General features: G+C 36.4%; 4 protein-coding genes across 8 annotated transcripts in view; all 4 read left to right on the top strand.

Moving 5' to 3' along the window:
* tmem201 (transmembrane protein 201) overlaps positions 1-3,988 on the top strand; it is a 15,815-nt gene extending 11,827 nt beyond the window's left edge. For both annotated transcript variants that reach the window (XM_051879185.1, XM_051879186.1), the window contains 4 exons: positions 1,723-1,785; positions 1,878-2,159; positions 2,956-3,084; positions 3,174-3,988. In XM_051879185.1, the coding sequence (XP_051735145.1) occupies positions 1,723-1,785; positions 1,878-2,159; positions 2,956-3,084; positions 3,174-3,271 (572 nt within the window). In that variant the 3' untranslated portion in view covers positions 3,272-3,988. The remainder of the gene's footprint in view (positions 1-1,722; positions 1,786-1,877; positions 2,160-2,955; positions 3,085-3,173) is intronic.
* Positions 3,989-5,952: 1,964 nt separating this feature from the next.
* Positions 5,953-7,438, top strand: foxl2l (forkhead box L2-like). The gene has a single exon (XM_051879190.1). It carries the CDS (start codon positions 5,983-5,985, stop codon positions 6,769-6,771), a length of 789 nt encoding a protein of 262 aa, XP_051735150.1. The 5' UTR covers positions 5,953-5,982; the 3' UTR covers positions 6,772-7,438.
* Positions 7,439-10,230: 2,792 nt separating this feature from the next.
* pik3cd (phosphatidylinositol-4,5-bisphosphate 3-kinase, catalytic subunit delta) lies at positions 10,231-38,682 on the top strand. 3 transcript variants are annotated; one of them, XM_051880052.1, is made up of 24 exons: positions 10,231-10,511; positions 11,796-11,967; positions 13,866-14,094; positions 14,610-14,660; positions 14,767-14,993; positions 16,422-16,601; positions 17,943-18,098; positions 19,406-19,495; positions 21,350-21,568; positions 23,504-23,600; positions 23,793-23,923; positions 24,047-24,097; positions 24,316-24,483; positions 24,839-24,960; positions 26,071-26,214; positions 26,304-26,403; positions 26,842-27,020; positions 30,474-30,574; positions 30,710-30,788; positions 30,919-31,086; positions 32,838-32,961; positions 34,088-34,233; positions 34,658-34,790; positions 36,947-38,682. In XM_051880052.1, exons 2-24 carry the CDS (start codon positions 11,827-11,829, stop codon positions 37,079-37,081), a joined length of 3,171 nt encoding a protein of 1,056 aa, XP_051736012.1. In that variant the 5' UTR covers positions 10,231-10,511; positions 11,796-11,826; the 3' UTR covers positions 37,082-38,682. The 3 variants fall into 3 exon arrangements, with proteins under 3 accessions (XP_051736012.1, XP_051736011.1, XP_051736013.1); XM_051880051.1 differs by having other exon boundaries at positions 11,793-11,967; XM_051880053.1 differs by lacking the exon at positions 14,610-14,660 and having other exon boundaries at positions 10,234-10,511; positions 11,793-11,967.
* Positions 38,683-42,313: 3,631 nt separating this feature from the next.
* ctnnbip1 (catenin, beta interacting protein 1) lies at positions 42,314-71,009 on the top strand. 2 transcript variants are annotated; one of them, XM_051880382.1, is made up of 4 exons: positions 42,314-42,524; positions 50,502-50,616; positions 52,611-52,701; positions 69,136-71,009. In XM_051880382.1, the coding sequence occupies exons 2-4, from the start codon at positions 50,521-50,523 to the stop codon at positions 69,192-69,194; spliced, it is 246 nt and encodes an 81-aa protein (XP_051736342.1). In that variant the 5' UTR covers positions 42,314-42,524; positions 50,502-50,520; the 3' UTR covers positions 69,195-71,009. The 2 variants fall into 2 exon arrangements, with proteins under 2 accessions (XP_051736342.1, XP_051736341.1); XM_051880381.1 differs by having other exon boundaries at positions 42,323-42,524; positions 50,499-50,616.
* The last annotated feature ends 1,080 nt before the right edge of the window (positions 71,010-72,089 follow it).

Below are 72,089 nucleotides of genomic sequence, written 5' to 3'. Positions count from 1 at the left end.
GCATCATATAGAGGTGGGCATTAAAATTTAATCTGTTATTTTATCATCAACAGCTAACACAAGTTTTAGTTTAGTTCTTATTTAAGAAATCCATTGAGATCTCGCACAGCTCGTTTTAACAGAATCATTAGCATATCTCTCATCTCCTTGTCACACTTCTACAGGAGTTCTTGAAAAGGCTCTTGTGTGAGCAGGGCCTTTACCTGCTCCATCATGTAGCTTCACCCATCTGCTCTGTAATGTTCAGTGCTGGTGCAGCTCCTCTCTATGGCTGCAGCTGTGTTGGCTCCACATATGGAGACATTCCTGGAATGACAGTAGTAGAGCGTTAAATGACCCTACTTTACCATTGGATGCTTGTGTTGTATCATGAAAAATTGCTAGGAATTTCTGTCAGCCTTTATGTTGGTATGGCTACCTTTCTTTGACATTTTGAGAAAGTAGCCATGGAAAGAATGGTAGAAGAAACTGCACTTGTACTACTGTTCAAAAGGTTGCTATATGCTGAAACCCTATTGTAATTGTTGAAATTTCCAAGGATTAGCATTATCCCCTAAAAGTGATCAGGCAGAACAAACCGTAAGTTGTAGAGACTTTGAAATTTTGAGGGCAGGCAGTACTCTAACCATCTACGGCGTCACCAAGGCTCGCCCCGATCAGCCTGACGGAGGTGCTACAGCGGTCAAATGTACAAAATGGCTCATAACTCCTGAACCGTATCAAGGCGAAATTTTCGGGTATTATGGATTTTTTCGAAAACCTACTTTTGCGAACTAGTCCTAAGTTTTTGACCCGATCAGAACCAAACCAGTGGAGCAAGGTTCTCTGGAGTCTGATTGTCAATTCTGGTTCACGGTCCCTAAGGGCCACCAAAATGTTTGAAGTGGGTGGAGCCACCTTTACTAAAATGGCACACCTATGTAAGAGCTCATTCTGTGGTCGCGTGAAATTGGACGCGGCGACTGGCCACTTGGCGGCGCTATAGACAGGAAAAAACATGAAAGGCGGCTATAATTCACCGTTAGTCTGATCAAATTGAAAATTGGAATGCAGTGTTTTCGTCTGACGTGCCATGACTGTCTATGAGGACATTAACATATCTTGAAAAACATGTCAGCCATCGGCCAATGAAATCTGAGCAGCTATTAGACAAGGTTAACGGAGGCCGATCGGAACGAAACTCGCTGGGCCTGTTTGACTTACAGCCCTAGAGGCCTGTGAGAAATTCCAAATAAATCGGCCGCTGGGGGGCACCTTCACGTGTATTGCACTATTTTTTTTTTGTGCGTGCTCACAACAATCATACCACATGGTGGAACTCCTCATTCTGAGCAACTTTGCCTCTAGGACCGCTGCTGTCCACCAAACTGTCATGTGTGTAAAGGCCTTAAAGCGCTTGAACCCTGATAATTGCTGCTCGCAGCTATATATTTAAAATACTTTAATTTAGCAGGAATGCATTAAATTGATCAAACTTTATAGTAAAGACATTTGTAATGATTTCAATTTCAAGTAAATGCTGTTCTTTTGAACTTTCTATTCACAAAGAATTCTGAAAAAAGTATGTTTCCAAAATAAATTAAGCAGCACAACTGTTTTCAACACTCATAATAATTAACAAAAAATGTTTTAATGACTTGTCGATATAGGACAGAATTATATATAACAAATCTGCACATTTTATATGTATGTAAAATCTTGTTTTGCTGATTTTACTTGTAGATTCGGGTTTCCTGTTCAGTGGGAGTAGACCATCTTTACAGTGTAAAGACTCGCCACCTTCAGGTAACTCAAAAGAAGTGAAGCAAAATCTTTCTGACTTGAAATCAGATATATCGTATATGATAAATTAATTGATAATTTAATCTTTTCAATAGACTACTACTCCCTAAAATCTGGAAGCCGACCCGCCTCTCCTGGACCATCTCCAACCCCCTCCGTGGCAGGTTCCGTCACTTCCACCTCCAGCTCTGCCAGGCAGCGTCGGCCGCTCATCAGCCCGGCCAGACTCAACATCAGTGGGCAAAAGCTGCAGCTCTTTTCCGCTCCTCTGGAGCCTTTCAGTTTGGCCTCACCACCTCCCTTTCTTTCGGAGCAAAGCCATATGCACAGCAGAGGATTCTTGCCTGATGTTCCTCACTTCCATTCACAGAATCATGGTATAGGACACATTTGGGTGTATTTTTAAATCTAGATTAAAGTCCTTAATGTAGAAAGAGAGCTTCAGTGTGTTTCTGTTGACCATTTGAGCGGATTGATATTATACAGTGGCCCTTAAAGTCACCATAAAATCAAAATTGACAATTTTTTTTTTATAGAATACTGCAATATTTATTATAAATGATTTATCATATTTTAGTTCACATGGCATTATAATTTTTAATCAAAATAGCTTCCCCTCCCTCTTGCAACAACATCTCTTGTCTTCTCTGATGACATGTTTACTGGTGTGAGGGCGGGACAACCTGCCACTCACATGACATCACAGAAATAGCAAACCACAACCATCCAATCAATTCCTGATGGACAAAATCAAGTCCTGCCCTACATTTTTTCCTGTTCGAGAAGCCGTTTCACTCAGATACACGTCACAATAGGGAAGAAAAGTCTATCGTAACTTCTTTTTTATGCAGACTTTAAAATAAAAAAACAAAACAAAAGTTGAAAATTGTGAATTAATTTGTTTTGTCAACTTTTTTTTTTTCCTTAAATATCTGAATGTTTTTTCGGGGCCACTGTATGTGAAACATGCTATTACTATTTTTAAGGAACATTCTTTAGTCAATTTTTTTAATACAAGTATTACTTTAAAATTATATTAATTGTACTAAACACATATGAAGTGATTATTTTAAAACCTCATATAATTCAAATTTCTTGGCTTTGTTTATATGTTGTTCTCAAAATTCTTAAACTTTTAGTATTGATATAGATATGGTTTTATTGGGAATTCAGGTTCACTGATCGATGAGGGCAGTGTGTTCGAGCCTGTGGAAAAGCCAATGGACAGCTCCTCTTCATCTTCAAACTGCCATGTAGACACGACCACAGGAAATGAAACCGAGAGTAAGCCTGGATGGAAGGGTAAGAATGGGAATTTCGTCAATAGGAGCATTTAAACTAATTTGGTTACTCTTTTCTGCATAGTTATTATTTTTTGTGTTTTTCCACAGGTTTTTTGGGCATGACACTTTGGCCTGGTCTACTGTTTGCAAGCCTGACCGTTAACCTAACCTTCATAAGCATCTATGTCTATTACAATTGGAGATGAGACTATAGGCCAGACCTCAGGAGTTCAAGGTCAAACTGAGATGTACACTGGTCTTTGTCACCTGTGTGCTCGGTAAATCTGGGTTCTTTACAGGAAACACGTGGATAACGTTTTTCTTGGGTGACAGTTACAACTTTATACTTGCTGCTCAACATTTGTGGAAATGAGCCAGGATTGTTTCCTGGCTCACATAAATGAGAAGACTGTATTCTCTAAACTTCTCTGTTAAATACACAACAGTATGCCACAAAGTATGATCTGAGCTTTGTAAAACATGTTTTTGGGCATGTTCAATCATTTGTTTGTGTTTTTAAACACTGGATGTGTATCAGAATGAATGATTGTGCCGTTTCGTTTAACAGAATGATGTCTGTTGGGCGTGTGACATCTTTATTAAAAATTAACTTGGCTTCTTTGCCATATTGCTGTACATTTAACTGTTTCTGTTTATCCCACTTCTTCAGAGGATAATGCTGTGTCATATCATTATCGTAATGATGTGATCTTACAAGGTGCAATATGTTTGTGTTGATCTACTTATGTCAGCAATGTGACACTGAAATAATGGGTTTAGCAAACATATGTTACTGTCCATTGAGCCTCAGCCTGTTTTATGATTGAATCATAATGTCAAGGGAAACATAACATGGATATTTTGTATATAAGATAAAGGTGTGTCAATTTCCAGATTGAAATAAATCTCCCTTGTAATTGTTACATATTGGTGTTTTCTTTTAATGACATCTACATTTTCAATGAAACATTTAAATGCTAAATCTCTCAAATAAACACTGCTTGAGTAAACCCTTTCACTTTCAGCATTCAGAAAATCTGAACATGTATTTGTAAAGTTTGTTGCTAAGTGAAAAGGTCAACAGTAAAAAGGGTTTTCCTTGATGAGATAAAACTTATCCATATCATGATACTTGAATCATTTGCCTGTTCTTGCAAGTTGGCTTTTTTTTTTTTTTAATTAATTAATTAATTAATTAATGTGTCATTAGAGCACAATGCAAGTTACATTTTTTAAACAATGTAAGGAAAAAATACACAATGGGAACTGAAAGTATATTATGGAAAGTACTCCAGAGTAACAGAGTTTATCTTTCTCCATCATTGGTTGAGCGGAGACAGTCTGTCTCCCGAAAGAATGATAACAATCTCGATTCTCTCAGTATGGGATGTTTTACAGGTCAGAGTGGGTGGTTATTTGAGAGATGACTAGGTTGTCAGTGTCCCTTTTATTTCCATAATGCAAAATCGTTTTAATTATAACGCGTTAATGTGTTTTGCACTCGTTTTGTAATGGAGGTTTACCATTCAGAAGTGCAGAAAATGGATTCCACCGATATATTTACTATCAGTGCAGTGAATGTGTCAACTTTAATGGAGGTAATTGAAGATCTGAGGCACTGTAGTTGGCAATGTATTTGTCAATGCACATAAGGATGAAACTAGCTGAGTGGGAAATTCCCAAAAAAAAAGCGGGCAAGTTAATACATGCATCTTGCTGTAAGAATGTTTTATGTTATCTTCAGACACACTCAGACTGATGTCATATTAATCTACTGTCAATTAAATATACTGTAGGCTACATCACTGATATGGTGAATTTGCTAAGGAAATTCTCAGGAAAAACGAATATCCTGCACTAATGTACAAATGAGCAGAATTCATTACACAAGTCAGAAGTTTTATATTTAGTAGATCAAACCTGTTGATATGAATGTTCTGATAAATGAATATTTTTTGGAAAACAAGCTTTTCTGAGCTCAGGATTCATCCAATGAACATGCCACACATTGTTTAATTCTGGCTCAATTTAAGCTTACTAGTCAATCTTAAATCTGAATTCACAGTACTGTGAGCTACATTAAACAATCTCACATAATTCACATTCCAGTCCATAGTCACTATCAGGAAAAAACACCTCAATGCCAGTTTTGCATTACTTTCTAAAAACGGCTTCCCTTTTAGACACATTTAGCTGTATTCAAAAAGATTTCTGAATTCTCATCGACAGATATTAAGTTATAGAATACATGTTTTACACAGCTAGACGTATATATCATATTAGGTTGATTAGGTTGAGGTCTTAACAAGGTGTCTTTGATGAGGCCCTGCTATCTTTTGATTGGAGGGGCTAGTGGTGGGAAAACAGTTGTGCAAACCTGAGTTTACAAACCTGATGCTCTTTGTTCTTGAGGCATGCGCAGACCGAAACATTAGTGATATACGTATTTTTAATTTTTTTTCAGTTATACTGATTAAATGATAAATCTTTTACAAATAATGTAGAGGTAACTGCAGATTGACACTGCAAACTATAGCCTAGTTTTTATATTTAACCTAATATTTTAAATTAAGTTGCACAATAGGCTACTTCACAATATTGATAATAAGGATTAAAAGATAACTTTATTTTATTTTATTGACGCTGTTAGTAACTTAGCTAGCAATGCCGGCATACATCAAACAAATGTTTACTGTACTGATTTACCAAGCAGTCAAAATACGTCTGCGACCCTCGCGCCCCTCTTTCATGTTGAATTTGCGAACTTTTGACCTGCATTTCAGGATAGCGACTGGAGGCAGGGCAGGTAGGTGGAGACTAAAGCAAACCTGAAGCACACCTGGACACTTTTAACTTTACACCTGTGCTGTGCAGCGCGCTACAAACCTTCTCAGCGCTTCATTCATCCGGTCATCTCATGGATCGCTGCGCGGGGCCTGGGGACCTGCAGTCCCGTGATACAGTAGAGAACGGCCCGGTAACCGCAGGGGGTGGAGGAGCCGCTCCAGCACCCGAAAAGCCTCCTTATTCGTACGTGGCTCTCATTGCAATGGCCATCAGAGAAAGCGAGGATAAGAAGCTGACCCTGAATGACATCTACAGCTTCATTGTATCCAAGTTCCCATACTACGAAAAGAACAAAAAGGGATGGCAGAACAGCATCAGGCACAATCTGAGCCTCAACGAGTGTTTCGTGAAGATTCCCCGGGAGAACGGCGGGGAGAAAAAGGGGAACTTCTGGACGCTGGATCCGGCTTTCAACGACATGTTCGAAAAAGGCAATTACAGGCGCAGGAGGCGCGTCAAGAGACCCTACCGACCACCACCCTTACCTTCTGGATTTAACTTCACCGACTCGTACTGCCTGCAACAGGAGCCTGTTTACTGGCAAAGCCCGTTCGTCAGCACCAGTTCCTGGAGTCACCAGTCCAGCTCCCCGACGCACATCTCCGGCTACCTGCAGCCCATGCTCGGTAACGCGCGCCCTCTGTCTCCAAACGATTACGCCAATTCTCCCGTGAGTTATTACCAGGGTCATCACCATCATTTTCACCCGTCCTACAGACCGTACCACCGGCATCCGAACGCTCTGGTGCCCCTGAGCGGCATGACTCCGCCGGTGAGCCCGGGCGGAAGCTCCATCTCCACCTGCATCTACCCGCCGCAGAACAGCCACCCTGAACTGCTACATCATCCATTTGACTGATGGACAGACATGTGAGAACGGAATATAAGTAGGCTAACAGTTTCATTTGGATTTAGATTTATTTTTGTTACGATAAGCCTGGGAAATGTTAGGCTAAACGTGCCGTTTCAAGTCAAGCTGATTGAAATTAAGTCCAAATGCTGCATTCGTTCGTTCAAATTTGTTTTTCACAGGACCGGCTGCATTAGTTTGATTACTGTAGAATACAGTAATGTGTCTTTTGTGGCTTTTCATAAATAAAACATTGATTAATTATTGTTAACTTCAAAGACGATGAGCTGTTCAGATGCTCTTGGTTATTGGCAAGTTATTAGTTTCCATAAATTTCAGCAAATGTGTAAAGAAAGCATTAAGGTACTTAAGCATATTTATTTTTATCATATATTGAGATGTACTTTGGATTCAAGATCCTAAAATGGATGTACAGTTTTGCATTGCAGTTTACTGTTTAAAAATGTTGTTGCTTATTTGGTGGAAACTCTTTGCACAAGTTTGTTTTTTTTCTTCTTTTTTACAAGAGTTCTTTACACATGCAAAGCTGTATTTTCTTTAAAGAGGTTTTGTATATTGAATAGACATGTTTAGTGTTATATTCCTGGAAATATTTTTATATGTAAATGTTCATAACCTGTTCGAATTTTTCACTGATAAAATTCAGATAACTGGTCGTACAAGTCTCGTTTATTTTATTTTATTTTACTAATTACATTTGGTCAAACTTAACTTAAAGAAATTAAAATATTTTAATACAATTTAAAGCAATAAACATTTATTTGTAGCACGATACACGATTTGTTTTAATCGAAAATAGCGCAAATGCAACTGAAAATCACTCAATATCTAATATATAATATCTGTGAAAATGCTGTATGTACACAGTGCAAATAATTAATCATAATCAAAATATGCTAAATAATTAATCTAAGATATGGAGCAAGATCACGCTTATATGTAATTCTTTAAATTCCATAACAGGTAAATGGCGCCCCCTTCTGGCCCTTGACACATTAACTGATTGTATGTTGTTTAATTTTCCATAACAGTTCATAGACCGTTTTTGTTGGTTGACCACTGCTTATGGATTTAATCTAAATATATTTTATTATATATATATTTTTTTATTATTGATACAGCCTCTTGACATGTGTTTATGAATCCATTTATTGGGTTTACGTGCAGGAAAAGGCATGAGATATTGTAGTTGACATGAAATAACTTTTACTTATGTGTCCATTCTATGTTATTATGTTGATATTACTCCACTGACCCCAATTTTTGTTAGTCATGTGATGTACAAGACACTGAATTACTACTTAAACCAGTTATTCACTGCTTTTGAACAGTCATCATTTAATCTTGACATAAAAACAGCAGATTCAAATACAAGCTGCTGGTTGAACAAAGGAGATCATTTGTAGTGAAAGACGGCGTTGTCAGAATCCCAAGGATAGACAAGGCTCTGAATCTGTTGCCATGGTGAGGAAAGACTGTTACTTTAACATCTCAATGTTAAAGAGGAGTTTGATGCATATAAGTGCAAAAGGACTACTGGACCATGGGCTAAAAAGCAGGGTTGCACGTCCATCCATAATTTCCCTTAAAGGCATCTGAGGCCTCTTTCTACAGCTATATTTGATTAGTTCGGAGGATGTAATGACATTGCATGTGTTTGGTTTCCCCCCTCACCTCCAGTAACTTCCCTGCGGTGATCGGTTGTCTGGCAGAGAGTTGCACTTTGGTCTGCAATGACTGGTGGGCAGGGGGTGAAGGTGGGCGGATGTGGGCACAGGGGTCTTTGGCTTTATTTCACTCAGAGTTTCTGTTCTGCACACACTTCCTGTTTTCACAAGCTGCGAGCTTCAATGGTGCCGTGCATTTCAGAAGCTTGTTCATCACAGCACCACCACAGTCTGCTTTTAGATGGCTGAAATAAGACCTACAAATGTCTGTGCAGATGATTAAACAGCATGTGGCTAATTACATGCAGCTCCACGTCCTAGATTCAATAGTGTTTTGATAAAGGACTAGGGATTGTACTCTATTTGGATAAGATATAATGTATTGAAAATCTTTATCACAATCACAATGTTTTGTTAGGGCACCACCTTAAATCTTCATTTGATGCAAGTATTTGTTTTCTCAGCAATAAAATAATAGCCTTTTACTAGGCATCTCCTTTGTGAAAGCAGACATCCTTATTTTTGACTGAATGACTGGTGCTTTTAAGTGACTTCCCCATGGACCCATTATCGTAATTCGCTGTCAGTAGCATCCAAAATTAGAGCTTCCTTACTCTCTCACAGGAAGACACGTCTGACCGGTTTTTATTTAAAAATGAGGAAATAATAGATTTAATTATTCAGCGCGTGATGTACAGCATTTACACATCTCACGTCACGTGATAACTGGTGTTGAATAACACTAGTAAAACATGCTTTGCACTACACAGTTTCGCAGTGAACGAATCCGTGTTTTTAAACTAATAATATAAGCGGGACTTTTCTACAGTTACATATTTTTTCAGTCATTATGAAATAAACGTTCCGTCATATTTTTCGAGACTGACTGAATCATGAACCAATAGCATTCGAGTATGGGCTGTGAGTAAACATTTAATTGGTTGAACTCCTTAAATGATTACGCCCCCTTTAGTTTCTACCGCTGCCTTCGCGTGCTCTCGGAATTATCGTAAATACGAGTTTCCTAGGTAAAAACTGCACATGAACGCCTTCCCGTTTCGAAACTTGAGCTTGTAATCACTACTTCAGAAGTGGGAAGGCAGCATAAACAAGACTTGAACCATAGTTCGTACGTGAATGAATTGAAACGTGAACGATTCGGTGTTTTGGTGAATCGGTTGAGTGAATGATTCAGTGATTCACTCATAACATTGGTCCCCACCTACTGGCGTAAATTGCATATTGCAGAAAGGCTTACTAAACGAATCAGTGAATGAATCTTTTGGCGGAACAGATTCAATTGGACTGCACATGATTCTACAATTGTGCATTATTGAGTATCTGAATAATATCTCATAATGTATAAACGCAATTAAGTGATCATAGAGACGGTTTTCAAACGAATGCAGCGTGTCGCACGCGTGGAAGCAGACCTCAAGATGAGGAAGCCAGACTGTGATGTTCTGAAGAACAGTTAGGGACCGTTACTATTGTTTCAGTCTCTTATGAAAAGTGTAAAATGTTTTATGTATGCATGAAAGTTTATTCAAAATCATAATATTTTTTGTGTAATGGAGAATATGTTTATTTAGGTCGTAAATAATCAAAACATTTGTGATGTTATGGTATGCTGCTTTCTTCCAACGCATTTGCCCCATTTCTCATGAATGAAGGATTTGTATAACACGCAGACATTATTTATTATCAGTATTATGCCGTGCAAGACAACAACGTAGAGAGAGAGAGAGAGAGAGAGGAAGCAAGCAAGAAAGAGAGCGCGAGAAAGAGGAAGAGAGAGAGACACTACACAACTATGTCGATGATCCCTACGAGTTAGGAACGCGGTGCTCAACGCGCAGTGCAGACGGCCACTTTACCATCTCCAATCACTAAAGAATTGTCAACACTTCTGCTGTCATTTCAGAGCGTTCAGATACTGGATCGGTGTCTTGATCGGTGACCGAAATTCACGCCCTAGGAAGATATCAATTTTCAATGTCAAAGTAAAGGAGCATCGCTGATTCTGAAGATGGAGAAATGAACCACCGGTGAGGCTTAAAGGTAAGTTCGTGCTGTCATATTTTGTGTCATGTTTCCCATCACGAGAGTATGAACCGAGGCTTATCCGTGGTGGCTTACGCAAAATGTGTTGACACCTGCCATTTTAAAATGCATCATAAATAATGTGATTTTTTTTGTCGCTACGACTTTATATACGGCATATGTTATCGACAGACTCATAGTGCAAAGAAAAAGAGCATCAAATTTGTGAAATTGCTATGTAGATGTGAGATGATGTGCGCCACGTTTCTCGGATATTGGCCCTCCGGCCGGCTTTGTAACCCTAGACAGTCTGACAATTCATCACAGAGCTGCAGTGTGTGCTTCACACACATGCACAGCATATATTGATATTGGATACTGATTAATATGGTATATTATAAAATCTCATGTGAGGAACATTACACTTCTGTTTATGATTACATGCATTTAAAATCTGCTTTAAATGTATTTTTATTTTGTCACTGATAATGTAAAGTATCACTGTTGTGTTGTAGTGCGCATGTAAACAGATTTATGCAAAAAAAAAGAAAAAAGAGCTGTCTGTGTTTACAAAAGATTAATACTGTTTATTTTGACTGTGTTTAGTATATACTCTAGTATGCACTGTTTTCTTTTCCTTAAGCTGGTAATTGGGTTCATACACACCATGGTACAGTTAGCATATAAATATTGTGTAAAAATATAATATATAATGTGAGAAGAGGAAAAAGTATAAATATACTGCAAATTAAGACTAAATTTGTAGAACATGAGCCTCAAAAATAATATAACTTAAATTTGAGTCTCATATGCTGCATATTTAAATATTTTGTAATGCAGTATATTTATGCTGCTTCTCTTTTCACAGTATATTCATTGTATTTCTTGAGGTATAGTGTTACAATAATTTGATAATTGAAGTTGTAGTGATCGTAGAAATAATTCCGTCCCATTAGATTTTACTTATTTAAAATTATTCTGTTATTTACTCTTTTACCTACGCATTGGATTGCTACTACTAACCGTGATAATGTGATATTAAACATTATATCTATTATATAATATATATTTAGTGAGCATGTGCTACACGTTTACAAGCAAAGTGTCTTAATAATTATTTATTATGCAGCATATGTTACATGCTTTCTCTCTCTTCTCACTGAATATTAATTAAGTATCTTTGGGTCACTCCCTGCCTCTGTGCAACTGGTTCAGTGGGTTGTAACAGCTAGTAAACATTTCATGCATGTTCAGTTTTTTTCTGACTTGATCTGTGATAAAGTGCCTATCTGTGTTCAGCAGTGGGGTCAGCTGTAGATGAGTTTCCTGCACCATGCCGCCGGGGGTCTACGGCATGCAGGATGTGTGGGAGAGGGAGGGTCGGCAACAGGTCAACATGGAGTTCCTCCTCCCCACGGGGATCTACCTCAACTTTCCCGTAGCATGCAGTGACACCATTAGTGCCATCAAGAGGGTGAGGAGACGACTTTCTGATCACATGTGAAAAACTAAAAAATACAAGTTTGTAGACATGGAAGTGATATGGGTTGTTGACAAACGTGGACTTTTTAAATGAACATCAAGATTTTAGGTTAAAAAAGGACGAAAAAACACCACAAATGTGCTCCGCACGACTTCTACGCCTGGTTTCACAGACAGGGCTTAGATTAAGCCGGGATTAATCCTTAGTTCAATTAGGATTTTTAAGTAGCTATTATAACCATGCCTGGTGTGCATCTTGAGACAAAATGATTTCAAGGTATGTCAGTGCAAGTTGCTTTCAGTTAAAGGGGTGGTTGATTATGATTTCACTTTTTTAACTTTAGTTAGTGTGTAATGTTGCTGTTAGATCATAAACAACATCTGCAAAGCTACAACGCTCAAAGTTCAATGCAAAGGGAGAAATTGTCTTTTAAAGAATTCTCTGTGACTACAACAAACAGCGGGTAGGGACTGCAACGAGCTTCTTCCTGAGTTGGTGACATCACAAACCCCAAAATTTACATAAACCCCACCCCCGAGAACACGCCACAAAGGGGGTGAGGCCATGTTGGGCTGCTTTAGAGAGGAGGAAGAGTTGTTGTAGTAGAGTGTTGTTGTCATGCCATCATTTTACGCCGGACTGCTTCACAAACAAGGGTCAATTCAATGCTAGATTTGCACTAAAGATTAACATGACGGCACATGCTAGTCGATGAGTTGAATCAACTCCACAGCAACTACATAAATTTATCCACTAACCATTCAGAAACGTCCAGTTTCATTCTAAAAGTTGTAACTTCTTCCTGAGTCTCTCCATCAGTGTCGACTCCGGTTTGAACAATGTAAGGCTGAACACCGTTACTGACATCAGTTTTGGCTGTGTGAGATTCTACAGCTTTGTTGTTGTTGAGCAACCGAAGTGCGAGCTGCTAAAGCTCCGCCCTCTTCTGGAAAGCGGGCGGGAGCAGCATTTAAAGGGACACACACAAAATGGTGTGTTTTTGCTCACACCCAAATAGGGGCAAATTTGACAAGCTCTAATAAATGATCTGTGGGGTCTTTTGAGCTGAAACTTCACAGACACATTCTGGGGACTCCAGAGACTTATATTACATCTTGTAAAAGGGGCATTATAGGTCCCCTTTAAAACAGCTTAAACATGCTTTTTAGTCTGGGACTAGGTTTAGGCCTTGTCTGTGAAACCGGGTGCTAAAGTCTTACAATAGATTAAATAACAAAATTTAAATCATTATTCATTAAAAAAATCATAACATTCGACCTAACGCTCTTTGGCAAGTTCATGAGAGACCTAGCAAAGTCCAAATGGTGAACGGATCTTTTCAATGAATCAGTTGATTTGGTTCACAAATTGGTCTGAATGATTCGTTCATGAGGGTGAGTAAATGTTGAATAGACAACTTCTTTAATAAGAGGTTATAAACCTGCATCTGTAATAATTAAAATAAGAAATAATATTAATTAAAAAAAAAGCAAAATGCTGTTTAAATACTTGTAGTTAGTTTTTGTGACACACTGCAGGACATTTCAACTACACAAAAGTATTTGATTGAATTAATGATTTGGCACACAATAATATAATCAATATGCTTATTAAAAGTTGAACACATTTTGGTAAACAGCTGGTTTAGCTGGTACACCACTAAAGGCATGATGTTCGCCTTTCTAAAATGTGTGGTTTTTCTTGTGAATTTGTTTGACTAAGGAAGTCTTACAGGTTAAGCTGGTCAGTAAGCCTCTCAGCATCATATGCTGGGTAATATTATTCAAAGCACGTCATATGTTGCTATTAGATGCTCTGCAGTAAAATTATAGGAACCGACTGCAGCCAAACCCATTGAACACATTACATTTTTTTTATTTGTGTCTTAGATGGTGTGGAAGAATGCCAAGAACGAGCCTCTGTTCAGTGCCCTGAGTGACCCGGACGCCTACGTCTTTACCTGCATCAACATGACCGCAGAGCGGGAGGAGCTGGAAGACGAGCAGCGTCGCCTGTGTGACGTTCGGCCGTTCATGCCGATTCTCAGGCTGGTGGCCCGGGAAGGAGACCGAGTGGAGAAGCTCATCACCACCCAGATCAGTCTGCTTATAGGGAAAGGTTTGTATCTTCAGCTGACCTCAAAGCTGTACGAATGGCTCACAATGGAAGCAGCTTTGCATTTACTCAGCACTGCAGCAGAATGATGTGGTTTTGGCAGCTCTCCAGCAATTAAGAAGAATTTGTTTTTCTTTAAAAGAAAAAAATTATAAGCATGACATGCTGATTTGGATCTGGTTTCTAAAGATCTCTTGATCTCTCGATTATTTCATCATTTGTATTTTCCTACCTTGGTTAATGATTTTGAGAATGAGGATGTGTCACACAATCTGTCCATGTTGTCTAATTCGACTAGCTTCTACCAAGTGTTAGATGAATTTGCGCCAAAATATCATAGAGTTTCATTGGACTCGGGCCAACAAAAGATATGGGAAGTATTTTCTTCTCTCTTTTAAAAGTCATTTAAACCCTTTTTGTTTTGCTTTAATAAATACATATGATTATACCGTATGTTGGATGATATTATTTGCATTTAGCATTGTTCTTCCCTGCTGTTTTTTCTACAACACTTCCAGAACAGATTTGCAGTCCATTTTTTTTGTGTCGCAGAGAGGTCTCAGTATATGGTAGTTGTATTATTTGTTGCACTTACTTTCGGAATTGAAAATCAAATGTTGACAGCACAGTTTTAGCATTCTGACTTTATTCTAACTAAAAACCTTGTCTCCACAGGTCATCATGAATTTGACTCCCAAAAGAACCACGAGGTGAATGAATTCCGAACGAAAATGCGGACATTTTGTGAAGAGCGTGCTCAGGTGCGCCAGATGTTACCGTGGTATCAGTGGATGGAGTACAACTTCCCATGTGACTTGGAGCCGTGCTCTATAGTGGCACAATCTGGGAAATCACGCACTGTCAAAAAGATCCTTGTCAATGTGAAGTTTGAGGGCAGTGAGGTGAGTGTAATCATATTTTACATGGGTTCTTTTATTCAGTATAATTCTATTTATCTTCCTTCTGTTTGTGCTGATCTGAGCATGTTATGTAGCCGTTGACAATTTAATCCTCACATGCAAAACATGCAAAAGTCTAATTTTAGACTGACATATTTTCTGCCTTTGATTTCACAAATCGTAACAGTCAGGAGATGTTTGACACGGTGATGATGTCACTGCAGCATCTGCAGGCACACATGAGTCTCACTGACCCAGTTTTCCAGAGTGAGGCCTTTGATAGTATTTATATGTGTTGTGTTGCCTGTCAATCCCCCACCCACTCAACGTGAATGTTATTTACCTATGATCTTTTACCTTGTAATGTGTCTGAACTGAAAAAAAAAAAACTCCAGCAACACTTGTTTTTATAATGCATGACATGGATCAAACGCTAAACTGTTTCGACATCGCATTTGCAGAGAAAAACAATTGCTTTATGAGTAATTAATCACACTATTGTCAGTGCACCTGACCCTATGCACACCAGTGATTATGAGGGAATTTTCTTCATTTTTACTATATTTAGAGCATGCTTTCTACAACTTTTTTGAACTGAGGACCCCTTTCATAAAACAAACTGTTCACGGACCCCAGAGAAGTCGCTGTTACCATGGAAATGAGGATCATTGCAACCATGACCACCCACTCCCATAAAACAAAGTCTCCCCACACTCTCAATGCAGTCCTGCATTCTCAGTTTTTTGTTTATTAAGATGCAAAAAATTCTACATAATTATATTCAGTATTTTAAATTATACATTATTGTTCAAAAGTTTGGAGTTAAGTCTCTTATGCTCACCAAGGCTGCATTTATTTAATCAAAAATACAGTAAAAACAGTAATATTGTGAAATATTATTACAATTTAAAATATCTGTTTTCTAATTTAATGTGTTTTAAAATATTTTTTATTTCTGTGATGCAAAGCTGAATTTTCAGCATCATTACTCCAGTCTTCAGTGTCACATGATCCTTCAAAAATCATTTTATAGGCTGATTTGGTGCACAAGAAATGTTTCTTATTATTATTATTTAATGCATCCTTGCTGAATAAAAAAAAATATATATATATATTACTGACCCTACATTTTCAACGGTACTGCAAATTATAGTATATATAAAAATATATGCTTATATTGTTCATGTTAGATTATAATATTATAGTCAGTAGTTTCAGCATATATTGTAGGCTTTTTCAAATGGAAGAATGAAGAAAAATGAACGGGCAAATTTCTTCTGGAACCCAAACTGCTGAAATGGACGGACGTTCACTTGAATCACTTTTTGGGGAGTTTTTTGACCTGCTTGTTATGAGACGGACCCCACTCTGAGAAACACTGAAATAGAGTATGACTTCTAATTGAATGCATTTCACATTTTTAATTTGTAGGAGAGCTTCGTTCTCCAGCAAGATCCACAGGACCTGCCGATGGTTCTGAAACGGAACGCCCTGAGAAAGAAGTCCACCGTGTTCCGATCGGCAAAGCAGGAGAAGCCAGAGGACTACACTCTGCAGGTTAATGGGAGAATGGAGTTCATTTATGGGACATATCCACTCTTCCAGTTTAAAGTAAGTCTGCAAAAATCATCAACATCTTTTCACCTTCACAGTTACATTTTCTTTAAAATTCTTATAAAAGCAGCAGACTCTAGGTTAGGGTTGCACCAGCCATTTGTAAGTTCTTACTTAAATTGGAATGTAAAGTCCACACTAGAGGCTTAGTAACTACTAGTTAGTTTGTAACTAACTCTGTACTTTATTCGGTTGCACCATTTTTTCTTAAGAAAGAACGCAGCTGTTGGCGCCGATAGCCTAGCCTATGACATATAGCGCCATTGCGAGTTCGAGGCCCGGCTCGCGGACCTTTCCCGATAACACAATGGGTATTTTTATATGCAAATTACAACACGGACCGATGCACACAGCTGCACACTGTTTACGATGGGTTTGTGTTGAAGAGCCTGTGAACAGAGTTATCTATTTACATAATGTTCTTTCTTTTAAGTGAGTGTAAATATCAGCATTATCATATATGTCTAAAGAATTGAAGTCTGTCAGGTAAAACAAGAGCTTATTGATGCAGTTCAGTCAGTCTGATGCTATTATTATTATTCTAACCATCACTCCTGTTTGGAGGCTTCCGTAAATATTTAGTTTATACTTAGATTTAAGCTTAAACTAAGTTTAATGGTGCAACGCAAAAATATTTAGTAGTGCGCAAGTTGTAACTTAGTGCCCATTTACATCAAAATTAAGCTAAGTTATACCTTAAGCACAGCTGGTGCAACGGGCCCCAGACGAGCACATACAACCCATCTCTCACTAATGCCTGCTTCATGTCTTATTATATCTTGTCTTATTGTATATATTCCATTTTCTGCAATGTAAAGTTTGTCAAGCTCTTCAGAGGCCTTGATTTGAATTCATCTTAGGACTTCACGGCTCTGCAACAGTTGTTGATTTAGAAACTGCCTGTACCTGCAAAGATGAGTCATACATCTCTACCAGCCTTCAAAACATCAACTACGTTGAGGATAATGTGATTTCAGCTGCATTACGCTACCTAAATGAACAGGCCGCAGGATCTGATGATGATTAGTTCAGGAGTACTGGATCTGGTCCAGTCTTTATAGTCTAAAAAAACAGGAACTGATAAAACCATCTGTACCTCGGCTACCATTTCCATCTATCTCTGTGTCTGTTTACGAAAAAAAAACATTAATCTTGTGCTCTACCTCATTCATTTTTTTATTTAAGAATTTTTGTCATTTTATTGATCGTGAAAGTGGAGAAATGACAAGAAATTATGGGATGAAGATGATTCAGGGCATGATTTGTACCTGTTTCTCCCATAACACAATGCGTCTTGAACATATGAGCTCATTTTTTCTTTATTTTTTTCTCCCGCAGTATATTTTCACGTGTTTGCATGGAGGTCTTACCCCACAACTGACTGTGGTGCATCATTCAGCCATCATCAAGTACCAGGAGGAACAGGGTGGCCTCAGTAACCAGGTGTCCAGAAGCCGCGCCCAGTCCAAACCGCCCCCGCTGCCTCTGAAAAGGGTGAGATGGCACTTTTACACCGGAACACGATCTGTTATTAACAGGGGAACTACTTATCATGTTTTTTTCTTGTAGCTTGTGTTGTAGACTTCAACCTCTGTGAACTCGATTTGCAATGTGACATACTTGCAATCATTTACCCATGGTGACTTTTTTGCCATCTGTGACCCCTCCATGGAAGTGCTTTGAATTAATGAGACGGAGCATAAATGTTTTTTCTGTGTTAGATGTTTAGGCTTCCGGAATTTTAAAATATGTCAATAATTAAATGTATCAACTCTACTAGTTTATTTAATTATTAGCATGACAGTAGCTCAGCTGTTTATTAAACAAGCTACATTTTCACACTCTTATCGCAGTTCGTAACTTTTTTTAATTTTGGAGAATTGGTGGCTAATTGTTATGAATTTGTGCAGTATCATTCATGTTTTTGTATGATCTACTTATGCCCCATTGATGGTTAGATTTAGGCGTGGACCTTCTTGTTGTACGTTTTTGTACAAATAACATCATACAAATTCGAAATGCCACCTCGTTTTCTTGTGATAGCATGTTGGCATTTTCGAAGAATAGAGGTAAAGGGTGACAAAATGCTTCATTGCTAATTTTTGACTTTTTTTTTTTTTCCGGAAGCATGATTTTTTTTGTAGTGAATTAGTTCATTCGGAGAGTCCGTTTAAATGGACTAGTTAAGCAATGATTCTTTGGTTCATTTGAGTGATTGCACAGACATCCCCGTGCCTTCTTTTATTAATTAATATAATATCATTTTGTTTGTATTTAGTGTAAATGTGTAAGCTATATTTAATCTAATAAATTTAATGCAGTCATTTTAATGGAGAACCTCACTGTTTTTGTGACAGATAAATACTGCTTGGGTTGTAAAAATAAATTGTAGCCTGTATTAAGTTAGGCATTTATAAAGATATAAAAATAGCTTCAATAAAGTCTACAATTTGTTAGCAGTTTGTAGTGTAGCTAACCATTTTAATTTTCTAACTACAGTTTCAAAACAACTTCCCCAATAATACTATGTACGTTTCTTTTGAGGTTGCCCACTGTATATGATATTCTGATATTAGATGAAAGAGTGATACTGAACTGAATTCACTGCTTGGTTTACATTTCCAACATTGAATTCACAGACTTAGTTCCTCCTTCAGTTTGGTTTTGTTTTCTCTGTCAAGCATGCTCAAATGCGTGCACAGACGTACTCCCACACTCGCTTTTCAGTTTGCAATGAAAATATGAAGATATGACTAAGAAAATGTTTTTAAAAAGTTAAATATATATTTTCTTCTCAACAGCAAAACACATCTTCGCTGTGGCATATCCAGGAGCCTTTCTATATATACCTTCTACAGGGTAGCCGAGTGAATGCGGATGAGGGCATGAAGGTAAAACTGCTTGTTTGTTTGTTTGTTTGTTTGTTTGTCTGCCTGCATTTGTATATTGTTAGTGGGGTGCGCGTTATGTTGTTTAGCATCTCAACTGTGGCAGGTAGTGAGGGGTGAAATCATGAACACTGTGGTCATGTGACCCTGACCACATATTTCCCATAATTCATCAGAAGCGGTTAAGTGAAACATCAAAACAGGAAGTGGGGAGTGACTATCTGGCTTTACGGCTCTCTCTCTTGGGCCTAGATTCTTAGAAAAGGCCAGCACTGTTGCTTATGTTCACCACTTGCATCTCCTTTTTGCTTGTCGGAGAAGTCAACAGACATTGGACGGTTGTTTCTATTTTAAAAAATTCATGAGAAACGCATGTAGGCTGGTTAGATTTTTTTTTTTTTCTTTCTATCTAGCCTGAGGTACAATTAGTGCAGTAGTGTACAATGTTAAATACATTTGCATGACATTGCATTTTACCATGTAAAAACCTGCATGTGTTGTAATTCGTCTTCAAAACAAACTGTTTAATAAATAATTTCTAGCTTTCATCAATGTCAGAATGAAGGTTTAGACTTTTGAATTGATGCGTATCAACATTTCTCTGCTGCTCATTTTAAGTAGTATTCGGTTTGCTTTTTTCTCAGTATTTATTGTTCTGGCAAATTTTGCCCAAGAGCTCTGAATCCAGATTTGTTTTAGCACCTTTATACGTTTTGTTCTCTGGCATACTCTCTGTTTCAGTCTTAAAGGAAGCATTTACACATTTTATTTGTGCCCTGCTGTAGTGAGTGAAAACTGGTGGGTTTTAAACGTGGTTATGAATGGATCAGGATTGTGTTCTAAACTTCTGGACTTCTGATACACTTACAGGAAAGACTGGAACTTGTTGTCACTTTTACTACCTATATTTTTTAGATTTTTTTTTTTTTTTAGAGTTTAATTTCTGTAATCTCTATAAGGCACATATCTTAAAGCCTTTACTACAAAAAAAGCTCTTAAATGTTTCCATCATTATTGTTTACAAAAAAATATACAGTTTAACATGTTAACACATTGTCTCATTTTATTGGGAAGGTTGTCACAATGGGAATGCCATTAAATAAAATGATTGTGAAAGACAAAATGATCCATAAAACAGCAAAAATATAAAATTTAAAAATAAATTTAAAACGTGTGTGACAGCTTGAAAAGAAACTGGTCTTGTCCATAGGACATTAACTTCAACCTTTCAGTTAAAATCAATCTTTATTATTTGGTTTTAAATTGTGTTTATTTGTTTACCCAACATCTATATTAAAAATATGATTATATTGTAAAGTTTAAGTTTGGAGGATAGAGTTCACAAACGTTAAATTATTATAAGTATGAATTAAAGCTAGGGAAGGTAGTTAAAAAAAAAAAAAAAAAAAAAAAATATATATATATATATATATATATATATATGTATGTATGTGTGTGTGTGTGTGTGTATATATATATATATATATATATATATATATATATATATTCATTGGTTATTTCCTTGTTATCCTGCATGTTTTTTCAATAAAACTATGTTACAAAAAAATTAATTATAGTTAATTTGAACTTGTTTTTTGAAGCAAGCAAGCAAACAAACAAACAAACAAACAAAACCACTGCTAGAGAAAACATGACAACTGACCCATGTAACAAGTTGCTCTCCCTAACTTGCTTTTCTTGCCAGACACTCATTTACTTCCTCTTAACTCACTACATTCATTCATGCATTCTTTCATTTTTAAAAAATTGAAAGTAAGTTCCCTTTCCCAAAAACTATACTCTTTAAGGCAGATTTGAGACTAATTTGCAGCTCTGCAATCATTATCTTTCTCTCAGCTTGTAGTTCAGGCTGGCCTCTTCCATGGCAGCGAGCTCCTGTGCAAAGTGGTGACCAGTAATGAGGTCAGTGTTTGCTCTGAACCTGTATGGGACCAGAAATTAGTGTTCGACATCAACGTGAGTGACCTGCCTCGCATGAGCCGCCTCTGCTTTGCCCTCTATGGCGTCATCGAGAAGACCAAGAAGCGGCCTACCAAGAAGAAAAACAAAAGAGCGGTATGTTTCATTTCATTTCAACAGAAAACAAGTCACTTAGCAACCAACTGGCTGACTGACGAGAGATGAGACACCTAACAGATGCTATACTTGGAGTGTTTGACATGCATGGATGCCTAACACATTCACAGTGAATGATGCTTCCAAGTCAAATACACATACACATAATAATAATAAGTTCCACTTATATAGGGCCTTTCCATTGCTCAAGGACGCTTTACAAAGGAGATACAAAGAATAGGTAATAATTACAGACAACAGGTAATGAAGACAGACAGTAATAAAAGATTAAACAAGGATAGTACGAAGACAGTATAATCAGCTTGATGCAATATTATTTAAACCCTTATGACAGGATGTTGTGGTCCTTTCCTGCTTAATGTGAGTAACCCAAGTTAAACGTTAGGACAGAGCAGCTAGTTGATGTCAAATCAGAACTCCTCAGCCCGCCTCTTTCGTGGCTCGGTCTCTGTCATATAGCGTGCATTGTCAAATGAAGACGCAGTGTTGAAATTCCCAGGTGTCAAAGTGTGTGTGTGTGTGTGTATGTGTTTGCGTGTATATGGTGGGCTGCCGTGGCTCAACGCCAACGCATCCACTTCTGCTTTCAGTGTTACTTCTCTTTCAGCGAACTAGAGAAGAAGTCCACATGGGTGAGACATGAAGAGAAAAAAAGTCTCCTTCTGTTATTCTCGCATTGTACAGAAACCCATGTTTGGTCATCTCCAATTTTAAGTGTATTATGTTTGGCCAATGAATCTTACGGCTTAGAAATGTATGCATCAACAATTTGTACAATTACTTATCTAGATGGGATAGGATAATCTTATTTTATAAATTATTTACTTAAATTCTGTTTTTAATTATTCTACAATTTATTATGAATTATAAATGAATTAACACAATTTTATTATAACAGAATTTCTTCAGAACCACTTTTAAGAGTTTAAAAGTGTATTTAATATATGCTGTTACTATGTAGATTTAGGCAATATAGATTTCAATTTGGATTTTAACCTATTTTTGTTTAATATATTTTTTTTTGCCTTATTATTATTTCTAGATTTTGACTGAATATTCACATGTAGATGTTGGATTTCAATAATAATCTTTATTTTAAAAATGATTTGATAAGTTTCAAACTTATCTACACTACCAGTCAAGTTTGGAAACATTACTATAATGTTTTTGTCTCTTATGCTCTTTAAGGCTGCATTTATTTCATAATAAATACAGTAAAAAACAATAATATTGTGAAATATTATTACAATTTAAAATTATGGTTTTCTATTTTAATATACTTTAAAATATAATTTATTTCTGTGATGCAAAGCTGTATTTTCAGCATCATTACTCCAGTCTTCAGTGTCACATGATCCTTCAGAAATCATTCTAATATGCTGATTTATTATCAATGTTGAAAACAGTTGTGCTGCTTAATATTATTTTATAACCTGTGATACTTTTTCAGGATTCTTTGTTGAATAAAAAGTTAAAAGCATTTATTCTAACATTGATAATAACTGAGTATCAAATCAATGATTTCTGAAGGATCACTGTTTTTCCTCATATATATTTCATAGCATTATATTGGCTTAATAATTTAACAATTTATGAAGTTTTCACAAACAGCCCTTCTTAAAATACTTCAGTGATTGCAGAAATGTCTGTCTGCACAAATAGCAGTGCTGAATTTGACAACTGGACTAGTCATACACAGGATGTGTTAGATTTGTTTTGTTGGTATATTGGAAATCACTGCTTCTGTGGCTGGAATATTTGGTTAGTCAGTTAAATTGTCACCTCCCACAACTGAATCATTAGTGTACACCGTTGTTTAGATGACTATGTCACTTCTCCCACATAAAATGACTATTGTGTAAAGTGCAATGTCAATATGGTTAATATAACTCCAAATGACCCCTCTTTCCTCAGGACTGCCCATTAGCCTGGGTTAACACAATGGTGTTTGACTACAAGGACCAGCTGAAGACTGGAGAATTTTCCCTGTCCACATGGCCATCGGTCCCAGGTACTTTAAAATGACCAGTAGCTCATGCTATTTACAGCTAATTCTTTTGGTATGACCTTCAGTCACCGAGATATTTTAGAGATTCTGCAGTACAGAGTCACAGGAGAGATTTTATAGTTCCCTTATTTTGAAGTTATTTTTGGTTTAGGGACCTCAATTTAGGTCTTAACAGGTCATTCGCTTTGTTTTCAGATGATAAAGGTGATTTGTTGAATCCTATGGGCACTGTGGAGAAAAATCCAAACATTGACAGCACAGCTGGTCTGCTGGTTCGCTTTCCCAACATCAGACCACACCCCTTGTATTATCCTCCAATCGAAAAGGTGCTTTTTTTGTGGTTCTCCTTAATGGTTGTGTTCTTCTCGTAATGTCTTATGCAATACATCTTAATTTTTTAATGAAAATGGTGTATAAATACTCTGTCATTATCTCCCTATTATTTTCAGCTGAACGAACTGGGTCTGAATGGTGAAAAGGTTGTTGCAACAAAAGAAGAGGTGAGAAATAGCATTCATTGGTCTGTTAGAGGCGAATCGTGCAGATAGATCTGTCACGAAATGGAAATGGTTACTACATTAGGGCCTGTATGTATGCAGCACTGTTAAGTTGTGGTTTGCTGAAGCATTGAACATTTTCCCATGATTCATATCGCTAGAGACGCTAAAACTACTTTAGTAGTCTTTCATTTCTAACGACATTGACTGTTTTCTTCTAGCACCTGAAACTGAGAGAGATTGTAGACAATAAAAACTTCACAGAGATCTTTGAGGACGAGAAGGAGCTTCTGTGGAAGTTGCGAGGAGAGGTGAGGCAGCGATACCCGGAGAGCCTCTCCAAACTCCTCCTCGTCACTAAGTGGAACAAACACGAGGACGTGGCTCAGGTAAGACTGGTTCCTTGGGATATCATTCTTTTCAGCAAATATTCGAGGAATACCATATACAGTTTACGTTTTTTTATATGAATTTATTTTACTCATTTTCTCTGGTAAAGGATTAGTGCAAAGTCAAACAAGTACAAAATAAATAATAATATAAATCAATCATTTATTTATAAAGCACAATAACAATAGCATTTATCCTTTTATTTCATGTCATCATTGTTTAAAAGTTGCTGCCTCAGGATTGATTTGCTATTTCTTCCACACATCTTTACCACCACTACTCAGGATGCTTGTTTTTCCAGCTTTATAGATTGAGAGGCTGTTGTACACCCCCTCTATTTTTTTCTTTTCTCAGATGTTTGGTTTGTTACGGAAATGGCCAGAATTGCCCGCTCTACATGCTCTAGAACTTCTAGACTACAGTTTCCCTGACCCTCATGTCCGCTCCTTCACCATCCGCTGCCTCAGGAAGTTGAGGTGGGTGGCACTGCCTCTCTAATCATCATCTTCTCTTCAAAGCTTTAAAAAATTGCGGGATGTCTGCATGTCTCTGTCTTGTATACATGTCAAAATCGGAGACAAATACATCTTTTAACATTTGTAGAGACATTCAAATGGCCCTTGCAGGTGTAAATATTGCAACATTTTATTAATAATGTAATAATTAATTTTATTAATAATAAACTCAGCCATAAAAGAAACATCCTCCCACTTTTTTCTTGCAAATTTAAATTTTTTAACACGTGCAAATATTTATATGAACAAAAAAAGATGAGGTCTCTTACATTACGGACATCTGCAGTCCTAACGCCTCCCTACAGTAGGACTGTGGCATGTTTACGCAGGTGATTAGGGACACTGGGCATCTTTCTCCTGCTGTTTTACAGAATCAGTATCAGTAAGGGTAACTCATAACTCATTGAAACTGTAACATTCATTTTCTCCCACCTGCAAACTGTTAGTTTCTTAAGGAGGTGCGTGTGCAAAAACTGTTTATGGTTCATTGAACAAACATGAAAATCATTGTTTAAACCATTTCCATTATTTATCTGTAAAGCTTATTTAGATTTTACAAAAGTAAATACATTATCCTGAAAAGGGGGCATTTCTTTTTTGCAGTTTATTTAATTTAATTTGCAGTTGTGTTATGAATTGAGCCGTGTCTTTATCTGAAAATTAAAGGGTTAGTTCACACAAAAATGAAATTTCTGTCATTAATTACTCACTCTCATGTCGTTGCACACCCGCAAGACCTTTGTTCATCTTCAGAACACAAATTAAGATATTTTTGATGAAATCCGAGAGTTTTTTTTTTTTTGTTTTTTTTTTTATCCCCCATAGAAAGCAACGTAATTACCACATTCAAGGTCCAGAAAAGTAGTAAAGACATCTTTAAAATATTCAACATCACTACAGTGGTTCAACCTTAATGTTATGAAGCGACAAGAATACTTTTTGTGCGCAAAAACAAAAACATAACAACTTTATTCAACAATTTCTTCTCATTCTCCTATGCTGTTTAAGTTGTATAGACAGTGCAGCGTAAAATGTAATTACATTTCGTGTTTTTTTTTTTTTTCTCAACAGTGATGATGAGCTCTTTCAGTACCTCTTGCAACTGGTTCAGGTTCTGAAGTATGAATCCTACCTAGATTGCGACTTGACCTGTTTCTTGCTGGAGAGAGCCCTGGCCAACAAGAAAATAGGTCACTTCTTGTTTTGGCACCTCAGGTATAAATTCACCTTCTTATGGTGCTGTACAGCGATGCGCCCCCATTCCTTTCAGTATAATTTAGGCTTTGTTTTTGCTTTCTCTAAAGGTCAGAAATGCATGTTCCCTCAGTCAGCTTGAGATTTGGACTTATTCTGGAGGCATACTGTCGCGGGTGCATCTATCACATTAAGATCTTGATGAAGCAGGTTTGTTGCACTTTTTACTTGTATGAAAAGTGAATTAATTTCTCTAGCACATTAATTTTTTTTTTTTTATAATGTACTTTCATTCTTGTATTTTGCTTTCCAGTGCCGTTTTTGACACTCGGGGCCCAAACTTAGCACTTAACTTGTTTTCTCACTCATTCTGGTAATTGTCACTTCGCGTTGTGCCTTTTCTTGTAAGAAACGGCGACTGTTCTTTCAAGCACGTGAATGTACATGTATAAATATAGTAAGGGGGGCTGGAATATGTTTTTCTTTGCAGCAGCAGTTCTATGATCAGAATTCATCTTCATTTGAATGTTTAATAATAGCCAAACCACTGGAAGGAAGGGGAACTGCACTAGGCTGCTCAAAGTTTGCAGCTGTTTGTTCATATGAATTTGCACAGTATATACTTATTGTCTACTCTGTCTCCTACAGAATGAGGCTCTGAATAAGATGAAGGCTCTCAATGACTTTGTGAAATCAGGCTGTCAGAAGGCGACCAGGATACAGACTACAGAGGACATGAAAGTGTGCATCAAACAGGACACGTACTTAGAAGCACTCTCTGACGTTGTTTCTCCTCTCAACCCAAGCATCATGCTGTGTGAACTCTGGTACATTGTTAACATTTCTATAAATATGTTGCATGTTCATAATGTCAAGTCACTGCAATGAATATATAATATAATATGATATAATATTGGTATCTAAAATTATAAAATCTAATTTATTATCATCATATTATTATCAACTAGGGGTGTAACGGTACATGAATTCTACCCGATCTGTCACGGTTCGGTGCATACAATCAGATGACGAATACAGTCAGTCACAGGGAAAAGCGCAGAAGAAGAACAGATGATTTATGCATAGATACGTTTATGTGTAATCTCTGAACCAGTGTTTCAACTGCAAAAAGACATCAATAAAACAGCTTGAGAATAACATCTCACGTAGCATTACATTTACCTCAGGCAAGTCATTTAGTGTCCACAGCATGTTAGTTCACTAGAGAAATGAACTCTAAATATATGCACTATATTAGCTTATATATTCATTATATTTACTTTACCTGTTAGTAATGTCTTAATTATTTAATATATGTTTAAATCAATTTGTCATGAAAGTAATTTATATATTTTTTTATTCTTAAGAAAATGTTCATTATAATTGAATTTATTTAAAGAGAGAGACACAGTTTGTTCAATAAACCACTGTTTAATAATTACGTCGTTACACCCCTATTATTAACATATTAGTGTTATTTTGTTTTAAGAAGTTGTTGTGTCAAGTCTTGTTAACAAATTCTATTTCTCTGGTTAAAGGGATAGTTCACTCAAAAATGAAAATTCACCTTCGTATTGTTCTAAACCTGTACAAGTTTCTTTCTTCTGTTGAACACAAAAGAAGATATTTTGAAGAAGACCAGTTTCTGGTCCCAATTGAGTTCCATAGTATTTTTGTTTTTGAAGTCAATGAGGACCAGCAATTGTTTGGTTACCAATATTCTTCAAAATATCTCCTTTTATGTTCAACAGAAGAAATAAACTTATACAGGTTTAGAACAAATATGAGGGTGAGTAAATGATGACAGAATTTTTATATGAGGAACTATCCCTGTAACATGCCACAGATGGCGTGTGATTTTAGCTATGTAGATTTTATGATAACTTTCCAGGTAACCTCTCATTACATATTTTTAAGATTTTTTTAGTTTGTTTCAGGTTTCCAAGCTGTAACTGAGTCTGTGACATGATGTATCATTACTGAAGCAATCATTTTAATTCAGTAATGCAACTAAATGTTCATATGTGTTGCATACCAGCAGAGATGGGCACAAATACATCAAAAAGTATTTAGTTACAAATTACAAATACTTATCAAATGTATTTAAATAAAATACAAAATACTGCTGTGAAAAAATGTATTTAATTAAAATACAAGTAATTTGTAATTTGAAAATACAAAAATACAAAGAAGATTTACAAACAGTCATTTGAAGTGTGAGAGTAACAGTGGAGTTAGATACACGTAAGAGAGAGTTGCTCTCAGTTGCTATATAAAGTCAACGCATTCAAAAAGCACTAACAACTATTTAACAGTAGCATTCAAGTAGGAAATAATACAGAAAATGAAAAATCAAATGTAAAACACTGCACAGTCCTCACTGTATGAATTAAATATATATTGATGATCCTTATAAAAGATATTAAAGTTATTCAGTCAGGAGCAATGAGTGATTTTGTCTTTTTCTTTTGTTGCTTGATTAAAGGGTTAGTTCACCCAAAAATGAAAATAATGCCATTTATTACTCACCCTCATGCCGTTCCACACCCGTAAGACCTTCGTTAATCTTCGTAACACAAATTAAGATATTTTGGCTCAGTGAGGCCTGCATAGCCAGCAATGACATTTCCTCTCTCAAGATCCATTAATGTACTAAAAACATATTTAAATCAGTTCATGTGAGTACAGTGGTTCAATATTAATATTATAAAGCCACGAGAATATTTTTTTGTGCACCAAAAAAACAAAATAACGACTTATATAGTGATGGCCGATTTCAAAACACTGCTTCATGAAGCTTCGGAGCGTTATGAATCTTTTGTGTCGAATCAGCGGTTCGGAGCGCCAAAGTCACGTGATTTCAGCAGTTTGGCGGTTTGACACGCGATCCGAATCATGATTCGACACAAAAGATTCATAACACTCCGAAGCGTCCTGAAGCAGTGTTTTGAAATCGGCCATCACTATATAAGTCGTTATTTTGTTTTTTTGGCGCACAAAAAATATTCTCGTCGCTTTATAATATTAATATTGAACCACTGTACTCATGTGAACTGATTTAAATATGTTTTTAGTACATTAATGGATTTTTAGTGGATTAATGTCATTGCTGGCTATGCAGGCCTCACTGAGCCATCGGATTTCAACAAAAATATCTTAATTTGTGTTCTGAAGATGAACGAAGGTCTTACGGGTGTGGAACGGCATGAAGGTGAGTAATAAATGACATTATTTTCATTTTTGGGTGAACTAACCCTTTAACATTACTGACAGACGGCAGCAGGTTTATTAGACTGTTGTCACTTTAAGAACGAACGCACAGACCGAATATACTGACACACATCCAGTTTTCACCCAAACGGTTACATTAATTTAAGACACGACCGACTGTGTTTTCTCTCGCAATTAATCAGAATAATATTGTGTATTTCTTGACCCACCCATCCGCGGATTATCCGCAACGTCCGCGGATATAACTGTGATTCGCGCAACACTAGACAGCACACGTCGTGCTTGCAGCCACCTTTAAGGTACATTCACACAGGGCGTCGGCGTTAACGCTTCTCATTTACTTTGAATGGGTGATGTCATGTGTTGTCGAACTGAATTGTGGGTTCTGTTGCGTCACTTTACTCACGTTGCTCATGGCAGAAGTTGAAAATTTCTCAGCTTTTCAAGCGCCAACGCAAGCGTCAGCAAATCAGTTCGCTATCAACACTATCAATGCCGAAATTAATCTGCAGCAGTCAGGTGGTACAGGTCAGTGATCTTTAAGTTGTTTATGTTCATAATGTTACGAGATATGAGGTAGTTTAACGCTGTCTCTCGTGACACTTTTGCTCCCTGCTGTGTGCACATTCAAGTGTTTTGGAAAAGGAATGGCTTTGGAGACGCTCTGAATGGAGGGTGGGATCTTATGCTTTCAAAGCTAGCTCACTACTGCTAGCCTCTCCGAAAATGACCTACCCTATCTTTAAGCTTGGTGATGAAAGTTATTGTATGTGAGAATAAAATAACATATTTGCATGTATTTTAAGTATTTAAAATACAAAATACTTTCTCTGAAAATATATAATTACAAATTACATTTGATTTTTTTCTTTAAGGAAAATACAAATTACAAAATACTCAAAAGTAATTAAATACGTATTTTAAATACATTTAATTAAAATACTGCCCATCTCTGCATACAAGTCACGTACAAACAGCTACAAGAAAGTGATGAGCCTATTTTGCAACAATGTGTGCTGTTTCTTGATGCTAATCTTTTTTTGTTTCAGTGCTGACAAGTGTAAGTTCATGGACTCAAAAATGAAACCTCTGTGGCTGATGTACAAGGACAAATATGACACTGTAGGCATTATCTTCAAGAATGGAGATGGTATGGATACAAAGTCATGCTGTCTAATTTTTTGCTTGCCCCCTCCACCTCCAATTCCCCCTCCTCCTCCACCTCATTTATGTTTTTGGAAATTAGTGATTGAAAAACACTTTGACCCTTTTCTGTGTTTTTTAGATCTGAGGCAGGATATGCTAACCCTTCAGATGATTCAGCTAATGGATGTTTTATGGAAAACGGAAGGTCTTGACCTCAGGTTTGTATAGTTAACTTTTTGTCAAGCTGATAAATTTGCATAAAATTGACAGTGTTATGCAATGTATAAGCAGATACTATGCTGCATTACAAAAAATACTTTCCATTAATGTTCATTTGTTGGGTCGCAGAATGCTGCCCTACGGATGCCTGTCAACCGGGAATAAAACGGGTCTCATCGAAGTGGTGAAAAACTCGGACACTATTGCAAACATCCAGAGAAACAACAGCAACAGTGCAGCCACCGCTGCATTCAACAAGGACGCTCTTCTCAACTGGCTCAAATCCAAAAACCCAGGGTGAGCAGCAAACCCTATAACCTTACACCATGCCACAGCCCGTGTGGTGTGATCGTTGCAACTATGCATATCGTAACAACCAGTTTCGGATAATTTGTCGAGTATGCATGACACATGCATGTCATTTTCTATTCTCAAACCTCACTCAGAAGGTTAAACCTTTCTTGGCTCATTTGACCTTTCGGTTTATATGAAACTAGTGTAACATCAAATGCATTTTGGTTGCATAAGGCGCAGCATTGGAGTAAATTTTCCTTGCATTATGGTGCATCTACAATTTCATTTGTTCTTGGCAGGTGTTTTCCACCAAAGTGGCTTGATGTGCATATTTATTTGTGATATTAACAGCTAAGGATACAAACTGAGCACTAAGATGAAACCACAAACCATGTTGCATTGTGTAACATACTCTCCTTTTGCAAGTCATAGATCTTGTAAGAATGGGAAAAAGACGACCTTTTCTGGAATGCACTGGTTTAGAGAAGTCTGAGTATTGGGGTCTTTTTGGGGTCAAACTAACCTTTGGCATCAGCACTTATTTATATAGTGTACTTGCAGATATGACTGACTTATACATCATTCCTGTGAGGTTTTAGCATTTAGACAACTAACAAAGCAAAGCAAAGTGTATGTGGCTAACCAAATAGAAGGGGGGAAAAAAAACTCACTATGATGCATCATGCATGATTTTTTTTTCTCAAGTATCCTGTTTATCATGACCTCTTGAACTCCTGAAACTAGAGTGCAACAGACTATAGACACTGATGGCTTGTCTGAAATGGATAAACAGTATGTCCCCCGTGGACATATCCAGTTCTGTTCGCTGGTTGTCCACTTACTGTAAATGTTATGCTATATCATAAGGAATAATTTACATCCGAGTATGGGACATTTTTGTCTTTAAGAAACGAGGGGATATATAAGGAATAAAATGCATTATTTGATGAGCTATTTACTGTATCTCTGTCTAGGGTACAAATGTAACCCTAGACACCATGTAAATGTTTTTTTTTTTCTTGCATTTCTTTTTGTATTTTAATTTATTGCATGATTTTCTTGCACATTCATGACTACAGTAAGCGCAGGTCATTGTGTTACATGCAGCATATTGCACAAGATGAGATTTTTTTTGATGACTTGACGATGAATTTTATTTACTTGCCAATTTTTCTCTCCTTTGTTGATCAGCGAAATTTTTATTTAGGACACTGTCTGTTTCATCAAAGGCCATTGAATGACTTTTGACTGATATGAGAAGATCACATTGAAAGTCTTTCTAGTATGGCTTCTTATGGAATCTGAGCTGATGTAGAAAAAGGAAGACACATTACATATTCACCCGGCATATTAAACATTGAATGTCTTGGTTGAGTCATAGTGTGACTGAAAATGATCTGATAGAAATAAGGCTGAAAATGTTTAACACTGTGCTAAAGGCTTCTGTCACTCAGCACATAAAATGTGTGTGAGGATAGATAGATAGATGAAGAGGAGGATAACGGCTTACAAATCATCATAAATTATATTTTGTTTTGTTTGTTTTTTTGAAAATGTACAGTGCAGAAAGTTTTTTGTGATGGGTAGGTTAACTAGGTTTAGGGGTAGTGTTAGGGTCATGGGATAGAATATAGTTTGTACAGTATAAAAATCATGTCTATGGAAACCCAACATATGTGTTAATTGGTTAGCAAACAGGAAGGTAGCGGGAATGAGGAATATAATTAAAATATTATTCTTTATATATTTTTCAGAGAAAAACTGGATCAAGCCATTGAGGAATTCACCCTCTCCTGTGCAGGCTACTGTGTAGCCACATATGTTCTGGGAATAGGGGATCGTCACAGTGACAATATCATGATCAGGGAAACGGGTCAGGTAAGCTCGAGCACTGTGTAATCATAAATTATATCACAAGATGGCACCAGCCATCCATATGAGTGCCATAATATGGGTTGCACTTTTCATTCTATCTCACATACGCAAGGGTTGCTGCAATTGTACACCTACCAGTCAAAAGTTTGGAAACATTACTATTTTTAATGTTTTTGAACAAAGTCTCTTATGCTCATTAAGGCTGCATTTATTTCATAATAAATACAGAAAAAACAACAATATTGTGAAATATTATTACAATTTAAAATTATGGTTTTCTATTTTAATATACTTTAAAATATAATTTATTTCTGTGATCAAAGCTGAATTTTCAGCATCATTACTCCAGTCTTCAGTGTCACATGATCCTTCAGAAATCATTGTAATATGCTGATTTATTATCAATGTTGGAAACAGTTGTGCTGCTTAATATTATTTTATAACCTATGATACTTTTTCAGGATTCTTTGATGAATAAAAAGTTAAAAAAATATCAGCATTTATTTAAAATAGAAATCTTTTGTAACAATATACACTGCCGTTCAAAAGTTTGTCATTTTTTTTCTTTCTTTTTTTTTTTGAAAGAAATTAATACTTTTATTCAGCACGGATGTGTTATATTGATTAAAAGTGATAGTAAAGATTTATATTGTTAGAAAAGATTTATATTTTGAATAAATGCTGTTATTTTTAACCTTTTATTCATCAATGAATCCTGAAAAAAGTATCACAGGTTCCAAAAAAATATTAAGCAGCACAACTGTTTCCAACATTGATAATAACTGAGTATCAAATCAGCATATTAGAATGATTTCTGAAGGATCATGTGACACTGAAGACTGGAGTAATGATGCTGAAAATTCAGCTTTGATCACAGAAATAAATTATATTATAAAGTATATTAAAATAGAAAACCATCCTTTTAAATTGTAATAATATTTCACAATATTATTGTTTTTTCTGTATTTATTGTGAAATAAATGCAGCCTTAATGAGCATAAGAGACTTTGTTTAAAAAACATTAAAAATAGTAATGTTTCCAAACTTTTGACCGGTAGTGTATAATGGTCTTTTCATTTTGAAGTTTTATAAATAGTTATGAATAATATTTTCTCTGTATTGTTTGCAGTTATTCCACATAGATTTTGGGCACTTTTTGGGGAACTTCAAGAGCAAATTTGGGATCAACAGGGAACGTGTGCCTTTCATTCTGACATACGACTTCGTCCATGTAATTCAGGAGGGACGGACCAATAATAGTGAGAAATTTGAACGGTTAGTGCATATATTTTATAAAAAGGCAACTCATAATTCATGTCTTAATTCTCAAAATTGATGCCACAAAGCTAGTTTACATATTCTGAGTTTCATTTCATTGTTTTTTCCATTATAAACTAGTCTTTTTTCTATAGGATAGACAGTATTTATCAAATGTTCAACACCTGTGTAAAACCATCACACAAAAATAAGCTTTGAGACGGCTCCCTTTTTCTTTTTACAGAAAACGTTCTTATGTTTCTGTATGGATGTATGGAAAACATTGGCTGCTTATAACCTTTAGGCAGACTACATATACATATTCCCTTTTATATATATATATATATAAACCTGATAATAAATAGATGGGTTTGTTGGAAAAGAGAATATGTAAAATTCATAACTGAAAAGGAAAGAGTTCATGTGTGCTTCTCTTTGCCAGGTTTCGTGAGTGCTGCGAACAAGCCTATAAGATTCTTTGCCGGAATGGGACTCTTTTTGTGAATCTTTTTGCCTTGATGAAAGCTGCAGGACTTCCTGAACTCAGTTCTTCCAAAGACATCCAGTATTTAAAGGTAAGAATTACCCCACAACAGACAGTTTATTATTTATTACTCATGAGTCTGCTGATATTTGCCATTTCTCTAGTGCTTTACAAGCATGAAATATCAAATCTAAAGGGAGACTAGGGACACTTTTATATATCAGATTTGTTATTAGAATAAGACTGGAAAAAATTTGCTACCTGCAATTATGCATGTATGAGTGTATAATTTTGCTGATTGGCTTCAACTTGTTTTTCATGGTTTTTTTTTTTTTTCAATTGATCTTAGGTCTCATTGATCTAAGCGTATACACCTCAGTGTTCACTCAAGCCTATTCGCCTAAAAAAAAGGAGGAGCCTAAGCTCAGATCACTGAGACCTAAGATCAATCAGTTCCAAAAAGAAATACAAACCTGTCCTAATTGAAAGAAAACAAGTTGATAAAAAGATTGAATTCATCAGCGCCGATAGCCTCGTGGGCAGCACTGACATGTAGCATTGTTACGCTTTCGGGCGACCCAAGTTCGAGTCCCGGCTCGCAGACCTTTCCCGATCCCGCCCCCCTCTCTCTCCCACTTCACTTCCTGTCTGCTTTCTGTCCTATCATAATAAAGGCAAAAATAAATCTTAAAAAAAAAAGATTGAAACCAATATTTGGCAATAACATAGCATAAGGAGAGATTTATAAGCAATTTTTTGACCCACAAGTATAAGAAGACAGAAAAAAGCACAATTAGCAGGTTTTTTTTGGGAAGTTGTTATACCCTGTGTAAGCAAAGTCAGTAAGTTTTTAGCCTTGCGTAGCCAGACCTTCAGACTAACGGCAGAAGTTCTGGACTCCATCGCAACTCTCCTTGGCCCGCCCAAGAAGACGTCTGGCCGACATCTAAACCAACCAATCACAATTTGTTTTGTTCCTCTTCATGTTTATGGGCATGAAAATGTAAAGTTGATGTCCCTACGATAACAGACCATTGTGCATCTAATAAATGATTCATTCAAGAACGTTGTGTAAGTTTACTGCAACAATGGCGCAGTGAACTTCACATACTTTCGAAAATCCAGCGTTTAGTTGATCGTGAGAAGCGCTCATTGTCACAGTTGTAAATCTTCTTTCATGAGTGGGTTTGTTGTCACAACGCATTTGTTTCCAGGCAGACCGTTAAAGAATGCGACACACATGTCTCCCGGAAATCCTGTAAAATTCATCCAATCAGATGATAACTTAGAAACTCCCAAAGTGTTTCCCATTTTGTGTGCTATATGCATCAGACGTTCAGCCAAAGGTCTGTGGATGGGACGTCTGGGACTAATAAGTTTTAGTCCAGTGCATTAAAGTCCCCCTGTAGTCAATCATTTTATCCCTTAAAACTCATCTTTGATCAAAATTACATATTTGAATGTTTTTTCCTGTGAAAAAAAATTCTTCATGCCTTAAAAATAGCTTGAATGTAACTCTACACCCTTGCCTCATTTAGTATACGCGAATCAATGAATATGCTAATTAGCCCCGCCTCCACTCTCTCACACAGCTCAGAGATTAACTCACTCAACTTACTGAGGCAAACACTGCACAATGGTATCGCTTTTTACAACATCGGATACATAACGGTAATTAATATGATTAGCCTTTTGTTTGACTATGTTATTAAACAGCTAATAATGTGTTGCTAATGTTACACAAACCATGTTCCCGTTCGCCATCTCTGAGTCAGACAGCTGCCTTCTAACAATCAGTATCCTTACAAACACTTTAAACGTCAGTGGAGAAAGGCATATAGTTCATCATAACATCGTAATATACATCATACACCCGCCATATTGCCAAATCTACATGATTTTTCATATCAAAAAAAGAAATATACCGGAATAACCTGGCTCCGCTGCTAGTTAATGATACGCTAAAGCCCGCCGGCACGTTGACGTGATTGGTTACCAGCGATTTCAAACCGCGGGTTTGAGACTGCCTTTTTTTTTTTTTTTTTACTGCTGTTTTAAGGAGAAAATACTCAGCAATGGTGTTGACTGATGAATTTGCACATGGTTTGTCTTAAAGCATATTAGAAATCACTTCAAACAACATTAAAAACTTGATTTTCAGCATTAGCATTTTCAGGAAAAAGCTAGGCAGATTCGGAATATGTTCAGTGGTGACATTCCACCTTCATTGTGACTTTGTCCTAACAGGACTCTTTGGCACTGGGGAAATCCGAGGAGGAAGCACTGAAGAACTTTAAAGTGAAATTTAATGAAGCTCTAAGAGAGAGCTGGAAGACCAAGGTGAACTGGATGATGCACTCTTTTGCCAAAGATAACAGATAAATGGCACTCGATCACACACTGCTACGGGAGATCCACTGAAACCCTCTTAGCGCTGAGTTTTGATTTAAACCGAGGCAGCTTTAAACACAATATATGTTGCACTGCTGTCTGGCGTTTATTGCAATATACTGCCGTGCAAAAGCAAAACGCAGGAACCAAACTGAGTTATGACAGATATGTGACCAGATTCTGTGTTTAAATTTCAGAAATCGAGTCAAAAAAGGTCCTGCGTTTTGCCTTTGCGGGGCAGTATACACATCAACAGCTGTTTAGCGAATGTTTACATCTGTTACGTAATGGTAAATAATGCTATACATGTGTTTTAGTGAGACCTACTGCTTGAAATGAGAGTAATTTCAGATTCGTTACAATGCACTGGGAATCAAAGCTACTAATTTAAAAAAACTGTTGGCGTGCCACTAATTTACCTTGCATCTCTGGTTTGTTTCTGTCACACTTATGTACCTGCAAAAAAGAGCAAGCGAGATTAATGTATTTATAATTTGTAACTGTACAGCATAAAATAAGTGACTTGTTCAGAAGAAGAAAGCACTTTGGGTGTTTTCATATCGTTTACATTTTCGTTTCAGGATTTTTGTTTCTCTGTTTACATGAATGTGTTTGGTTGTACATATTCTTTTGTGTATCATACGTATATTTACATTCCTTAAAACAGTATTTTTTCATTTGAATTATTTGTATAATAGGACAATTGTTCATGAAGAAAGCATTTGTATAGTGGTGTACATGAGAAGACATTTTGTATGTCAGTGTAGAAATGAGCCTTAAATATTTTGTATTTGTGGGGTATTCTGTGCCTTTGGGATGAGACACAAGCCATCTTAAAGACGTGTCCAAAGAGTGTGCTTTTTGTTCAGTGAAATGTATGCCTTGTACTACTGTACTATAAATCAGGGCAATGTGAAATATTATTGCTCTGTAGACAACTGCGCCTGTTAATTGTGTGCCTATTTTGAATATAGACTCAGTCAAGCTTGTGTTTTCTCTTCCAGTTCAAACTTAATCAGTTCCAGAATGTATCACCACAGTATTCTGAATCTACCGCTACTTGATTTTTCTCGTCACATGCATAAATGTTGTTTATTTTGAATCTTTAAATGTCCTCTAGAATGTGAATTTTTAAAGAAGAGATATAAAGATCCATCTAATCTTTTATTTGTATGTGTATATATATATATATATATATAATGTATATATATGTATATACATAAACACCCACTGCATACAGTTTTAATAATATAAGGAAGATTAGTGGACTGAAGAAGGACTTTCACATAGAATGAATCCATGAATGAATTTTAGCATTTGTTAAGGTATTGATTACTATCTACTGGACGACTAACAGATTATCTCTCATGCTATGGTCTTGTCCAAATCAACATTATTTTGTTTTTGATTATGCACCACGATTAGCCACTTCACAGTGTGAAACTCCGGGTTCTTGAATTTCTTGGTTTACTAATGTAGTGTTTCAGTTTTTAAACTGCTTTGTTAGAATTTTTTACCAAGATGATTTGATTTATGAAAATGTGTGCTGTTCATTCTCATTTTTTGCCATAAATTATTGATTTTGAAACTGATTTGTTGGTTATTTTTCATGGAATGGATTTGATGTTGTGATGAACAGAAGCAGTGAATGTGTATGTGTCGTCTGAGGCGGGGAAATAATAAACAGGGTCATTTTCTTTTTTTAAAACAAGGCCCAATTTACCCGAATTCCCCTGCTGAATTTCCAGAATTCATGTTAGTTTGGGACAGGAAATTAAACTTGTCTGATCAGCATTTTAATGTTATTACTGTGTGTGTTAGGGAAATATACACAGAGATAAAAAAAACTGAGATTAAAGAGGAACTGGAAGTTCATGAGTCCTCAATTTTTATTGTGTACTGAAAGAGGCTTTCCCAGCGAGAAGAGTACAGTAAATAAGACTGCTGGGAATCTCTCAGTAACATATGCTCTGAGACTGTAGGCCACAGAAACAGTGCTGATAACAGTAAAAATAATGAATTCAATTTCAGTTCAATTGAAGGATTTTCTGTAATACAGCATTAGTATTTAATCCTGAGAAACATGAATCTTTCCTGGGCAGCTTAATAGCTTATTTAAGGCTTTTACATATTAACAAAGCTTTAATACAGTACGCTGTAATACTGTACTCTGTAGAACTGAAAGGGGTTCATTAGTACCCGTCATGTTCACACTGTCTAAACAACTGCAAACTACAAGTTATTGAATAGCAGTACTTTATCATTATGCCATCAAGGAGGTAATATGCTGTTTAAGGAATATATAATGAAACTGTAAAGTCCCGTTAAATGTTTCCTTTTGTCCTGTATGAAGAGAAGAGGATTCAGTTGATATCATCATGTAAGAAAACAGCTGTCAAATAGTACATGAGATGGCCACAAAAGTGCTTTTTAGATAAAGTACGCATACAAAAACTGAAAAATGGTATCTGTTGCATTGGCCTTTTTGTGAGTGGTACCACAGAAAAATATCCATCTATGGGAGACAGTACAAGAACAATATGGTGTATATAAGAAATACAGTTGTGATATGGCCAGTGTGTATTAGATCAGTGCTCCAAATTGTTTTTTTTACATTTGTTACTAATCTGTCAGTTAATGTGTTATGTGATGTTTTATTCCTCTTGTAATAATATAATATGATGCAATATGTAAGCAATAAGGTACGAGAGGCTGTGCTGTATCATGAATAAGCCACGACTGAAGGGTGTTGTTAGCAACCCCTTCAGCCATGACTTATTCATGATACAGCACCTCGAGTACCTTATTGCTTTTATAAAATGGTTACCACACAATACAAATATTAAAGCCTAAAACACTAACTTTCATTAAGTAAACTTTTACTAAAAGCCTTCCTTCTGCGGAAAAAAATAGTCCCTGACCGTGAACAGCAACAGAAGTTACATTATTATGCCATTAGATGGCAGCAAAGACCGTCTTTATGAGTGTGTCAGTCAGTAGTGAAGACTTTTATATTGAAAAGACTGAATTGTTGTGAACACGGAACAAGACGCAACTGATAAATGCTTTGACTAGCGCTGTCAGTCACGGGAAAACCCCTTAACTGTTAAAAGGACAAGATAATACACAGAACCGTTGGGTGAAGCGGTCATAGCTGTGTTTTATTGTGAATAAAACACAGCTATCGACCAATCAGAATCAAGGACAGGAACTAACCATTTTATAAAATATAATATAATATGATAATGTATGAAACATTTTATACAGATCAGTTACTATAGATCAAGTGCTCCAAAAATTTTTTTTACATATATTTTTAACATTGTCAGTTAATGCTTATGTGCTTCTCAGAATGTTATGGCTTTTTATTGCTCTTATAATATAATATAATATAATGTAATGTAATGTAATAATTAATATAAATAGGAAACACTTTCCTTTTCTCAAGGTGCACCAAATACAAGAAAATCGCTACAATAAAAAAAGGCTGGGTTAAAAACAACCCAAGTTGGGTTGAAAATGGACAAACCCAACGATTGGGTTGTTTTAACCCATGCAGTTGAGTTAAATGTTTGCCCAACATGCTGGGCAGTTTTATTTAATCCAACTGTTGTTTAAAAATTACTATATAGCTGGTTTAAAATGAACCCAAACTAGGTTGGAATTAAAAAATCAGACACATAATTACTAGAGGTAACAATAATAATCAAAAGGTGAACATTTATTAATAAGTAATTTAATAAATGTTTATTGTTTAATTGTTATTCATTAAACATATTAAAGTTTTTCTTGATTACAGTAAACACAAATCCATAACGTCTCACCCAATTCCCCAAGCATCCTATTTTCAGGTCAAAATGAAGCTCTACACTCAAAAACATTCACTCTTGCTGAAAAACCAAACTTTGCCCTCAGACATCACACACAAGCCCTCAAAAACACACACACTACAACATAGTCTGTTACACACTGGTCCAATAAATTCAAAACAACATTTCCAAAACTGGTAAGTTATGTTGCTTGTGGTTCTCCACCACCTCCTCTTCCTCCTCCTCTTCCTCCTCCTCGTCCTCCTCTTCCTCCTCCTCCTCCTCCTCCTCGACCTTTTCCTTCATTTCTCTGTGGATCCATTGTTCCAAAACTCAATAAACTGATTCGAGCCCTTTTATCTATCTATTGAAGGATCTGACTGATGTGTGTTCAATTTTGACTCTTAGTGTTTTCATCTGGGGAACTGAGCTCAAGCTGTGCTGACTTGAATGAACAGGGATGACGTGTTTTTGTAGGCCAACCCGGAAGTTAGCGGCGCACGGGTTCCCTCGATCGAAAGCCTATGCATTTTTCCCATAGACTTTTGGAAAATCGCAAAAAATAAGCTCTGTGTTTAACAAAGGGTTATGCCACTTACACGTTTTGTCTATCAAGATAATCTTTACAACTTAACACAACATTTATACATTTTGAAGCCTAAATAAAGTGGTCAGATAGAAAAAGCTAACAGTAGGCTATAAACGGACACCATGGTCGCGGATCAACATCACCACCACCAAGCTTCCTCAAACTTTATTCAAAAAACAACTTTATTTAAAAACATGCTCGCCGATTATGATCTGCGCTGTGTATGAATACTTATCCACTTTTTCATGAGAAATGCTGTCCAAATGTCCTGTTTGTCATGATGACGTCTAAAGTCCCCGCCAAAGGAAGTAGTCCCTTTTAGCAATTTGTTAGCAACCGCCGTTTTTAAGACACAATAAAGGTTTAAAAAAATCACAAGCGGGTTATAACTGGTGTGTTTTATGTCATAGATCAAAACGTGAAAATATTTAGAGGCTTTGTTAACCACAGACCTTATTTCAGGCGATTTAGCAAAAACCCATAGGGCGATGGAACCGGAAGTCCTAAAATGCTAACTCCCTTCCAGGTTTTGCCTACAAAAACACGTCATCCCTGAGGTACTCCATAGAATGCTAGTGCTTTCAAAATGACCACATGGTGTACGCAATAAGAAATTATTATTTTTTTCATTTTAAACAAACAATAAAGCAATTTTTAAACAATAGTTGAGTTAAATAAAACTACCCAGCATGTTGGTCAAACATTTAACCCAACCGCTGGGTTTGTCCGTTTTCAACCCAACATGGGTTGTTTTTAATCCAGCATTTTTAGTGTGTATATTACACAAAAACCTCTCTCTGCTTGCTCACTGTCGGATATTGGCAATAACGCCAGTGTACGGCAGCGTCACAGCGCCCTCTGATGGCGACAGTCGCGTAGCGCTCCGGCAGGAACTGATTCAGCAGCGGCGCGTTTACGCTCTTGAGTCACTCCAGCGCTGCCGACTGTCGGGATGTGACCCCGGAACAGGACGCCTCCTTATACACAACACAGCTCTCAAATACAACAAAAACGACAGAATCCTGGACCAGGAGAGGTAAGCCATCAAAGCGGAGGTGTTTGAAAAAATTACGCCCCAAAACGAGGCGCGAACTGAAGCGGTTTTACGGTTTTCTGTTGCTAGCGAGCTAATGTGTGTGTGTGTATGTGAATGGGAATTGTGGGAACTTCATTCAGGGCTTTGTTACAGCCCCACTGTCCGGTTTGCCTATTAAAACACACCCTGTATCTTACGCACACTAACTTTTCTCCTTTAAACACCATAGTCACAGATAAAAGAGAGTTTGTTTGACTGACATTCTTCATTTTAAAGATATATGAAAGATATGTGCGCGCGTTTTGCCACAGGAAGAGAGAAGAGGACTGGAGTGATTCCAGTCCGCTAACTGTCTGCAGTAGTTCTTCAGTGTTAGACGGATACTTTGTACGCTTAAAATCAAATTGTAATCTCATTTGCATATTAATGACGTTTATTATCAGTACACGTTGTACTGTTGTTTACATAAATTGCTTTTAACCCTCTTTCAGCAGAAGAATCTGCTGCTGTGAATGCACAGATATGTTTGAATAGTCATTGTGATTGCAGATCCTTTATTTAATGTTTTTAATGAAGAAAAATCAGTGCAACACTTTTATGCTGAGTTCTTGTGTTTGCTTGCATCTGTTTAATATTTATAGGTTTATTTGATCATCTTAGTTCAGAAAGAATCTCAGTCACTTGTGCCACATTATCATGTCTTAGTGGCAATGATAGCCTATTTTTAGTCTCTCCACACCCTAAACTCATTGTGAATACAGAATACATCTGTCAGCTGCAGTGTGGCTCACATTCGGCTATGAAACTGGCAGTCTGCCTTTAGTGGGCACTTGAACAACGCCAGGCTTCGAGAGCTGACGGGACAGGGCAGGGCAGGGCCAGCTACTTGTGAACTTGGAAGTGAAACTGTTTTTCTTCAGTCTTCACATTCTCCTGAGGGATTCTGGCTCTTTGAATTCGAGAGAGATGGTTCCCCTCCTCTACGGCAGGGGGGCAGGTGCGGCTCATGGACCGTTCAACCTCTGCGTCCCGAAGGGAGATCATCAGCTGCCTTTGAGCTACAAGCTCAGACCTCCTGCCAAGCCAAGCTTCAACACATTTCTTTTTTTTGTTGTTGTTGGGGAGCCCAGCCCCCCGGTGTCTCTTGGCATCCCCCTACCCCCTCTCTTTTCTGTCCGTCAGACACAACACAGGCTGGGTTTATGCCTTACAGGCCTGCTTCTACATGATCAAGGCCGGAATCCAGGCTTAAATCAGCTTCGTTGGCTGCAAATGTGGTTTCTTTCTTTTGCAATTAGCAAAATCCTTTTTGGCTCACTTAAGTTTTCATTTATTGACTTTCTTTGACTTTGAAGATGACAACTTTAGTTTACCTATTAACAGTCTCAGTTCTTTTTGGGATTTTTTTTTTTAACATTTTATATAAGTATATATTAATTGAATATACATTCTTTTTGCATCTACCTGATTTTAATCTTCAATCCCAGACAAATTAGCCACATTTTATGAGGACAGGCCTGACTTTCTATATTGAAATATAGTGTTTGAGCCCATTTAGTCGAAGTTTTCCTAAATCATATTATGGAGAGAATTGTCTTGTCATTTCACGTAGCTGTATATTTCCGACAGTCGATGCAGCAGTGATCCCAAAGGGAGCTTCCCACTGCAGTGGATTTTGTATTGTGATTCATGACAAGTGCTTTGGTGCATAACAACCATCTTGTGAAACGCTTATACTAGACGGATTTGAATACTGCGATGATGCATTGACAAAATAAGCCTAGAAAGCTTCAGTAATGTTTAAACCACTTCAAGCCTTGTCATAAAAAGTTAATTCTGATTTACTTAAAGGGTTAGTTCACCCCAAAATGAAAGTTCTTTCATCATTTACTCACCCTCAAGTTGTTCCAAACCATAGACTGTAAAAAAAAAAGATGGATGACGCGACACCGCTTCCTTCCATTGTAATGAACTGAATGTAAAATGTTACGCAAAAACAGTCTGGAGCCTGGGCATGTGCAGAAGGAATCGTCAGTGGAGCCCGGAGGCGGAGTCGCGGTATCAAACTTCCGCCCACTTCTGCGTCATCATTGATGTATTTTAAATAGGCTATATAAATTATACACAATTTAAAATTCTACCTATAAAATAATAGGCTATTCTGTTTCTAGAGCAATAATATTTTTGAAACGGCAAATTCAGTAGATAAACTCAATATAATATGCCACTAGAAACAACTCTAAAATGTCAGAAACCATTTTAAATCAACTTGAACTAACGTTACAGGAGATCGATTGCTGTAGACAGTGCTCTACAATTAATTAGAGTAGGCTATCATTAGTTTTGTCCTGCTAATTATTATTTTATACCCATAAAAATAATTAGTAACTGCCAGATAATGATATCACCTGCTTTTTCCCGTCATGGCTAACGCTAGGCGTGTTATCTTAGCTAATAACATTTATTAATTAGCTTATAAAGCCCATATTTAACGTTACCGAAAAAAGCTCAGTGATCCGTCAGATCCTGTAGGTCGGTTAGTACAGTTTACTGCTGAACAACTCATTTTGTCGGTGTGAAATAACAAAGAAATCGAAAATTAATAGTAATCTCCCCTCGAAGCTCCGACAGTCATCAGAGAAGCTGTCAATCACAACTGTCAATCATGATGACACGCCACGTTTCTATAGCATCCAATTGCTAGCTAAAATCAAACTTGTCACAAAAACGAACAATTAAATATGTATCAGTGTGATAACAACTACCTTAAATGACCAAAACCATCTTTCGGAAAATTTTATTTGAAGCGTAATTTATTTTTTTTATTTTGACTCAAGTCCCGTTCGTTTGCATGGAGAGGGCGAGGTTTATGACCTGTACTGCGTCCAGCCTTCAGGGGGCGATCAAAGAGCCCGCAGCTTCACTTTTCAGGACGTATGAGGCACACCTGTTCCAAACCTGTGTGAATTTCTTTCTTTTGCTGAACACAACAGTTGACTTCCATAGTATTTTTCCCTCACCATACTATGGAAGTCAGTGGGACCCATCAACTATTTGGTTACACATATTCTTCAAAATATCATCTTTTGTGTTCAGCAGAAGAAAGAAATTCATACAGGTTTGGAACAACTTGAGGGTGAGTAAATGATGACAGAATTTTCATTTTTGGGTGAACTTTATCTTTAATGTGAATTGAATAAAGGTTTAATTTTTGACTTAAACTGTGCATACTAGGCCAAAGTATTCCAAAGTGTCATTTCTAGAATGTTCTGATTTGATCTTTAACTATTTAGAAATTTATTGTTAGCCAAAATCATGCAAGAAAGTGTAATAGTGAAATTAATTTACTGTACTGATTTTGAATATTCAGGGATTGCATTGCATTGCTGGGTCATGCATTGCTAACAAGTCATGGCCTAGTTATCAGTCATCTGGCTGCCTCATCTCTATTGTTGTCAAATACAGTAGCTATTGTTTCCCCACTGTAAATGTGAACAGATAGTTTCCCATCATATCTGCTGGCAAACATAGCACAAAAACAACTCAAGCAAGACTTAAAATAAAGAAATAAAGTCTGTACTTTGGTTATATATTGGCAAAACATTTTAATTATTTCACCATATTTTCTGCTAAAATCACCTCTATCTGTCTTTTGACAAATAGTAGACTGGAAAGTCAAGGGAGAGAAGGGGAAATAAGGTCACTCAGGACAGGTCTGGTTGTAATTATAATCTGACTTACTGGATTCTGATGGGTCCGGTTAGTTTTTGGTCATGTAGATGGATTTCAGTTTAGTCAAGGGTTGGTGGTTGAGAGCCATAAAACAGATCTTACTCTGCTGCTTCACAATTCTCACAAACGAAACTGAAAAAAATGTTTCTGGTAAGGATGACTTGTTCACTGACAGGAGTTCAATTAGTTTTGGGGCAGTTGGTCCCATCCAATAATTCTTCAAGACAGCATTGCCTGTTTTCTCTGAACATCTCAAGATCCATAGAAAAACCCATTCTTTTTTTTTTTTTTTTAATTTCCAGTTTGAGTTGAAACTTTTATGTTTTGAGGAGCTGAATTAGTTCTGGTCAACAGAAGGATTTTGATTGCTTTTCATACATTTCAAGGCTAAAAGACCCAAACATCATACCATAATTTCTAAACCATGTGCATTTGTAAAGGAGTTGGTCCTCCCTATCTTCCTCTCTTCTGGGAAGGCTTTCCACTAGATGTTGGAACACAGCTGCAGGGAATTGCTGCCATTTCAACATGAGCATCAATGTTTGTCATAATGCTTTTTTCATATTATAAAGAGTAGGGCATTGTGCAAATTCAGATATTTCATACTGACCTTATGCAAAAGATGTTTCTTGATGTTTCTGAATGAATTTCTGATGCATGATTTCTGTCACATGTTCAAACAATTGAGGAATCTTTCTCTGCAAGCAGTTTGTGAGGATTCAAATGACTTGATGAGTCTATAAATAGAACTGCTATCTGGATTGTGGATATCCTTCCAGAGCTTCTGCACCTTCCCTACATGGATAGTGGCAGGAGTCACTGATGAACAGATCTTTTGCAGTATCGTTGCTTTGACTCGATGGAATGAGCTTGCACCAGTGACCAAACAAGACTAAATCACTTTGACTTTATCTGCTTTTAAAACAAGCACTCTATTGTTGTGATTTGACTTAAGGCCCAATTAAACTGTGGAAACCAAATGCCACTAACTTGAGCCTCAGTGCAGCTTGGGTCATGACTGAACCAGAGGATAGGTGTTCTATATTTAGCTGACTGCCCAAAGGACCCATCGTCACATGATTTGACATCTTCCACTGTGAAATCAGGCAATGTCTAAAATGACATCTGGTGGCTATAAAACTGATTAGATTCATGTTTTTGCTTGGATTCTTTGTGGAAAAAAATAGATTGAAGTTGTAGCTTGTTGCAGAGTGTGTGTGGAATATGGAGCGATGAGTGTACAATTATTTTTTTTTAAATTAGTTATTCATACTGATTATATTTAATTATGTCTTCTAGGGATATCCTATAGAATTTCCTACATGATTCCCATATTTATTCTAATTTAAAGGTTTTAAATAGGGTTTTTTTTTTTTTTTTTTTTTAACCAGGTTATAAGTGTGTTATATGTTGATGCCTGATTCTCTTAAAGCAGAGTTTCCTAAACAGGGGTTTGTGATTATTGTGATAAAAATGCAGATGCTTAATAAAATATTTGTATTTATGCTTTATTTAATTTATTATTTATATTTTATAAGTTTATTAAATATTTATTGTATATTAAATATTATTATATGAGTATTTAATACATTGTATTACTCAAGTTTGCCACGATTATAGGCTTTGATGCTCATATCGCGTTAAATGATAAATGATTAAATGATAAATAAATAAATATATGTTTAATCAAATGTAATATGAATAATAAAAACAGACATATTCAACATGAAAAGATGCTGTAAATATTTTATACCCTGGGTAAATAATTTAGGACACCGTTTTGGGAACCCCTGGCTAAAGCATGTACAATTTTAGATTGCAGCTTCATTGTGAACACAGTTTATTTTTAAAGCAACTGACAGAACATTATAGTCCATAATATTGGTTATCTGCCCTCTATAAGTATGTATTTATTTAGTCAGATTTCCAATCAGTCAACCAATCAATCAATCAATCATAAAGCACTTTAAAAACTGTAAAAGCATTAAAAATACATAAATAAGTGAATAATACTTATAAAACTACTCTTGAAATGCCGGCGAGTACAAATAGGTCTTAAGACGTGATTTGAACATCTGTACAGAAGTTGAAGAACGCACAGAAAAAGGAAGATCATTCCATAGTCTAGGAAAAATAAAGGTTCTGAAAGAGGGTTTTTGAAGTGATGCCATAGAAGAACCATTATTGGTTCCCCAAAGAACCTTTTACTTAATGGTTCTTTAAAGAACCAGTGTGAAGAACATTTTTATAATCTACAGAACCTTTTTCCACTTTAAAGAACCTTTTGTCCGATGGAAATGTTCCGTGGATGTTAAACTTTCTTCATGGAACCATCAATGCCAATAAAGAACCTTTATTTTTAAGAGTAAGACGTGTACTTGGAATCGTAAGCACAATCTGTGAGTTCGACCAGAGCGATCTTGTGGAGTCAAAACCATGGATGTACTCTGGAGCCAAACCATTGATGGCTTTAAAAGCGAATAACAGAATTTTAAACTCAATTCGTTGTTTAATTGGTAGCCTGTGGAGAGAGACTAAAATTGGAGTTATATGGTCAGATTTCAAATGTTCCATAACCTCTTCTTTTCCAAATTAGTTTTTCCTAAATGTACCTGTTTTATATTTTTAAGTCATCTTGTGTTGTGGCGTGGCTTGATTATCAAATGATAATGAATAATTTACAGTCTGTCATCCACATATTTTATGAAATCTGCAGACTTGCTCAAACAAAACACCTGCTCCAGAGCTGGAGTTTGCTACACATCTAAAGCCCTGAAAGATTATGAGGCATTTTTTTTAGCGTTTCATACTCACAGTCTTGGAATGATAAAGTAATGGTGTTGTTATGCACAGGCTTTTCTTGGGTGTTTGTGGCAGAGTTGAGCTGCAGTGAGTCTGCCTGCTGTCTGGCCTGTCTCCTCTCCAGCAGGAAGGACAGTCATGATCAAAAGCGAGAGAGGGAGAGCGAACCGTCTCCCCCCTGAAGGTGTGCCTGGTGTCACAGAGCTGCCGAGCTGACGCTCCGGTCCCTCTCGTGTCTTTCATCTGCGAGCACTCCTCATCCCCCCACGGCTGCCAGCGAGACGCAGCAGAATAAAGTGCATGCTTTATTGAATATGAAGCCCTTTTGATGGCACGGCCCTTTGGTGACTGATGAGTCTGTGACTGTAGAGGAAATCTGGGTTAGTTATTTTGCCAGTGTCACCTGTTTCTATACCACTTACATTTAAGTGCCTTGAGAAATTAAAGCTGTTAACATGCCAGATTGGCCATGGGGAGGTACTGTCATTCTTAAAGTCAAGGCTAGACAAATGTATCCATCATGCAATAGAGGGTTGAAGCCGGCTTTTCAATTAAATATAGGCTAACCCCACATCAAACAAGCTGTCAACATGTATTAGAGGCTCTTTGTGCAGATAAGAGGGTGTGAGACATCACAGGCTGGATGTCGCCAAAGGATTCGATCTGACAGATTCACAAAACCCCCATAATGTCATTCATTTTGCTTTATTGTGAGTGCCAGTCTGTGAGTTTTCTTTTTTTTTTCCTTCTTCTTTCCCCCACATGATATTGGTGTGAGATGCATTGTCGCATTGATTATGGATTAGATGGTATGACCAAAGACTGTCTCTTTGTTTACTGTGTTGCAATGCTGTTTCTGGAAAATAACATTTGAGGCATCACATCGTATTGCAAATTCACAGTGTTGCGCATAAGTGTGTGGCTTTCTTCTGTGATTTATGTTCTCTCTTTTTTTTTTTTTTTTTTTTTTTGCTCCTCAAGGTCCTTAAAATTGTTTCACACTGAGTGTAAGTTTGAAAATAGGTCATTAGGAAGTGAGCAAGACGAGGGAAAGCTGGGAGCACTGTTAGATCTTCCATTAAATATGCATGAGGGCCATTTATGATGCTGTCAACCTGCTCCATGATCTGAAGTGTGTTCAGACTTCAGACACTGTCATTCTCCTTAATTAGAAGCTTTCTGCAAAGGTTATGATGGGTTTGATTTTTAAGCCAAATATGTTTGCTAGTTTGTACAGGTAGTAATGGTTTTTCTTCTTTATAATTTGTTTAGTTTAAATAAATGTTACGGAAATTTCCATTTCAGTTCAGATCTAATTCGCATTTTTAGGCCCTCATGCATCATATGTTTTGTAGGAATGTATTCAACTCACGAGTTCTGAAAATAAAATTTGAGAGATGAATAATTGAATGCTCTCTTGCTCTGTGTGCGGTTGCTCAGCAGTGCGTCAGGAGCAGGGGGGATGAACCGAGAGGAAGCCCCTGGCAAGTCTCCTGAGGAGATGTACATCCAGCAGAAGGTGCGGGTGCTGCTCATGCTCAAGAAAATGGGATCAAATGTAAGTGTCAGACCAGTGAGAATAAGACATCTTCTGATGTGCTTTAAAGACGACATGAAATGACATTCGCTTTTAACATAAGTAATGTGACATTTCTGAGTGAAACTATGTTCTGTGAGAAATAATGAAAGCAGGACATGATTGTATCTGTGAGGATTACATTCAGAGCTGGGTAGATTACTTATAAATTGTAGTCAGTTACTGATTACAAATTACCAACTCTATGCATGTTCTGCAAGACTCCCCTTTCTGTTAAACAGATTCTATTGGATTGTCCCGGTTTTAATGCAAGTAGAAAGCTCTTTTATGAAGTTAGTTCATTTAAGGACTTATTTAGTAAGATTTTGCATGAAAAGGTTTTAGAATTTTTATCATATGCTAATTTAAAAAATAGTAATGTAATCTAGATTACTCATTTTAGGTAATGTATTCTGACTGCTTTTTGATTACTTTTGACTTAACTCGTTTATCACATTGATTTGAATAATCTTGTACCGTATTGATATAAAAATACAAAGAGAAAGAAAATATATTCCATTCTTATCAACAACATGAAGTGCATTAAATATTACATTACGTCAAGGTTTCTCAGACTGGGGTTTGTGAGTTTTATGAAAAGCTATTAAGTAATTAAATCATAATTATTAAATAGTAAATATAATCAAAAATAAAACATTTACTAAAAAGATTAAAAAATATTTGTTCATTAACCAACATCAGAGAACCGTGAACTTTTTATTTTTTATTTATTATTGTCTTAATTTTATTATTGACATAACTTATTAACTTAAAGGGATAGTTCACCCAAAAATGAAAATTCTGTCATCATTTATTCACCCTCAGCCTGTTCCAAACCTGTATAAATTTCTTTGTTCTGTTGAACACATAGGAAGATATTTAGAAGAATGTGGGAAACTGAACAGTTTTGGGGCACCATTGACTTCCATAGTATTTTTTTTTTTCCTACTATGGAAGTCAGTGGTGCCCCAAAGCGGCCTGGTTACAAACTTCCTTCAAAATATCTTCCTTTGTGTTCAGCAGAACAAAGAAATTTATACAGGTTTGGAACAACTTGAGGGTGAGTAAATGATGACAGAATTTTCATTTTTGGGTGAAGTATCCCTTTAAAGTCTAAGGGCTTTCTTCAAGAAAATATATTAGGGCAAAAGCTGACAAAAAACATTGCAGATTTTAATATGTTTGAAAGACAAAAGCCTTCCAGAGACAGTAATCCATCGTTAAATGAATCATTGAGTGATAATTCAAATAATAATTTGTGTTTGTCAGGAGCTGATTAAATATGCAATGTTGCAATGTTGAGAAAACACTTCTTAAAAGTGAAATGATTTCTATAAATGCTGTGGGTCTCAGTTTTCAGTGATACTGTAGGCACATGACTAGTGGCTGATCTGTGTTTGCAATTCTACAAACCTGGAATATTTTCCAAACGTATATAAGCAGTAGACTTTTATAGAAAGGAACATTTAAAATATAGCAAAGAAGTAGAATAAATAGATTATAAATATTTTACTGCCATTGTGAGAGTAACATGTAATCAATAGAAAAGTAACTCTAGTCTGATTATGAGTATTTTAAAATGTAATATAATCTATATCTATTACATATATACTATCAAGCACTGATTACATTACATCATTAACAAATATGTTATTGGTTAATATTATTGGTTAATATATAATCTTTCTCTATTGAAATATTGACTATGACATTTTTTTTTTTTTTTTAGAATAACCTACACTGATTGAATAATAATGCAAAATAAGCTGATTATTGTTTGGATATTTATGTTTTCTTTAAAATATAGAAACCAGCTATTGTCTTGAATCTGGTGATCATTTCATTGCTCCTTAAACTGATTTAGCATATGACAGTTTAATGGGATTTTAAAACCTCTGAGTAGTTCTTAACCGGATACTGGCATGCGTTTTCATTGCCATATGTGAATTTATTTATTTTTGTCTCCACCCTTACAGCTGACACCAAACGAGGAAGCTTTTCTGCGGAATTATGCAGGCGTGGTGCATAGCCAGATGAGTCAGTTGCCACAGCACCCTATTGACCAGGGTAAGTCAACATTTACAGCCTGAACCCTGCAGACCAAACCTATGACATCACACCTCCACCCTTTACCACTAACACTATTATTTACTGAGGTAGCCATTGAAAGATTAGAAGAATTATTGTATTTCCTGATTGTTTAGTTCATCATTTGAAATGGTGTCATAAATGTGACATTAATTTATTTATAATAATTTATTCATTAATTATTTATTTTCAAGATCATGCATATATTAGGTTTAACCGATCTATCTGTGTTATTTTTTATATATATATATATATATATATATATATATATATATATATATATATATATATATATATATATATATATAATCACACACCACACACACACAGGACAATGTTGTGCTGTAGTTTATTCCACGAGGGGGCGCTAGCACAACATAAATATTTCAAGTAGGCAGTTTGAATGCTATATATATTGTAGGGTATTTTCCTGTGTTTTTAACTCAGATGATCAGTTGATCTAAAGGTCTTGAGTGAATTAACATCACTTAGTTGCTGTAGTGAGAATGACACCGTAATGCTTAGTCTTACTAAGATGCATTAACTGAGCACCTTGTCATAGTGTTCACGTGCTCTGTGAAATGTGATGTGTTTTTGACAGGGGAAAAATGTTAATGTTGTAAATTACATTAACGTGGTGCATAAAAGAGTGGAGCACACATTTTGTTTTCATTAAATATGCATATAAAGTGCTCTTTTTAGAAGGAGCTTTATAAATAATGCAGTAGCCCAAGAAAGATGGAAATAGATGCGTGTTGTACATCTGGGATTTTTCTTGCTCAGAATCCTTTTTGAGCAGATCTTTGTGTGTGTTTGCTCCAACATTATAAAATCTTCCATCGTTGATGAGCCAACATTTTGATGAGTGGTTTTAAGATGTTGGGATGTGATGTTTCTAGAATAAGAAATGGAAACGGCAGCCCTAAGATGAAAGCGATCTCTGTCTATCCAATGCAGTCTAATGAGGCAGAGATGAAAGGGAGAACGCACTTAATGAACAACACACAATGAAGAATAACCTTTGTTTAATGCACAGACGAGGGCCATCAGGAATATGTAAGGAGAGCTGTGCCAAGATTAGCCGTTTCTATTAGGAGAAACTATGACATCTCATTCTCTGGCATTAGATCTGTGTGAACCCTTAAATAAAGCATGTGCTAAAAATGCTAGCGGTCTGCTGAGGTGAACTGGAATGCGGTTAGTAGTAGTCACTTAAGTTCAAATTAAGTGGATAATGTAGGATCACAACGCAGCTATCTGAGGATTTAGCTAATAGACCTTATTCACAGCAATGCCATCTTTAACAGAAAGAAAGCAAGGCTGTGAGGGATGGACATACGTCTCTTCAATGGGTTGTGCTGTTATTGAATGTGTTTTTGGATTGTAATGCTGTCGAAACACTGCAAAAATATCTTTCCAAGAAATTTCAGCAGACATAAAAACTCTAGACAACATGAGCTGTGGAAAATTCGAGGAGTGATCGAGGAGCTTTATACAGCAGATGCCATTGAAAACACACGAAAAGTCTATCCCTCACAGCCTCACTGTTATGGCACTGTTCTGAATAAGGTCTATGTAATATTGGTGCAAATTGATGGCACTTTAGATCTACACACGATAATGCTTCCTCTTTCACATCAGGCAAAATAGTGCCGCATCTCAGGGGACTGTACCACAGTTGGATGAATTATTTACGTATCCAGCTGTCTCAGAGGAGCCCGTGTTTGCGTCCAACACCTTGGAAAATGAGTCACCCAGTGACTAGTATAGCTTTGCAGATTTGCCTCTCATAATGCTTACAAAAAAGAAAGATTCTATATGGCTTTATATTTAACAGTATTAATGATCTGTAAGCCTCTCACGCTCTAAAAAAATGCTGGGTTAAAAATAACCCAAGTTGGGTCAAAAATGGACAAACCCAGTAACTGGCTAGTTTTATTTAACTCAACTATTGTTTAAATATTACTATATTGCTCGCTTAAAATGAACCCAAAATAGGTTGGAAATTAAAATGTATTATTATGTTTAATAAATGAACATTTAATAATAAATAATAGGGCTGGGACGATAGATCGATTCTCGATCGATACAATGAATCTGGACCGATCCTGATATTTTCTCTCTAATCAATTCTGAGCTTAGTTTTAACAGCAGATGGCGCTCTAGGCTAGTTTTTAACCGCACACTCTTAAATGCTCATGAAGAAGAGTGCTCGTGCATTCGGCTGAGTCATGTAAGTTGTTAAATATACTTGCACCTTGGCTCAGAATGCTCTTACGATGGGAGATTTCTAATTCGCTTTAACCTTTTCGAACTTTATGAATGATTATTTTAGGTTTAAGTGGTGTGTGTAAAGGAACTGGAAGCAAGCAGTGTACGAGCGTTTATAAAGCACGTATAGTAGTGCCATCTGCTGTTTAAAAACTAGGCTTAGAATCAATTCGAGAGAGAATCGCGATACATCGGAAAATATCAGAATCGCTCCAGATTTTTTCGTATATCGCGAACTGAGATTCGATGTATTGTCCCAGCCCTAATAATTAAATAATAAACATTTATTAAATTGCTTATTAATAAATGTTCACCTTTTGATTATTAATGTTGCCTCTAGTAATTATGTGTCTGATTTTTAATTTCTAACCTATTTTGGGTTCATTTTAAGCCGTACAGTAATTTTTAAACAATAGTTGAGTTAAATAAAACTGCCCAGCAGGTTGGATCAAACATTTAACCCAATCTCTGGGTTTATCCATTTTCAACCCAATTTGGGTTATTTTTAACCCAGCATTTTTAGAGTGCAGATTTCTGGGATAATTTCAGTGTTTACTGACGAAAACGAGACAACGACTAAATAAAAATGCGTTTTGAATGACTATAACTATGACTAAAATTTACTCTAATTTTCGTCAACGAATAAAAACAAGACAAATTATAGAGAGGGACGATTTGGGAAGATATCCAGTCAGGACTGCTGTCCTGTGTGGAAGATACGCACATTTGAAGTGTAATGTGCTGATCTAACCGTGGGAAACGCGGCACTGTTGCGCACTCTACAGGCTCGTCCAGCAGCACTTCAGACTGCTTCGCAATTAATGAATAGCGCACATTTATGCCATGCGATTGCTTATAAGCTACTGTTAATAAATTATGACAATGTTTACTACATGATGTTTATATGGTAATATTTTTTAGATGGTTGTAAGAATGCATATTTTATATCCCTCATCTGAACTTAAATGAGCAGCTTGCTACTGCTACAGTGCAGACTGCAGACATTTCAGAATAAGAGTCACGGTGTATTTCGGGATGGTTTATAAGAGCTTTATTTTTTTCTGGTCATTATTGTTATTTTGTTTACACAATAAACTGATTTAATTTAATTTCTATTTAATTCATAGTAAACTACTGTATCTTCTGTCAGGAAGGAAAGACTAAGAACATTATTTGACACATTATTCAATATATTTTACAAGTGTAAGGGTGTTATTATAGTTAGCTAAACCTAAAACCATAAAAAATCTTCATTACTTGAAATAAATGTTAACTGAAATAAAAAATAAATATATAAAAAATGTAAACTTATTTCATCTAGTTTCCAAGCTTTAGCTTAACCTGATGTACTAAAATAACTAAAACATAAATAAAAAACTATATAGACATTTAAAAGCAAAAACTAAAAGACATAAACAGAAAAAATTACTAAAACTTTTAACTAAAATTACAATGAAAGCAGAAAAACTAAAAATCTAATCTAATCAAAATTTAAACAAAAACTATAATAGTACCTCAATGATAAGTGTGTCAGTCCCTGACAAGTACTGAACTGAGCTCGCTTTCATGTCTTTTTGCACTTGAACGGTCAAAACCCATCCGCTTTGAAGAGTAAAGTACAGTTGGTTGTCTTAAGTGAACATAAACAGTTTAGAGAGTATATCAGTGTATTGGATCTGTTATTGTTAGAGAAATGCTTACTTAATGCATTACAATTTAACTAAATTAGATTTTAGTTGATTAAATCAACTGTAGATTTAGTCGACTAAAATTGTATGATATTTAGTTGACTAAAACTGAAAAAATTTCCGATGACTAAAATATGACTAAAACTAAATGGCATTTTAGTCAGAAGACTATGACTAAAACTAAATCAAAATTTGCTGTCAAAATTAACACTGGATAAATTAAAGGGCTGCTCTGCTGTCTGTACACTTAAGAACCATATAAGGATGGGAGTTCATTTGTGTTGGGCACAGTAACACGTTTGTGTGCAGACAAACACATACTGAATAGACTCCGTCTATAGACTCGGACCACTGAGGCTGACCATTTCACTTTCTCAATGGCTATTGTTCTCATGTGTGAATAAACACTTCTGTATTGAACGTTTTTTTTGGCATTATCATGCTGTTGTGAATGCGGTCAGTGTTGATCTCAGTATTTTTCCCAAGCTGGACAGGTTTGATTGATTATCTGACCATGAAGGTGGGATTCACACTATATATAACACAGATACTTGTGTGTAGGCTCTTTTGACTACCCAGAACACCTTAGCCACCGCATACAGTGAGTTTTGCACATGCGACATGATTTCAGTTGTGTACAAATCTAGTATGTTTACTCCTTCAGATGCTTTAAACCTGCCACTTTCCCTGTTTACTAGTCTACGGATTAAACAAATTTGCATTTGGGACCATCTAATTGGCTAATTACCATAGACGCATATTCTAAATTTTGTAATGCACTTTTAATCATATCTAAGGCCTTGAAGTTTAGAGGATGAAACTGGATGGTGGTGTCTGGGGGAGGATGATGGGCGTAGGAGAACTTTGAGAGATTCTTCAGCTCAAAGCTTCATGCCAAGCACACTCATTAAAGTGATAGTTCACCCAAAAATGAAAATTTGATGTTTATCTGCTTACCCCCAGGGCATCCAAGATGTAGGTGACTTTGTTTCTTCAGTAGAACACAAATGATGATTTTTAACTCCAGCCGTTGCAGTCTGTCAGTCGTATAATGCATGTCAATGGGAACAAAATCTATAAGAGTAAAAAAAAACATGCACAGACAAATCCAAATTAAACTCTGCGGCTCGTGACGACACATTGATGTCCTAAGACACGAAACGATCGGTTTGTGCGAGAAACTGAACAGTATTTATATAATTTTTTTTACCCCTAATACACCACTATGTCCAACTACCTTGCGCACGGCATCCGGAGTGTGAGGTGTGTACGCGCTCTGGCGTAGTTTAAAGGATTAGTCCACTTTCAAATAAAATTTCCTGATAATTTACTCACCCCCATGTCATCCAAGATGTTCATGTCTTTCTTTCTTCGGTCGAAAAGAAATTAAGGTTTTTGATGAAAACATTCCAGGATTATTCTCCTTATAGTGGACTTCGGTTGAAGATCAAATTTACAGTTTCAGTGCAGCTTCAAAGGGCTTTAAATGATAACAGACGATGAATAAGGGTCTTATCTAGCGAAACGATCGGTCATTTTCTTAAATACAACTGTATATGCTTTATAAACACAAATGATCGCCTTGCACGTGCTTCCGCTTTCCGTATTCTTCAAAAAGCTTACGCTGTATGTCCTACGCCTTCCTTATTCAACTTGTGGAACGAGCGCGGCGCCAGTTCCATTTTTTCCGTAAGTTGAATAAGGAAGGCGTGGGATTATGAAGAATATGGAAAGCGGAAGCACGTGCAAGGCGATCATTTGTGTTTGTATTTGTATTTTTTTAGAAAATGACCGATCGTTTCGCTAGGTAAGACCCTTATGAATGATGAAATGATCAGGCAACTTTTTATTTATACAATAATTAGGCAAATATGTGCATTTGGTGTCCTGTTCATGCAATTTCTGGGTGGGGGGGAGGGGGGAGGGATATTTATTTTTATATACAATTATAAAATAAATATAAAACCCACAACTAATATATATATATATAAGTGTGAGCAGAAGGCCTGTCTCTGAGTGATCCTCATCATTGGCTGAAAGCCGACAATGAGGCTGTGAGAGAGCCTACCGCCCCTTTTATGGATGCCTTGGGAACTGAACTACAGAGCGAGTACAGTAGGCAGTTTCCATGGCGATGGAATGAGTGTCGAGCGGGGTGGACAAGGGCTTCATGGTGGTGTGTGAATGAGGGAGAGGAACAGGCCTCATTAGGGGACCTTCAGTCAAGCCGGATTGTTAATTACAGACGGAGGGTGTGAGAACATCACACTCACTCATTTGGTCCTGTCTGTGTGACACAGCGTTTGAAAGGATGCTGCTCTTTTACGTCCTCCTTTACAAGCTTTTATTGTCTTTGTTGTGCAAGTGCCTGCCCTTTTAAAGAAGAGTTCAAAGCTATGCATTAGTTAGTTGTGTATTATCCATCTTTTAGACTGACACAGCCGAGTCAACAGTTTTTTTTGTCTTGTGTCTGCTGGTATAATCCTCAGACAGTATAATCCCAGACTGCACGGACTGATGTGAGCGCTCTTAAGACCCTTTATCACTAAACCAATGAGTAAACACAGAAAACATTATTTTCTTACAGTGTGGTAATGGTACAAGCCATTTTTTTTATCTTATAGATTTCATGATGGTTTGAATGTGTTAAATTTGCTACATGGCTAAAATTAAAACGAGTAACAAAACACATAAAGGTTTAAATAATTTCCTCTCATGCTCTGGTATTTTAAGCCTAGCCTAAATTTGTCAATTTTTGTTCTTTGTAAATTGTTTTGTTTGCCAGCTGTGTTTTTAAGTGGTCCACTAGCACAGCATAATAATGTTATTAAACAGCCCTGTCGCCGTCCTGCTGTTCACATCATTATCCTCTTCTGGTGTAGCAGATTGTGACCTGTTTCTAATTGCAGTAGTAATGGTCTAAATGTCTATTTCCCCCCGATAAGCAAATTAATGAGCCTCAGAGCCTGTTTTAAAGAAATTTCCCTGGCATGTGAATGTAACATTTGAAGGTGTATTGTAATAATGTGCTAATATTTTAATTTATTTATTAATCATTAAATAATATATTATTTAATCATTTTAATTATTTATATATATAATGTGTATATATATGTGTGTGTGTGTGTCCTTGATGCAATTTAATTATACATTTAAGTACTAAGTATTATTAACATCAGGTACTTGTACATGTATAAGAATAGGGATTGGTTAAGGTTAGTTGCATGTAATTATGCATAATTTACTGTTATTACTACAGTAAGTAGGCTACATGTAACATTTGTAATAAGGACACTGTAAAATAAAGTGCTTGCAAAGAAACTTATTTAATCAATTTCAGTTGAAAAATTGTATGTACATACGTGTGTGTGTATGTATGTATGTGTGTGTGTGTGTGTGTGTGTGTGTATATATATATATATATATATATATATATATATATATATATATATATATATATACACGCGCATATTCAGACACCTTGAATATTTCATTTATTATTACAGTTTATTCACTATAGTTTAAAAAATGGTAGTAAACTATGACAAGATCTCAGAGTTAAACTGTGTCAGAAAAAAATAATCTTAATTATGTCAGATAACACTTAAGCAAAACATGGTCAGGTCAAAGTGTCTAAATAATATTTGGTTAAATTTTACTGGTAGTCCACTGTATGAAGAATTTTTGGGTATAATATGTCACCGTTTACTTTATTTTGCTATCCTCACTAGTAAAATATATCAAAAATATCAAAACGCACAGAAAACATCATTTATCACACATCGCAATACAAAATATATATAATATTGTGTGACTAAAGCTATTTACTCTATTTAGCTATTTTACCCTTATCGACATCATTAGCACTGAAATGGAAATTAAACTTTAGAGAAATATCTGGGATTGTGAGTCACATTTTGGCTAGTTTGAGTTTGTGTAGATGTAAAAGTGTCTTGCGTGATCCACACAGAAGGGTGTGTGGGTGTATGTGTGGTGGTGTGTCAGTCCCACACACTCACTGCTCATGATCTATCACTGCTGGCCTATGTTTAACCACACTTCCTGAAATGACTGAAATGGCCGGCAATACCTGCTATCTCAGCTTCTCAGCCATGATCTGAATGCCATTATCTTTGAATCAGAGAGTGCCCTGTCTGGTGTCAGTATTATATTGCTATTATCAGATGATTCATAGGTGACCGACTTACTATAGCTGTTAAATAGGGAAGATTTTGGAAATAACCTCAAAGCATACTGTGACTTTGAGGGACTTTCATTTAAAGGTCCACATAGTAATTTAATTTGTCAGTGATTAATGCCATTGTAGAAATAGATTATTATACTTTTTAATTTCATTTTTTCCTGTTTCATATTTAGTGCATTTTGTTTTCCCCGAGTAATAATTTTTAAGTTTACTTTAATTTATTTTAGCTTTCTACTTTAGTTTATGTAGTTATTTCAGTTTTAGTATTATTATTTTTTTTACATTGAGAGGTAACCCACACCATAAAACAGCTTTTATTTACACTACCGGTCAAAAGTTTGGAAACATTACTATTTTTAATGTTTTTGAACAAAGTCTCTTATGCTCATTAATGCTGCATTTATTTCATAATAAATACAGAAAAAACAATAATATTGTGAAATATTATTACAATTTAAAATTATGGTTTTCTATTTTAATATACTTTAAAATATTTATTTCTGTGATGCAAAGCTGAATTGTCAGCATCATTACTCCAGTCTTCAGTGTCACATGATCCTTCAGAAATCATTGTAATATGCTGATTTATTATCAATGTTGGAAACAGTTGTGCTGCTTAATATTTTTTTGGAACCTGTGATACTTTTTTCAGGATTCATTGATGAATAAAAGGTTAAAAATAACAGCATTTATTCAAAATATAAATCTTTTCTAACAATATAAATCTTTACTATCACTTTTTATCAATTTAACACATCCGTAGTATTAATTTCTTTCAAAAAAAAAGAAAGAAAAAAAATTACTGACCCCAAACTTTTGAACGGTAGTGTATATTGTTACAAAAGATTTCTATTTTAAATAAATGCTGATATTTTTTAACTTTTTATTCATGAAAGAATCCTGAAAAATTATCACAGGTTATAAAATAATATTAAGCAGCACAACTGTTTTCAACATTGATAATAAATCAGCATATTACAATGATTTCTGAAGGATCATGTGACACTGAAGACTGGAGTAATGATGCTGAAAATTCAGCTTTGATCACAAAAATAAATTATATTTTAAAATATATTAAAATAAAAAACCATAATTTTAAATTGTAATAATATTTCACAATATTATAGTTTTTTCTGTATTTATTATGAAATAAATGCAGCCTTAATGAGCATAAGAGACTTCGTTCAAAAACATTAAAAATAGTAATGTTTCCAAACTTTTGACTGATAGTGTATATATTTTCATCATTATCCTCCATTTACTGAGATCATTTTTTTTTTAATTTTTTTTTTTAATTCTGTTCATTTTTATTTATGTGCAACTTTTTAGTGAGGTAAAAATGACTGATTGCGCCATTAAGTCTTGTTTATAAAATTAGAGCGTGTTCTACACATTTAGTCTAATGAAGCTGTTCGCATCAGAGATGTCACCTTCGCAATTAAAGCACTGTCACTTCAGTATCATGGACCACAGGTGTTTTGTGATATGATCATGGATTACGGTGAGTGTATTCCTCCCAGGACTGTGGTTGGAGGTTAAACAGGGCAGTATTGGAGAGAGGCAGTGATTTGGGGAGGCAGACAGCTGCTGTTTGTTCATAGGTGTTTTCTGCCTGCTGGATTGTGATGCAATCTGATTCTGAGCTGTTGCTAGGTGACGGCCCATGGGGGCTCTGACGTCTGCGGCGCGTTGGCTTGCGCTCCCGTGACACAGCGTGCGTCGCAGGGAGTGGCGCGATCGTAACGAAGGCAGGCAGAAGATGGAGAGGGACATTTTCGTCCATCCTTCCTTCCGCTTAAATGCACTTTAACAGTGGAGATTTTGAGAGCAGCCTGTCAGTTGTTACAAACCTTTGTGCTTGTCTTGACCCCTCCTCATCATGATCGGGCCGTTACGCAAGCGTTATGCAAGCCTAAGACGATACAGGATCAAAGGCATGCTGTTGATGGTTTAGTAGTCACAATACTCAGGATCAGTCTCATTTTCATCATCACAGTTTGGTTTTATTTGGTTTGCATCATGTTTACTGCCTATACAGCGGAGTCTTTACAATTTACTGTTTTTTTGAGGTGATGTGCCATTTGGATGTTAATTTTTTTTTTTTTATCCTATTCCAGCTTATTTTTATTTCTCCTATTCCAGCTTATTATACATTTCCCTGAAAAGTATACACACTACTGATTCTGTGACGCTATCAAAACATTGCTCTTTTTATATTAAGAGGTTTTTTTTATTCTGCTGTAAGCTAACACATCAGTGAGACTGAAATTAGACCCATTTTCAGTAGAATCAGACAGCATAGAGCCTGTGAACAGGGTGTCAGTGTTCTCATTAAGGTGCTAACGATCCCTTCTGAAGCTGTCTGGATGGAATTGACTGTCTGTCTGTATGCTAATGTTCCTGCTTTGTTTTAATCAGAAAGATGAAAAGTCACTGTTCTTACCATCCCTGCTTAATAAGACGGTTCTAAAGAGTATCTTCATTTAAGTGTTATAGGCCAATAAACACATAAAACAGACTTAGAAGTAGTGGTTAAACAGGTCGTTGTTGATCCGTGATCCGTACAGACCAGGCCCCACGGTTCGGCATGCTGTGATTCGTGGATTAATTGCAAGTTTAACTACCATAGAGTGAAATGCTATCATTTGCACGTGTTTTGTCTTGCTAGTTTACACATTCAAAAGATTTTAAATAGAGATGCACCGATGTATCGGCTAGCAATCGGTATCGGCCGATAAAAGCTGCTATTATCACTATCGGCTATTGGCCGATTGTTTAAAAACTGCCAATGATCAGGGCCGATATCCTCTCAATCAAAAGGGTACGGAAAGACGAGTTCAGACTGCAACTCATACATACTGTGTGAAGAAAATCACTTGTGTTGAATTTTAACGCATTAACAATTTAAAAATAGTGACGTTAAAGGGTTAGTTCACCCAAAAATGAAAATAATGTCATTTATTACTCACCCTCATGTCGTTCCACACCCGTAAGACCTTCGTTAATCTTCAGAACGCAAATTAAGATATTTTTGTTGAAATCCGATGGCTCAGTGAGGCCTGCATAGCCAGCAATGACATTTCCTCTCTCAAGATCCATAAAGGTACTAAAAACATATTTAAATCAGTTCATGTGAGTACATGTCAAATTTACCTCAGGAATGTTTTCCAATGTTCACAGTTCCTTAGCTATCTACATATAAAAAACACTAGAGAGGAGCTTATTTACTGTTAATTATATGTTTGTGAAAATTTGCCATGAAGACAACAAGTGCTTATGAAAACTACCTTATGTGATACTAAGTTTTATACATTTCAGTTTTTATTTGAGTGTAATTATTATATCTGAAAATAAACAGCAGCTGAATATAATACCTCTGCTGTTAATTGTAACCTCTAATATTGTAGTGTACCAAATGAGAGGGTCCCCTGAATAGTTTGTGAGATTATTTGGAAGAGATTTTTTTTTTCCTTAAGAAAAACCAAACTATCAGTATTGGTATCGGCCGATATCATTCTGAACAATCGGCTATCAGTATTGGCAGAGAAATTTAGTATCGGTGCATCTCTAATTTGAAACCATACCAGTGCTGGAAGAGGCGACGGAGAATTTAGTTCGGTACTCGCGTGCTGTTATCTGTGCACACTCAGAATTGATTCCTCTTTCGTGTCTCCATGCACTTGGATGGACACACACACAAAATATTATCTAAATACCAGTCTCGGTAAGTATTCTTGCAAACACAGTCGGTTATGTCTTAAGTGAACGTAAACTGTTGTGAAATAAATCTGATGTGTATCATTATATTAGATCCGTGCATGAGGTCTTAAAGTGACAGCATCCTATAAATACCTGCTGTTGACTGTCACTAACGTTAATCGAATAGCAAAACATAGCTTTAACAAAGATTAATCTATATTACATTTATACAGAGAACATAGTGCTATTTTACATTTAATTATTACATTTCTCTACCTGAAATTACTTTATTTGTAACTTTGTTATATTGTATTTATCTATGCTTGTAATTAGTGTATTTGTTGACTGTTCACTTGCCTTTCATAATGTTTGAACTTTATTAGTTAGGCTAGTAGGTTTGCTATTATATCAAAGTATTTAGTGTGCTTTAAGTAATAAATGAAAAGCAAAGTTACCCCCCATTTTTTTTCTTTTTCGTTCTGATCTGAAAAATTATCCGATCCATGACTCAAAACCGGAATATGAGTTTTGTGAGCCTAGTTTTCAGTGCAGTATTTTTCAGTATAATTAAAGGGTTAGTTCACCCAAAAATTAAAATTCTGTCATTTTCAAGGTACTAAAGACATCGTTAAAACAGTCGATGTGACTGCAGTCATTCAACCTTAATTTTATGAAGCGACGAGAATACTTCTTGTGTGCAAAAACGAAACAAAAATACCGACTTTATTCAACAATCTCTTCTCTTCTGTGTACGCTGTTTACGTTCAGTGCTTCCAGGTTGTACGTCATAACGCGTCAGCATACACGCATTCGTCGTGCTGCTCACGTCAACAGCGTCAGCCAATACTAAGCCGCCATTCTGACGTAGAACCTGGAAGAGCTGAATGTAAACAGTGTACGAGAATGACACAAAAGAGAAGAGATTGTTGAATACAGTTATTTTTTTTGTTTTTGAGCACAAAATGTATTCTCGTCACTTCATAAAACTGCAGTCACATCGACTGTTTTAACGATGTCTTTAGTACCTTTCTGGACCTTGAAAGTGGTGGTTAAATTGCAGTTTATGGATGAGTCATACCTCTCGGATTTCATCAAAAATATCTTAATTTGTGTTCTGAAGATGAATGAAGGTCTTACGGGTGTGGAACGACATGAGGGTGAGTAATTAATGACATAATTTTCATTTTTGAGTGAACTATCCCTTTAAGTTTGATAAAATATCCTAATATTGTCAAACTCCATTGGAAATTTTAAGAAAAGAACATCACCAAATTACACAGACCTTCATTAAGGTAAAAGGGCAGCTTTGATGTTGAATGCGTTTCTTCTGCTTTTTGACAGTTTGACAGAATGTCCTAAAGTCCTGGAGAATGAAACTGGTCATTTTACATTGAGACAGTGGAGTGTCTGATTTGTGGTCTGGAGTACATGAAAGGAAGAGGAAATTAACATGCCGACGTTCTGCTTTCTGCTTATTAAGCTTCAGCTAGGGCAGTCAAAACACTACTTTTCTTCAAACCAGTTTAGAATTTAAAAAAATAGGTCCATACGAAGACACTGGGTTGCCAAGCATATGATAATGGACTACATTAGCATTGCTGCCTTTGACCTTCAGATGTCCACCTGATCTAAAATAATCTGCCCAGAGCTCAAGTTTTGCTGTTTATTTACTACTGTTTACACGTTTGTGGCATTGTTATTAATCCGTGTTCATCGAGGGACAGCTGGACCTACAAATTCTGTTTACCTGGTTTGCAGGGGTTTGTTTTCCATCCCCGGGCGGGATCGTTAATTCAGGATTGGAATTGATTAGAGCCTTCCCTCGCTGAGACTTAGCCCGAACCTGACTGAAATCACAAACGCTTCTTTAAACGCCCCACAGACTTCCCGTAATCCGCCGGTGACATTTTCATGTCTTTAGAGGACATCTCTTGCAGTGTTTGTTTTGGCTCACACACGGGTCTGTATTTCAGATACGGACAGTAGTAGATTTGGCTTATAAAGGCTTTTAACCACATTTCTTATCAGTGTGGAACAGAAAATCCTAAGCAGTGGTTGGTAATGTGGGTGTTGTGTGTCTCATACCACATGCTACAAAAACAGATGCTGATTCGACCTTGACGTTAAGCTGTTTATGTGAACACAAGCTGAGGTCTATAGGTGTCTGCTCTGTATTCACTCTCATAATGGACTCATTCTGATATACTGTGAACATCCATCCCCACAGTTCTCCAGGGCAGAGATCAGGGCAGCTGGAGTATTAATGTGTGAAATATTGATTTGAGGTCAGTGGGGTCAGTGCGGTTAAAAGTAGGCTTATCTTTACAACAGAATTTAGATACCTTGGCCAACTTTACCTACCCTGCTAACTATGTCCTGAAAATATGACCCTCACTACACCACCCAACAGAGCACACTGGGTACGGTTTTCCACAATACATTTACATTTATGGACTTGGTAGATGCTTGTATCGCATTCAAGGTATACATTTTCAGCGGTTTATACATTCACTGGGACTTGAACCCATGCTTAAATAGATAGTTCACCCAAAAATGAAATTTACTCACCCTCAAGCCATCCTAGGTGTATATGACTATCTTCTTTCAGATGAATACAATCTGAGTTATATTGAATATGTCCTGACTCTTCCAGTCTTTATAATGGCAGTGAATGGAGGAAAAAGTGCAACCATCCATCATAAAAGATATCCACATGGCTCCAGGGGGTTAATAAAGGCCTTCTGAAGTGAAGTGATGGGTTTTGTGTAATAAAAATATCCATATTTAAAACCTTAAAGACTAAAACGGCCGTACGCACGTCGACTTGCGCCAAAAGAGTAACCCCTGATGCGATGTAGGAGTAGCATAAGATGCCTCTCGCTGTTCAAACAAATAGGGCTGGGCAACAAACTCAAGCTCCTTGTCTTATATCGTAATCCTCCGACATTTCTCTTTAAAAATTCTAATTTTAGACTTTCTAATTCGTGACCGGTGTTTTGTTTTGCTCTCTCCTCTGTGCTTCTGCGTTTGTCAGTACGTCATGCGTTGGGTAAAGGTTGATTTATACTTCTGCGTCGGACCTACGCCGGAGCCTCTGCGCCGTAGGCTATGCGTCTGTTTTCATTTATACTTCTGCGTCGTTGTCCGCATTGACGTGCATGCAGACCTCTAGTAGGCAGTGTCCGCGGTCATGTTGAGTATCAAGGCAAAAGCCGAAGAAGCAGCAGCTTGTCATGTACGTTGTCAGAGAAGCTTACAAATAGAAGCGGCAAATAGGTAATGACTTTTGTTGCAGTATGACTGCATGTGTCCCCTGAAACAGAGCGTTTTTCATTCCTATGGAAGTTGAAAATGCTTGCTCTTCTCCTATTGCTCCGCGCCAGTTTTTTGACCCAAGAGAGGGGTTCTAGCAGACCAATCACAGCGCTTGCGGTCCGCGTAGAATTGACGCGTTGTTACATTTTTGAAGAGGTGCACGTCAGGCTACGTCGTAGGCTACGCGTCCTACACACAGCCTACGCCGTAGCTACGGCGTACACTCAACGCAGAAGTATAAATCAGCCTTAAGAGTTTACTCTTTCGCGGTAAATCGATGCATATAGCCGTCTGTCGGAAGCTAGTTATTTTAATTTTTAAAGTTTTAAATATAATTTTTTTTTTTTTCGTACATAAACCAATTGCTTCACTTCAGAAGGCCTTTTTTAAGCCCCCGGAGCCGTTTGGATATCTTTTATGATGGATGGTTGCACTTTTTTGGACTTCAAAATCTCATCCTCTATTTACTGCCATTGGGGTAATTTTCATTTTTTGGGTGAACTAACCCTTTAAATGCACTTGATTTGATCATCCATTTCTAGTGTGACAAATTATTAGAATTATGGGTATTAAAACATTTTTACTTTGAATAAAAATACAAGATTTCAGATATGTGGAACTTAGTAGAATTGGGTGGAAAAAAAAAACACAGTTGTGCTACACTGAGCTGTTTTAAATGTTTCCTGTTCCATATTTTGGTAATATTTTACATACTATTTAAGCAATTAGTATGTAGTATCAAGTGTATACTGCACAGTATGCTTCCATAGCATTCTGAACATAGCCCTAGATTGCTTTTGAAATGTTTGTAAGGCATTGTCTGAGTTTACACACCACACAGCCTGTTTACTCTTCAGCCATTATAATGATGTCTGCTGCCATTGAACGAGCTCACGTAATTTGCTAGGTTGTTAAGATTCAATTTTCTTTCCCTAATAAAGCTGTTAGGATAATAGCCTGGAAGAGTGGCTGTATTAGTGCTATGTGTGAATAGTTTTCAAATAAGTATTTAATTTTTGACTGGAAATTTCTTTGAATAGGTACTTTAATTTTATAATCGTAATAATAATTATTAGCTTACTTAAAACATTTATAAAAATAAATATGTGTCAATGATATAGTTGTGTATTTTTTGCATATAATCTGTGAATATGGAATAATAACCAGCCAGTTAGACCTGGTTATCGTCTGATGCAAATCGTTTCACTGGTTTTGATTGTTCTGTCCTTTCCCCAGGAGCCGAGGACGTGGTGATGGCCTTCTCGAGATCAGAGACCGAGGACAGGAGACAGTGACCTCTCGCCATGCCGAGTCACTACAGCTGAACGCAACACAACACTGTTGACCGATGGAGAGGGCGGAGCCTGAGACAGGAGAGGGGCGGGGCTCTGCTGCATGCCAGTTGCCCCACTTCCCTTCTCTTTCCCCATTTCCCTCTTCTTCCTCACACTAACTGTTACACTATCGGGCCCTGTGGCCGCACTACCTGGTGACTTACAGCAAACCAGTCAGAAAGAGTCCTGGCGGGTAAATGTTTGATTTGGGTTTTTTAACTTTCTTTTCTTTTTTTTCTTTTTGAATCATGCTTCCGTAAAGTGGCGTTTTATATTTGTTCCCATGAGAGACTTAATGGACCAAGAGCTTCATTTGTCTGGTCAAACTACGAAAAAATATAAATCGCCTTATGGGTTGTTATTACAGACATTTTTTTTTTTGTGTGTGTGTGTGTATGTAGTTTTATTGTCTACAGGATCATGCAGGTAGATTTTTTTGTTTGTTTGTTTTCTTTATTTTCAGGGTTTTTGATTGTTTAGTAGTTGTTCGCATCATAATTTCATCCAAATAACATTCATGTTGTTGTGGAGGATACCGAGGCCCGTACACAAGCACACACTCACAGAATGATGTACACGAATGACCTGATGTTTCATGATCTGTTTTTTCGATGTTTGGATTAATGTGAAATTTCATAGATTTTTTTTGTACAGAACGTGAGAAAAAAGTAGAAAAGTGAACGAGTTGTGCCAACCGTGTTTTTATGTAAAATATTTCTAAAGGTATCTAATGAATGTCTTAGGTCCTTATTTATTTTTTCAATGTCTTAAAATGTAGACAAACACAAACCCCTTTTAAACTTCGATTCTGATTTGTAACCGCATGTTTTTAATACGAATGACTTTAGAAACCTTAATAACCACAAATTTACGTCAAATGGAAAATCTCAGCCTTAAGCGTCGCAACAGGATGTGCCGTGCTCAGACGTGAGTATGTGGCACCGTATATTCGACTGTCTGATTCAGTGGTGCTAGTGAAACACGTTTAGTTATTTTAATTGACGTTGAAGATGAATATGAGCTTGTGTTAATTCAGAGGACGCTAAACGTCCCACAAACCAAACTTTTTCCAATTTGATTTCGTGTTTTGGCCTCTGACCTTTTTGGTAACATTATTTCATGTTCAGTATTTAAAGCGTATTCATGTTTTGTTAACTTGCTTATTGTGTCTTAGTGTTTTGAAATGACGCATGCCTGCATTGTGATCTACGGTGTATATGTTCAAGTAGCTCTGTAATGGTCACGAGAGCCTCAATGTACACCTCTTTTTAATCTGTGGATGTAAGTCCTTTTATGGAAATGGCTTTTATAGTTCTCGCTAATATCAGCAATAAGTATTTGATTGAATGTGTTCAGTCATTAAGGCTACTTATCCATGCGACAGCCGCATTATCTCACCAATGACAGGAACGTGCATCTGGTTGCTTTTAACTGTTTTGTCTATGCATTGTTTCTTAACATCAGAATCATACAATCGTGTCTTACATGCACTCGTTTCAGGTTGGGTTTGTGGCCTTTCAGCTTTGCATCCATATGAATGTCACTCTGGATTCTTGTTTAATTCATTGACTTCATTGCATGTTGTCCATACTCGCTTGAGCTGTTAAACTATTTAATGTGAATTGCTTTTTTTTTTTTATTGTTTTAAAATTCAATTGAATGAATGTTTTTTTTGTTCTGTTTTCCCCCCCCCCCCTTATGGCCGTCAACCTCGTCCCTTGACTTAAATGCGTCCAAAATCTATACCAACTGAACCATTAAAGGAGTTGAAAACTGCCTGTTGTATTGAATGTTTTTGCTTCCAGCGGCAATTATTCTGAAGTCATAAAGTATGAAAGGCTGTGGTGTTTCGACCCTTCTGTCTGTGAGATAAGAACTAAGCTCAAAATAAGGGCATATTTTGCTCCACTTTATAGAAGTCTCTGGAATCTGCTTTGGGATCTGATAAGATACCAGTATAAGCAAGACATAAGCAAGGACACAACAGGAAGAGCAAAAATGTTTTAAATGTAAATACACATGCAGATTGTTATGCAGTTTGATAAATGATAAGTTTCTTTAAAACTAACTTAAATAACATTTTTTATTATTTTACAGGAACAATGACTGTTTCTGTTAAAATTAATTAAATTTGTAATATTTCAGTTTGGTAATTGCTTTTCAATAGTTAAAATGATGGAAACCTGATTAACCATTTATCATTCAATTAAAGGGTTAGTTCACCCAAAAATGAAAATTCTGTCATTAATTACTCACCCTCATGTCGTTTTACACCCATAAGACCTTCATCTTCAGAACACAAATTAAGATATTTTTGATGAAATCCGATGGCTCAGTGAGGCCTGCATAGCCAGCAATGACATTTCCTCTCTCAAGATCCATTAATGTACTAAAAACATATTTAAATCATTCATGTGAGTACAGTGGTTCAATATTAATATTATAAAGCGACGAGAATATTTTTGGTGCGCCAAAAAAAAAGCAAAATAACGACTTATATAGTGATGGCCGATTTCAAAACACTGCTTCGTGAAGCTTCGGAGCGTTATGAATCAGCGTGTCGAATCAGCGGTTCGGAGCGCCAAAGTCACGTGATTTCAGCAGTTTTGTGGTTTGACACGCGATCCGAATCATGATTCGGTACAAAAGATTCATAACGCTCCGAAGCTTCATGAAGCAGTGTTTTAAAATCGGCCATCACTATATAAGTCGTTATTTTGTTTTTTTGGCGCACCAAAAATATTCTCGTGGCTTTATAATATTAATATTGAACCACTGTACGCACATGAACTGATTTAAATATGTTTTTAGTACATTAATGGATCTTGAGAGAGGAAATGTCATTGCTGGCTATGC

This window comes from Ctenopharyngodon idella, chromosome 22 (assembly GCF_019924925.1).
Source record: "Ctenopharyngodon idella isolate HZGC_01 chromosome 22, HZGC01, whole genome shotgun sequence".
Lineage (NCBI taxonomy): Eukaryota > Metazoa > Chordata > Actinopteri > Cypriniformes > Xenocyprididae > Ctenopharyngodon > Ctenopharyngodon idella.
The sequence above is the reverse complement of the archived record's forward strand: the minus strand, read 5'-3'. Positions and strand labels throughout refer to the sequence as shown.

What these genes read in the sequence shown, in the direction of transcription:
- foxl2l (XM_051879190.1), top strand. Translation starts at nt 5,983, where the DNA reads ATGGATCGCTGCGCGGGGCCTGGGGACCTGCAGTCCCGTGATACAGTA.
- pik3cd (XM_051880052.1), top strand. Translation starts at nt 11,827, where the DNA reads ATGCCGCCGGGGGTCTACGGCATGCAGGATGTGTGGGAGAGGGAGGGT. An exon ending in CGCTGCCTCAGGAAGTTGAG is followed by an intron (nt 24,961 to 26,070) that starts GTGGGTGGCACT and finishes TTTTCTCAACAG; the next exon opens with TGATGATGAGCTCTTTCAGT. An exon ending in ATCATGCTGTGTGAACTCTG is followed by an intron (nt 27,021 to 30,473) that starts GTACATTGTTAA and finishes TTTTTGTTTCAG; the next exon opens with TGCTGACAAGTGTAAGTTCA.
- ctnnbip1 (XM_051880382.1), top strand. Translation starts at nt 50,521, where the DNA reads ATGAACCGAGAGGAAGCCCCTGGCAAGTCTCCTGAGGAGATGTACATC. An exon ending in TCAAGAAAATGGGATCAAAT is followed by an intron (nt 50,617 to 52,610) that starts GTAAGTGTCAGA and finishes CCACCCTTACAG; the next exon opens with CTGACACCAAACGAGGAAGC. An exon ending in ACAGCACCCTATTGACCAGG is followed by an intron (nt 52,702 to 69,135) that starts GTAAGTCAACAT and finishes TCCTTTCCCCAG; the next exon opens with GAGCCGAGGACGTGGTGATG.